The sequence below is a fragment of the Pongo pygmaeus genome, chromosome 19 (assembly GCF_028885625.2).
Source record: "Pongo pygmaeus isolate AG05252 chromosome 19, NHGRI_mPonPyg2-v2.0_pri, whole genome shotgun sequence".
NCBI classification, from domain to species: domain Eukaryota; kingdom Metazoa; phylum Chordata; class Mammalia; order Primates; family Hominidae; genus Pongo; species Pongo pygmaeus.
In genome coordinates, this window is record NC_072392.2 from 30,525,437 (window position 1) to 30,597,525 (window position 72,089).

A 72,089-nucleotide genomic window follows, 5' to 3' on the forward strand; every position below is an offset into this window, starting at 1 on the left:
TCAGCTCACTTCAGATGATGGAGATGCAGAATATTTGGTGGCTTCTTCTGTGCTTGGAGAGCCCTGAGAATTTGGTTCCATTTCTCATTATTTTGTATGGGGGTGGGATGTGCTTTCTGTCATGCAACTGCATCCACTGCCATCCATATTTACCAATACATCAGTAAGGGAACCCTAAAGCCAGCCCCCTAAAAGAGATAGTCTCTTTAGATGGGCTCTTAAATTGACTGTTGGACCCCAGGGGCCCCAGGAATGAGAATGCTCAGGAGAGACTAGAACACTATCAGTCCAGCGGAGCAGCTTGGGCAGGGCAGGAGGTGGAGTGGAGACCGGGGCTTCTCTCTGGTGCTCACACCCAGCTACCTGGGTGTGTTCAGGATGCCAGGGTAAAGCCCCAAACACCACGACATCGGGGCCATGGACTGGCTTCTTAACAGAATTAAGAGCACCCAAAAAGAGCAGTCCCCAGTACCTGGGCACTAGCCACCCTCCCTTCTTGGGCGTGCCTGGGCTGAGGTTCCTGACTGTGCTGGGCTGGCCTGGAGCAATGCTGACCCATGAAAGACTCTGATCAGACCGTGTTCATCTGTTTCCAGAAGCAACTCGTGCGTCCCGGCTGAGATTGTGCACTGTTCCTCAGCAGAGGGCTCCTGGCTAAAAGATTCCTTGATAAGCATGTGCAGAAAACCATATTCACTGGAGCTTTATAGAGAATAGGATAAATATTTTCATCACTTTAATAATCTTCATGAAGTTAACCTAGAAGAAAGTCAACTTTTTAATGTCCGCTGCTCCTTTAGAAGTCAGCACCAATGCAGTGGTAGGAGGACATGCAAGCTGGGAATTTTAAAAGGTGAGGTTTGCTCTCCAATGCTGGTCCCTGCCAGGTGTGACCTTCACATCTTCCTTCCATGAGGTCCAGGCTCCCATCTGCAGAGGCCGACAGTTCCCAGAGTGACTTTCATCAGAAAACAGGATCTTAGAGGAGACAGTCAGAGGAGGGGGCTTCATCCTCCCCCCTGCACAGCCCCTTGTAGGGATTGGAAAGCGAGGGTCTCTGCCCATGAGGTGGCAGTCACCCTAAGCTCTGGTGTGGGAGGAAGCCTAGGGAATATAAGTTGATGCTGGGACAGCATTTGCTGGTCCTGACTTGGAGAAGGTGTTAAAATCCCGACATTCCTGACTCCTTCTTTGTGGGAGCCCCCGCCCTGCAGATCTCACGGTGTTGTTGTGAGGGTCACCTGGGGTGATGAGTTTGGAAGTGCTTTGTGAATGACACAGTGGGCCTTCCTATTCTGGTCACTGGCCCCTTGACCTTGAATACTAATTGCCTGGGATTTCCAGATTTCAAGGTCTAATCCTGGAAAGGTACGAGTTGTCCCCAGTGGAACATTCTACAGCACTTCCTGGGAGGTCCCTTGCTTCCACCTTTGCCCGACATAGCCCCTGCTCCTGTTCCCTCAGCTGGAGAGCTTGCCCAGGGGCACAAGATGGTACTGAACTGAACTGAACTTCTCTTTGGAGAAGGTGATTACTTCCTCATTTCATCTGTCCCTCTTCCTAACTTGCCCTGTGGAATTCCAGGGCTCTATGCAGCATTTGCTGGACATGAGAGGGAGAACTTCTAGGGCAGGGATCTGCCCTGGGTGGGGACAGAGGAGTATTCTAGAGTCTGGGTGTCAGAAGTGTGAGCCCTGCCCATGGGGGTGATGGAGTATACCTGGAGGCCAACATGCTGCTGTGTGGGGAGCTGGGGAAGATGCTGCTCTTCCCTATCACCTTTGGGATCTGTGGAGTTTTCAACCCCGACCCCCAGTCTCCTCACCAGTGGCCTCCACCTTCCCCATGACCTGTGCCATCCCTCATGTGCGGTTTTATCACCTGCATCAGTGCCTCCCTCTCTGCCTCCAGAACCATGGCTCATGGCCCTCTCTCTCCTCACCCCTTCCATGACTGTTCCCTCTTCCCCTAGAGCCCATTTCCATCCATACCCCACCGTGTCTTTCACCACATCCTCACCTGACCCCGCACCGCCCCAGCCCACCTTTCTCTTGAAGGAGTGAATGCCATCCCAAAATATGCCAAATTGGTACATTGATAATTTTATGTCAAAAATATTGGAGAAATTGTAGTTTTAGAAAGGGCGAGGTGACCTGCCTCTTCCTGCACGTAGCAAGCCATAAAGACTCCTCTGGGGGTGGCACCCCCACACAAGGGCAAGAAGAGAGCCCTTAGCACCAGAGACTGGGGACTGGGGGCAGCAACAGACCCCAGTAAATGTACTTCACAAAGTAAGCCTTGTTGTCCACTGATTTTATATTCCCGCATATCACCTAGAGGCTCCCATGGAAATTTACTGCCCCTAGCCAGATTCTGCTTGGCCTTGTCATTTCTTCTCAAATTTATTATTCTTTGTCTAAAAAGTACAAAAGCATCTTGCTTTGGCTACTTCTTCAGACTTCACTAACTTGGGAAGATCCCCATTTACCTTTAATACTAATACAATTTGTATGCTTTTCTCTTGTTAATATGCTTGGTTTCAATTTGATTTCTAGATCCAGCTGGGGAGCCCATGTAAGAGCTAAGTGGGGTTGGAGGCGATCTCTGGGTCCCTGCAGAACGTGGCACAGAGTCCGGGGCCCTCCGTCACTGACTGGGACAACTGCTTATTCTGGAGATACTGCAGCTAAAACCCGGGATCTCTGATCTAAGCCAGCAAAGGCAGGGTTCTTCCTGCCAGCCTTCCAGGTCTCTGCTGTGGGGCTGATCTAGGTGAGAATGGTGAGATTTGTGTCTTTTTCTCTCTCTAAATTGGGATCGACAGGATAAAACATTGTGAACTAGTTCTTTGGGTAAAAAGGGACTTTTAGTGTTTTTGTGAGTTCTCTAGATTTCTATTTGATCCTTTTGATCTCAAAGATGGTCTTTGTTTTCCTTTGTCTCTGTCTTTTTCTGCCGTTTGTCATAAGGAGAGGAAGTGTCTGGTAGAGAACACAGGCACAGGTCCTTCAAAGCCTGCTGTGTCCCCGGCATTTGGGTTTGTTGTGCTTGTCAGACCCATGTCTGCCTAAGCAAACTGTGCTGTGGGTCCCCGAAACAAAAAAACAAAAGGGATGGGGTTCCCCTCTCACCTCGTTTTATGTCCTGAGAGCTTGGCTGTGTGACCAAAGAGGATGCCTCTCTGGTCTCCGCCATCGGAGGGGCACAGAGTGTGGCTCTGTGTCAGACAGCAGTCTGACCAGACTGGGGACTCAAGACACATGAGACCCGGGTGGCACTCTCTCTGTCTGTATGTGTCAAGTGCTCACAGAGTTTTGTTGTAAGATGCCAATTCGTAAGAGCTTTTTTCATCTTATCCTTGTTGCCCTGATTAGTGCTGGGAGACTCCTATTCCAGCATCACCTGCCCAGTGTCACAGTGAGTGGACCTGAGGCTGAAGGCGTCTCAGCTGCCATGGGAGACTGGAGGCATGGTCTGCACAAACACTCTCCCTACCTGCACGTGGCAATGTAAGTCTTTGCTTTCTTCATCCATCTCTGAGAGTGAATTTTTGGATCACAGGCTGCCTCTTCTGCACCTACTGCAGGAACACCCCTTGCATTCTGGTAATGATGGAAAGCTACCTCCTGGCCTTTCCCTGGAAAGGCAGATTAAGGCACTACTGGAACATATGCACCGGTGCAGATCCGAATCAGCCATGGCCAGAGACGGATCTGTGTTTAAAACATGTTAGAGAGTCCTCGTTCTAAACAATTGGTCTGCTGGCATCTATGGGAAGATCACACTGACAGAGGAACACACAATGTACTATGGTTAGTCTTAAAACATCCCTTAACAAAATTAAGGAACCAAAAGCTGACCTAGAGCAGACGTTGAAATCCACTCCCACCATAAATCCTCCTTCTCCACCACTTATACCCCCAACACCCCCAACTCTCGTCCCTGACCCACCAGAGGATCTAATGGATTTCTAGATCTCCAGTCTGAACCTTCCTCCCCAACACACAGCCCCATCTCCTCCACCTCTCTCTCCTCAACAAAATCCTGTGACTCCCCCAAGCTTCCCCCAAACCCCTTAGACAGCTGCCTGCTTAACCTCGCTTTCCTGGCATGACCTACAGAAAGCTTTCGGCCTGATCTGAAAGTGCGAGGTGCACACAGCATTTGTGGAAAAGCTGGCAGCCAGGAAGTAGACCTGGCACAGGCTCCAGGGACACGCAGTGAGGCTGGCTTTGCTGTGCCTTGTGCCCTCTCCTACACTCCAGGGCCTTGTCATCAGACTCCCTCAGCTCCAGACCTCCTTGTGCAGTAACTCCCTCCTCAAAGAATTCATATCCCTGGACAGTAGTGGACCTTTTAAACTATAAAACCCATTCTGCTCCTACTTTCAGAAGATCCACCAAGCTTAGAGAAGAAGGTATCTAAGATTGAACGTACAACATAAGAAGATATTCAGAATACAACAGAAGCTGTTCTAAGAGAAAAAATGTGTAGCTGTAGAGTTTAAGGTACATTGTGAGAATACTAAGAAATTTAAATCTTTTTAACCTCCAAAGATTACCATTTCCTAAGAAATTTAACATTTTAATAAGCTAACTTTAACTGAAGAAGTTAGTTAAATAAAAAGTGGAACAAGACTAAAATCTGTTAAAAAGAAAAAATAGAACAAAAATTCATAATGATAAAATGGCCAGGTGTGGTGGCTCATGCCTGTAATTCTAGCAGTTTTGGAGGCCAAGGTGGGCAGATCATGTGAGACCAGGAGTCAAGACCAACCTGGCCAACATGAAGAAACCCCATCTCTACTAAAAATACAAACATTAGCTGGTTGTGGTGATGCACACCTATAATCCAAGCTACTCAGGAGGCTGAGGGAGGAGAATCGCTTGAACCTGGGAAGCAGAGATTGCAGTGAGCTAAGATGGCACCAATGTACTCTAGCCTGGGTGACAGAACAAGACTCTGTTTCAAAAAAAAAGTAAGAAAAAAAGAATTTCATAATGATAAATGATAAATTGATTAAAATATAAAACAAATTAGATTGATGAGAAATAAACCTGCTTAACTATAAGGAAATATATAAGGGACAATGTTGGGAAAATATGAACAAGAAAAAAGAGAAAATAACAAAAAACCATTTATGGATTGTTGAAAAGAAAGCTCACTTCCAAATTTAAAGTAAATTAAGAGTAATTAAAATGAGATAACTGTGCAAAAATGTAGAAAAAGTATTAGGAAACAAAAGATGTTTTAAGAAAAGTGTTAACTAGTATCATGGAGATGTTAATTTGATCAGTAATTACAGAAGATTTTACACTTGGAGTCAAACATCTGCTTCTAAAAGGCAAACGATCCTTCTGCTCATCAACCAAGTATGACCAGGCCTCCACAAAGAAATAATCCTCATAGAGTGCAGTATGTTCCAGTGAAAACAGGAACAAGGCATGCTATGGAACTCATTTCAGGAGAGCACCACAGACAAAATGTCAAAGCCAGAAAAGGAGGGTATAACAGACCACAGTACAGTGTCACTTGTACACTGTTGGTGGGAATGTAAGTTAGTACAGCCACTGCGGGAAACAGCATGGACATTCCTCAAGAAACTAAAAATAGAGCAACCATGTGATCCAGAAACTCCGTTACTGGGTATATATCCAAAGGAAATGCATTCAGGGTGTTGAAGAGTTGTCTGCATCCCTGTGCTCATTGCAGCCTATTCACAATAGCTGAAATACTGAATCAACCCAGGTGTTGTCGGGAGGAAAAGCTTTCCCTCTGCCCTCAGAGGGTTCAATAATTGAGTCTGTGAAATAAATGGACAGCAGGCAGATTAACAGGAGAATAAGGCTTACAAATTTACATGTGGGCATGGAGGCATCACGTGAAAGAAAAGTGAAACCCGACACCCAGTGAGGCTGGAAGTTTATGTACTTTTCTGCAAAGGGGAGAAAGAGAGGGGACAAAGGCAACCAAAGGGAGAGTAAATTATTTGGGGGAAAGATAAATGGATCCCCAGAAGAATGAAGAATGAAAAAGGGACAGCTGTGACAAGGTCTGTCTGTGCTGCTGTGACATGAACAAATCTTCCCATGTTGATGAGATTCTCAGGAAGGGGATTCATGCCAGCTGAGCTCCCTTTGGAGGATCTGTCTTTCAACAGATGAGGGAGGTCCAGAGAAAACCCTCCCTGCATTTGCTCCTCCACCACTGCCCTCAGTTTGAAGCAATCAACACATCAAATTGGCATATTCTGGGTGGGGGGAAGGAATTTCCTGAACTTCTTCAGTGTACACACATGGATGAGTGGAAAAAGAAAATCTGATGTACATAAAATGAGATAATAGAATATCATTCACCCTAAAAAAGGAGGAAATCCTGCCTTTTGTGACACTGTGGATGAACCCAGAGGATGTTATGTTGAGTGAAATAAGCCAGACACAGAAAAGCAGATATAGTTGACTTTTGAACAACAGAGGTTTGAACTGTGTGGGTCCATTTATACATGAATTTTTCTCAAAAAAATTACAGCAAGGGGGCCTGCTTCTCCTGCCTCTTCCCTTCCACCTCCTCCACCTCTTCCACCTCTGATACCCCTAAGACAGCAAGACCAACCCCTCTTCTCCCTCCTCCTCATCCTAAAGATGATAAGGATAAAGACCTTTATGATGATCCACTTAATGAATAGTAAACAGATTTTCTCTTCCTTATGGTTTTCTTAATAACATTTTCTTTCCTCTAGCTTACTTTACCATGAGAACATGGTGTATAATATGTATAACATAAAAAATGTATTAATCAACGATGTACGTTAACACATAAGACTTCCAGGCAACAGTAAGCTATTAATAGTTAAGTTTTTGGGGAGTCAAAAGTTATACACACATTTCCAACTGCATGGGGGTGTCAGCAGCCCCAACTCTCACATTGTTCAAGGATTGACTGTATTGCACAATCTCCCTTACCTCCTGTTTTTAGATGTGAAATCTAAAAAAATTGAACTCACAGAAGCGGAGAGGGCAATGTGGGTTGCCAGGGGCTGGGAATGGAGGGGATGGGGAAATGTTAATCAAAAAGCACAAACTCCTGGCTGGGAGCGGTGGCTCACACCTGTAATCCCAGAACTTTGGTAGGCCAAGGAGGGCAGATCATCTAAGGTCAGGAGTTCAAGACCATCCTGGCCAACATGGTGAAAACCCGTCTCTACTAAAAATATAAAAAGTAGCTGGGCATGATGGTGCACACTTGTAATCCCAGCTGCTTGGGAGGCTGAGGTGGGAGAATCATTTGAACCCGGGAGGTGGAGGTTGCAGTGAGCCAAGATCATGTTACTGTACACCAGCCTGGTGACAGAGCCAGACTCTGTCTCAAAAATAAATAAATAAATAAATAAATAAATAAGCACAAACTCCCAGTTACAAGATGAATAAGTTCTGGAATCTAATATACAGCATGGGGACTATAGTTAATAATACTTGACATTTGCTGAGAGCATATCTTAAGGTTCTCATCATGCATGCACAAGGTTACTATGTGAGGTGACAGATGTGTTAATTAGCTTGGTTGTGGTAATGAGTTCACAATATATACATATATCAAAACATCACACTATGATCACATCACCTTAAATGTATACAATCTTAGACAACTATACTTCAATAAACCAATTATACCTCACTTTGTCAATTATACCTCAAAAACCTTAGCAATGTGAAGCTGATAACATTCAGAGGGAACATGGAAGAAGGCAATCTTTTAGCTAGGTTTAAAAGGATTAAAGATAGGTAAGAATGGCTGCAGTCACTAGAAAATACCACATTGCCATCACAGAAGACAGGCTTGTTTGAAACACCAAGGGGAAACTTCTGGAAGTGAATAATGAAATCAGTGAAGTTAAAAATTAAAACACATCAGATTAACCTCAGATGATGATAGAAATTATAAGAATATCCATACGTGGAATTGTCTAGAATATATAGCAATAAATATTTGCAAACTGTGAAAGATCATCAGGAGACTGGAGAATTGAAATGAGAATATGCAAAACACACTTGACAATAATTACAAAAGGAGAAAATGCAGATAATGAGAGAACGGTCCCATTCAAAGGGATAATGGCTAAGGAATTTCTGGAATTGATGAAAACTATTGATCTTTAGATTCCAGAACCACAATGAGTGCCAACAGTAAATGAAAGTAGATAATATGCAGAAGTATTGTGATACTGAAGTAAATCAACCAAAACTAATGTTTAAGAGACCCAGAATCTCAAAAGTAACCACCCACAAGAGAGTTTGTACTCAGAAATGGAAACAGGAGAAGATTACAGTGGAGAAAGGATAATTTTATAAAACACACTTACCCAGGTGGTTGCAGTCCAGGGAGAAAGCCCACCTCACCCTCACAGCAGGGGAGAAACTGGCTTCATGTTTCTTGTGAGCAGTTGCACTGAAAAAGTCCAGCATCCCCTCTGTGGTGTTCCTGCTGAAAGTGCAAAACCTGATTCTCAATGTGAGGATGTATCAGGCAACCAAATGGAGGGACATTCCATTAAATGACTAGCCTGTATCTGGAAATACATCAATATCAAGAAATCAAAGAAGTTGCAGAACAGTTCCAGATGAGACAACTGAATGAAGGCGTGGTTCAGGACCTTCTTCCCCTATAAAAACAATATTGGAACAGTTGACAAAATCTGAAGAAGATCTGAAGGTCTGAGAATTGTATTGTGTCAATGAAGATTTCCTGTTTTTGATCACTGTACTGTGATAATGTAAGAGTTGCCCTTGGTTTCAGAAACACACGCTCAATACTTGTAGATAAAGGAGCATCATGTCTGCAACTGACTCTCACAGGGTCTAGGAAAATAGCTATAATATTCTACATCTGCACCAAAAGAAGAACATTGAGCAGATGTAATTGAATGTTAATATGAGAGGAATCTGAAGGAATCATAAATGGAATTTTTTGCACTACTATTGCAACTCTTTTTTTAAAATTTTTATTGTTATTATACTTTAAGTTTAGGATACATGTGCACAATGCGTAGGTTTGTTATATATGTATACATGTGCCATGTTGGTGTGCTGCACCCATTAACTCCTCATTTATCATTAGGTATATCTCCTAATGCTATCCCTCCCCCCTCCCGCAACCCCAAAACCGTCCCCAGAGTGTGATATTCCCCTTCCTGTGTCCATGTGTTCTCATTGTTCAATTCCCATCTATGAGTGAGAACATGCGGTGTTTGGTTTTTTGTCCTTGCAATAGTTTGCTGAGAATGATGGTTTCCAGTTTCATCCATGTCCCTACAAAGGACATGAACTCTTCATTTTTTATTCTCTGTCACCCAGGCTGGAATGCAGTGGTGCGATCCCAGCTCACTGCAACCTCCGTCTCCTGAGTTCAAGCAATTCTCCTACCTCAGCCTCCTGAGTAGCTGGGATTATAGGCGCCCCCCACCATGCCTAGCTAATTTTTGCATTTTTAGTAGAGGTGGGGTTTCACCACATTGGACAGGCTGGTCTCGAACTACTGACCTCAGGCAATCCACCTGCCTCGGCCTCCCTAAGTGCTGGGATTACAGGCACGAGCCACCACACCAGGCCACAACTTTTAAAATTTCTGAAATTACATCAAAATAAAAGATAGGAAAAATTAGAGAAATAAATGTAGGCAAGGCAGATATCTCAACATCCACACAACTGTGGAAAGATTTATTTATTTATTTTGAGGCAGAGTTTCACTCTGTCACTCAGGGCTGGAGTGCAGTGGCGTGATCTCAGCTTACTGCAACCTCACCTCCTGGGTTCAAGGGATCTTCCCATCCCGGCCTCCCAAGTAGCTGAGACTACAGGCATGCACCACCACACCCGGCTAATTTTTGTAATTTTGGAGAGACAGGGCTTCGCCATGTTGCCTAGGCTGGTCTCAAACTCCTGAGCTCAAGCTATCCACCCACCACTTTGCCTCCCAAAGTGCTGGGATTTCAGGCATGAGTCACTGCACAGAGCCAGGTTTCTTTAATATACTGAGGAAATATAACGGTCAACCAGTATTTATCCGCTTACATGGTGATCACTCGAGATTATGAATTGAATCAAAACCTTTTCAGGCAAAAAAAGACAAGAGTTCATGGCTAAGAGAAATTGCATTGAACTAAGTAGTAAGGATGTAGTTGAAGGAAACCAAAATATTTCACCCCACAATATACTTGGACATATTTTGAGATGGCTGTTTAGAGGGGCCCGCAAACAGAGGCAGCCCTGCAAAGCTGTCTTTTGAGGGGAACGTTTGCATCTGTAGAGAATCCACACCAACACAGGCAAGTTTCCTCTGAAACCTTCCCTTGTCTGGATCTAGGAAAGAGTCCCACAGAGTCTGACATGTTTAGCCATCAGAAAGAAATGTTTACCATCTATTCTCTCTGAGGACTGCTGTCTGTGTGGTTCTGTCTGCATTCTGAGACCACCTTTGCTAGCCAGGCCTCCTCCTCCCTCTCCCCTAACCTGTCTTGCCATCATCCCAGCCCCTGTTCCTTCTGTAATCTCAAGGCAATAAATAAGCTTCTGCACACCACTGTGGAGTTGGGATCATCGCTCTGGTCCTTCTCCGTGTGCACATTAATAAACGTGCATGCCATTTCTCTAATGAATCTGAGTTGATTAATTAATCTGAGTCGTGAGTTGATTTTTCAGTGAAACTTTCAAGGGCAAAGAGGAGGTTTTCCCTTGGCCCCTACAGTTTTGGTGTCCTGAACAGTATACCAAAGTTACTTTGCTCTTCTGGAAGTTTCAGTCAGGGGACCCAGGACCTGACAAGCTGGCAGAAGGGTAAGAAATTCTTACCAGCCAGGCTCCTGACCAGTCTCTCTGTGGAATCCAGATGAGCAGATGGTAAAAATCAGTTGTTTTTCCTCCACAAGATGTTGATTAGTGTGAGAAAGGATCTGTGTGAACAGTGTTGGGTGCAGTGACTCTGGTGTATTTTTGGTGTGAATACTCATATTGTTTAGGGCCTTTCCTTCTGGGAGGATTCTTCTCCTCTGTCTTGGTCTTCCTGTGTTGTTCTGTCCTGAAAAGGGGCCTTGTAGGGTAGAATGGGGGCTGAAGATCCTGCCAGCCCATTGTTCAGGCCGGACCTGAAAAGCAGCCAGTCTGCGGCTGTGATCAGATGGGCATTCATACTTTGCTGTGGGTCCTCAAAATAGAAGCCAAGCTGGGTGCGGTGGCTCCCAGTCCTTTGGGAGGCTGAGGTGGGCAGATCACTTGAGGTCAAGACAGACCAGCTTGGCTGACATGGTGAAACCCCCTCTCTACTAAAAATACAAAAATTAGCCAGGCATGGTGGCAAGCACCTGTAATCCCTGCTACTCAGGAGGCTGAGGCAGGAGAACCACCTGAACCCAGGAGGCATAGGTTGCAGTGAGCCAAGATCCCACCACTGCATTCCAGCGTGGGTGACAGAGTGAGAGACTGAGTCTCAAAGCAACAACAAAAACAAAATAGAAGTCAGGTGAGGACCCCTCTCATCTTGTTTTATGCCCTGGAGAGATTGACTTGTGTCAAGTGGGAGCACTGTCTCTTGTTTCCGCCATCTGGGGTGTGATTTTTGGGTCACATCAGGTGTTCAGTCTGAAGATGCCTGGGAACCTGAGATACAAGGTTTTAGGCAGCAAACTTTTTGTTCTGAATGTGTCCAGCTGTTGGGAATGTTTGTCTTAATAAGAAGTCCCATCCATAAGGAATTTTTGTGGTCTGGCCCTTGTTGGCTGGTTATTCCTGGGAAAGTCCCATCCTAGGAGAGCTGTCCAGTGTCATAAACTAAGGGGTCTGTGATGGGTGTCCCCAGAAATGTGTGGGTCACCAGAGGTACTGTGTACACAAACACCATCCTAACCATGTGTGGCAACAAGAGTCTGTTGCTTTGCAGGGATGTGGATGGAGCTGGAAGCCATTATCCTCAGCAAACTAACACAGGAACAGAAAACAAAACACCACATGTTCTCATTTATAATTGATAGCTGAACAATGAGAGCACATGGACACAGGGAGGGGAACAACACACACTGGGGCCTGTTGGTGGTGGGGAGGGAGAGTATCAGGATAAATAGCTAATGCATGTGGGGCTTGATACCTAGGTGATGGGTTGATAGGTGCAGCAAACCGCCATGGCACATGTTCACCTATGTAACAAACCTGCATGTCCTGCACATGTATCCTGGAACTTACAACTAAATTAAATTAAATTAAATTTTAAAAAGAAAGAAAAACGATAGACAAGAAATAGGAAATAAGGCGCTAATTTTTATTTTATTACTTCAACCAATAAAAACTGTGAGTTAAAATAAAAAAAAAAAAGTCTCTTGCTATCTGAACCTGTTTCTAGGCATGAATTTTACTGGAGGAATCTTTGGAACTGCTTATTGTATGCCGTCTTCAGGAAACAAGTCTTCTTAAATGGTAATAACCTACTCTAAGCCTGGAAAACCACATCCGGGGCTTTCCATGAAGAGGCTGTGGGATGGAATTGCTGTTAGAATAAGAACATCATTGGAAATTCTAGTCATTAGCAGCCAAAAGATGGATTCTTTAAGTCAAAAAGACCTCTACATTACAAAAAAATAGTTTAGAGATTTCTTATTCTAAACAACTGCCTTATTTATATTCATTGGAAGATTAAATTAAAAGACACATCATAGTGTCATGGCTTGCCTTAGAAATCCTCTTGACGAGATTAAAGAGCAAAAGTCTGACCCAAAACAAAGCTAAAATCCTTCATATGCTCCAAATGCCTGCCCTGGGTCCCTTGTGGAATCTGCAGTGCCAGCCACTCCACCTTGCAGTCTATTTTTTTTTTTTTTTGAGACAAAGTTTCGCTCTTGTCACCCAGGCTGGAGTGCAATGGCACAATCTCGGCTCACTGCAACCTCCAACTCCCAAGTTCAAATCATTCTCCTGCCTCTGCCTCCAGAGTAGCTGGGATTACAGGCACGTGCCACCACGCCCAGCTAATTTTTGTATTTTCAGTAGAGACGGTGTTTCACCATATTGGCCAGGATGATCTAAATCACTTGACCTCATGATCTGCCTGCCTTAGCCTCCCAAAGTGCTGTGATTACAGACGTGAGCCACCGCGCCTGTACCCACCTTGCAGTCTTGTTGTTAAAATTCCACACACACATTCACTGCTATGGCCTGGGTGCAGGTCCCAGTCGGGAAGCCAGTCACTTTTGGTTTGATATTTGTGTGACTTTTGACTTTGTGGCTTACCCACTTGTCATTGATCCTTTCCTCCTCCATAGATGGCTTTTGGTTTTCTGTCATCTCCTGTTTGAGGGATTACATGGGGCTCTTAGGCTTTTCTGTGTAGATGGTCAGCTGAAAGGCTGAGACCCTGGAAGATACGGCTGGCAGTTGTGGGTCATACCCCATTTGTGGCTAGCAAAACTTTCCCTTCTTTGAGCCGTCTTTGAGGTGGTTCTGGATCTGGTGAGGACTGCTGTGCACCTCTCTGGAGATGCCTCACCTGTCCTTGGTTAAGTCGTAATCTTGATTAAGCCGTATTGGTTTAGGTGAGCCACTTGAGGGGGTACCTTTGTTTAAAAAAAAAAAAAAGATCCAATGGTACAATCTCCTGTAATCCCAGCACTTTGGGCAGCTGAGGCAGGAAGATCAATTGAGCCCAGGAGTTTGAGACCAGCCCTGGGAAACAAAGTGAGATCCTGTCTCTATAAAACTACAAAAATTAGCCAGGTGTTGTGGCATGGGCCTGTAGTCCCAGCCACTCAGGAGGCTGAGCTGGGAGGATTTCTTGAGCCTGGGTAGTCATGGCTTCAGTGAGCTGTGATCGTGCCACTGCACTCCAGCCTGGGCAACGGAGTGAGACTGTCTCCAAAAAAAAAAAAAAAGTTTCTCTTCTTTTTTTCTTTTTTGAGACTGTCTCACTCTGTCACCTATGCTGGAATGCAGTGGTGCAATCTCAGCTCACTGCAATCTTCACTTTCGAGGATCAAGCAGTTCTCATACCTCATCCTCCCAAGTAGCTGGGATTACAGGTATGTGTCACCACTCCTGGCATTTTATTTTATTTTATTTTATTTTATTTTATTTTATTTTTAGTAGATACACGGTTTCTCCATGTTGGCCAGGCTGGTCTTGAACTCCGGCCACAAGTGATCCACCTGTCTCAGCCTTCCAAAGTGCTGAGATTAAAGACATGTGCTACATGCCGAGCCATAAAGATAGTTTTTCAGTTATTGCTATGGTAAAATAGAAGGGCCAGACATGGTGGCTTACATCTGTAATCCCAGCACTTTAGGTGGCTGAGGCAGGAGGATCACATGAGGCCAGGAGTTTGAGACCAGCCTGGGCAACATAGCAAGACCCCAATCTCTACAAAAAAAAAATTAAAGAATTAGCTGGTTGTAGGCCCGGCACGGTGGCTCATGCCTGTAATCCCAGCACTTTGGGAGGCCGAGGTGGGCAGATCACCTGAGGTCAGGAGTTCGAGACCAGCCTGACCAACATGGAGAAACACCGTCTCTACTAAAAATACAAAATTAGCCAGGCATGGTGGCACATGCCTGTAATCCCAGCTACTAGGGAGGCTGAGGCAGGAGAATCACTTGAACCTGGGAGGTGGAGGTTGCGGTGAGATGAGATCGAGCCATTGCACTCCAGCCTGGGTGACAGAGTGAAACTCCATCTCAAAAAAAAAAAAAAAAATTAACTGGTTGTGGTGGTGCACGCCTGTCATCTCAGCTACAACCCAGGAGTTGGAGGCTGCAGCGAGCTATGATTGCACCACTGTACTCAAGCCTGGGTAACAAAATGAGACCCTGTCTCTAAAAATAAATAAATAAATAAAAAAAAAGAAAAGTAAATAAAACAAACGTCTTCAGAATTTAATTTAGACATTTTTGCCTGGGTCTAATTGGGTAGGTTTTTACTCTCTCTGTTAGGTGTTTTACAGTCATAAAACTGAATGGATAGCTGGGGAAAAAAGAAAATAGAAAAAAATGCAAGAAGTTATAAAAGGTTTATGAAAATCTTATTTTATGTGATCAAAACTGAGATTGAAGGGATCTGTTTATAAGATTTTATTAAAATGAGCTTTAGCATTAATACACTGTTGCAAAGGTAGAATTTGGTTTTCTCTTTTAAACATGATTTTCATGTAGTATTAATAAGAGATAGTAAATGATTTTTGTCTTCCTTGTAAGTAAACTGCACAAAAAAGAGGGGAGAGATGCATTTTGTTTGCTTCATGCTGTCTTCATTAGGTCTTTTGATTATTTGGGAAATAGAGTCTCCTTTCTATCAAAGAACAAAAGTTTTTGGTTTTTAAAATCTTTACATTATCACTTGGGGTAATCATCACTAATGAATGACTGTTACTTTATAGTTGCTTGTGATTCATCCTGTTTTTTTAATCAAGTGTTTTAAACTGTTGGATATTTGGAAAACTTCCCAAAATCTAATTTCAAATTATAAAAGTAAGTATTTTCATGAATAACTCCTGGAAGTCCAAGAGGGACGTATTAGTCCTATTTGGTATGCAAAAATGATATGGAAAGACTGGCCACATAAGAAATTGTATTTAAATGTCTTTGAGTTGTAGTTATAAAAATGTGTTATTAATATGTGTTCCCAAATGGTACGGGGTTACTAAAATTCTGATATGTCTTCATATGTGTTATCAGTAATAATTATGATTATTATATTAAATTGCTGAATGTCACAGAAATAACCAAATTTCCTTGTCAATTGTGCCTCTAACCCTGGTTATTTTAAGTCTTTTGTCATCCACAGATAATTTTTGTTTTACTTTGACTCTTCTCAGAAAGCAGTTTACGATTTACTATAGTTGATAGCTTGCTTCTTCTTCAAGGAAATTTATCAAAAGTTCCTTGAAAAGTACTCTTGGATACAGATTTGTGGCAAGTTTGGATATCATACCGTTGGACTAGGCAAAAACTTCCAGAACTCTGATAAGAAAAGGTGATGGGTTCCTGAAGATTGCTAACCCAATATCAAGCAGAACAAGAGTTAATTACATGGGACTGAACTGATAGAGGACTGAAAAATTTTTTTTTGACTCTTTGGTTTGAAAAATTGGGATTCTTTCTATGCTTTGCTTTCCAGGATCAAGAAAACTTTTTTCTCTTAAGCCATCTATAGCTTTTAACAATTGAACAAATTTGAAACATTTATCTCTCTATCAGATTTCTCTAGAATTTGGAAACTATTTGTAAGTATTTTTAATTTATGTCAATATAGTTCTTTGCATAAGCTCAGTAAGAATTGGGTTTTTTTTAAATAACAGGACATTATTGGAGACACTGGTTATTTCACCAAGGTTTTGACAAGAATGGCATATTTTCAGATATGATGAGCCTATTTAGCAGAACTAAAGTTGATTTTATAGATCTAATAAAAATCCTTGTGGAAAGACTGGCCAGGTACCTTGTCTACACAGTTCCCTTACAAGGTTCTGTACCTTGCAGTAAGTATAGAATGTCACTTTCCAAAGGGCCCAAGAACCTCAAGATATATTGGGACCTCAAGAGGAGAGGAATTCACCGAATTTGTGCAGGCATTACAGGCACAATCTGACGGCAAACGCTTGGCTTGGTTTCCTAGCTTTTAGAGGGTTTTAAAAGTCTCATCTGAAATTCCTTATAAAAAAGTTCCAGCAAGGCCAAGTTAAAAGAATGGCCAATCACCATTTTTTCTGTACTTTATTCAAACAATCAGGCCAATTATAACAAAATGAAAACTTATTTTGCAAATAAATTGGTCCTATTGTGATTTGTCTTTGTTAGAAATGGGGAACTGGGGAGAGAAAAATTATGTTTCAGAAGAAAACTATAGTATACCCACTATTCTATTCTAGCCCTGTCCATTGTTTTTCAGTTTTTATTATTTGTCTACAACTGGGACTGAATTCTGAATTCTTTTCTGGCTGTAAGTCTCCAAGCTAATGTTTTCACATTTTATCACATTTTTCTGACTTGGAATCACTAGAAATAAAATAACTGTGCTTTTCTTAAAGCCCTGCAAATTGACACTAGAAAACTTGATATAAACTTTAGGAAAAATCACTACAGCAACTTTACATTAAACAGCCTTTGTACATGTTGATGTATAGACTACTCAGAAAGTTTGTTGGAACACCTGATTCCAACTAATACCCAGAAAAATCTCTCAAACTACCACTACAATTTGAAGATGCTTCAGTGACTCTGGAAAAACTAGTCTATAAACTATTCTGGACATTAACCTTTGTTTTTCTTCTGTTTCCACAGAAACATCTCAAGAAGATCTGAGACAAAATATTTACATTTTTTCTTTTCTGCTCATTCAAATTTGCATTTCTCTTCTTTGCCTGTCTCTTATTTAACAAACTCTAACCTAAATCTTTCCAAAGGGATCAACTTGTCTTTTTATATGTGAAACATTTGAAGTTTCAAAGTGGGGAGTGGAGAAAACCAAAGTTATTTTATCTTAAAATATACTTTGGTGCATTAGAAAAAAGGACTCTGGAAGAAAAGAAAAAGGGTACTTTGGTATATTTTGAGATGGCTTTTCAGAGGGCCTGCAAACAGAAGTGGGTCTGCAAAGTTGTCTTTTGTTAGAGAGATTAGAAAGACAAAACACCCCACAAATACAATTTATTTATAAAACATTATGTGTTGTCTTAGTCCATTTTGTATTACTACAATAGAGTATCACACAGATGGGGTAGTTTATAAAGAAATTTACGTCTCACAGTTGTTGAGATCTATAGGTCCAGTATCAAGATGCTAACATCTGGTAAGGGAAGGCTTTCTTGCTGCATCATCTCATGGTGGAGGGTCAAAGAAAGGAGGAGGGAGAGAAGAGAGAGAGTGAGCGAGAGGGAGAGAGATACCCACTACCATGACAACTAACCTACTCCTGAGATAAGGGCATCGATCCATTCACGAGGGTAGAGCTTTCATGGCCTAATCATGTCTTCTTAAAGATTCCACCTACTTCAGCTCTTCCTCATGGATCCTTTTTATTTTAAAAAATAAAAGGTCCCACCTCTTAATGCTGTTGCACTGGGGACCAAGTTTCCAACACATGCTTTTGGGGGCCACACTCAGACCACAGCAGGTGTCTAGCCCCACTGTGTCTTGCAGTCAAGCAAACAAAGCCAGGAAGGAGTCGGGAGCCCTGAGCCACGTGGCCTGTCAAGGAATCACAAGGAAGTTATGTCTGTTTCTCATTGCTGCTATGGCTGAATATCACAAACTGGCTTAAAACCACACACATCTGTGCTACATTTCTGGAGGTGAGAAATCCCAAATGGGTCTATGTGGCTAAAGTCACATTGTCTGCATGGCTGCGCTCCTTTCTAGGGGCTCCTGGGGAGACTGTTCCTCACCATCTCAGCTTCTAGAAGCTGCCCACATTCTCTAGCTCACAGCCACATCACTCCAACCTCTGCTTCCACACCCACCTCTCTTTCTATGACTTGGCCCTCCTGCCTCCCTCTTTAGGAACTTTGTGATCATCTTGGACCCACCTGTGAAGTCCAGGACATCTTCTCCAGAGCCACACCTCAATGCAGGGGCACATCCTCATTGCCACATATGTTACATGGCCGCTTGTTTCATGGTCTGGGATGGGAATAGCTTTTGGGGGCATTGCTCTGCATACCGCAGTAACAAAGAGCTTGGGACAGCTGCACTTGTTAACATGTTGGTCCACGAGAACTAAGGCCCTAAAGGATTTGACTGCCTCCCGCTCCCTTCTCCTGACTCCAGGTAGCAGTGAATCCATAGGAGAGAGAGGGATCAGTTGACCTTAGGGTGTGTCCGTTGTCAACTCTAATTGGACCAGTAAGGGAACAGAAGCCTTGAGAAAGTATCACAACGGTCTCGAAGTTGCCAGCCAGCCAGTGTCTGTGACCATGCTGCCATTCAGGTTTCTGCCACTTGTTTTCCAGGCTGCAGATTCTTCAACACGTGAAACCAATCACGTGACGGGACACTCAATGCTGCTGCTTGCCCTGCTTAGTTTGGCCTGGGATTGCTTGCTACAAGGCAAGCTCCACCTGCAACTCTGATAACCCGCCCTTCTCTCCAGGCTCACTGATCTCCCGGGTAGAGAATCTGGAAGGCGTCTCACTGGAGTTGTCATGCAGGCAGAGGCCAGAACCAACAGCCATGCCTGGTTAGAGAATGCAGCATCCTAAGCAGAGGCAAGGAGGAATCTGGCTGTCCTCCAAGTCTCAGCCTCTTCAGCTGAGCACCACAGGCTTCCGTGCCCATGAACCTGGGCCTGCAGCTGCCTGAGGTCTGTATCTATTATGTATACCAGCTGGGCCAGGGCCACGTCCCCCTTCTCCTGGCTGAGTCAGTGTCTGAAAAGCAGACCTGATATTAATCCTTATGTCTAACAGGGTCCTTGACATCAACACACCAAAAGGAGGAAAAATTCATCAAACTGGAGTTTATCCTCAATTTTTTGTTGGGGTATGTCTTCACTTGTCACAATATGATGACAATAAAATAAAAGTTTTATAAGATCTCTCAAACCCAAGGGTTCGGAGACAAATTAAGCCTCAAATGAGGGGTTATACATGCCAGACAAATTATAGGCCTGGAATGTGGAGGGCCAGCCCCACCTGGAGCTACCACTTGGCAGCCCCTTCATTCCCATAGCAACCAGCACAAACTAAGCAGAGGTGGCACCTGCCAGGGCTGTGTTCTTCCCAAAGCCCACCCTGCCCCAAGGGTGACACCCTGAGGGTTCAGTGCTCAGTCCAGTCCTGCAGTTAGCCCAGCCCATACCCAACATCCTGATTTGCCTTCCAACAGCCTTTGGCTGGTGAAATCTCACCCCAGATCCCCAGCTGGAAAGCTACTCTGGAACCAACAAACTCAGATTCCAAGGAGAACAGAGAAACTCACAGGAATTGCAGTCTGGAGAGGGTAAGCTCACTCCATATCTTGATACATAGACCAGTAAGATCCAAACTGGTCTGCACCCTGAAGAGGCATGTGGCACACAGCACAGCTTCCTATCAGAGTTCTTACACCTCTGGGCATCTCATCTGAGATGTCCCCATCTCTGCCATGGTGACCTTCCCCTCCACCCTTGCCCTCCATCTTTCCTCCCTGCAGTGCGCTCAGCCGTGATCCATCAATTACCTCTCCCTCTCCTTTACATAAAACTCAGTTCTTCATCATCCACTTCCTGTCAGCCTTTGCAAAAGATGAACTCTCACACGAGAAATAATCGAAGTTCTTCTATGCATGGCTGACGTGAGTGTAGCAGCTGGAATGTGAAATGAGAGCTACAAAGGCAGATGGACCTGTGCATATCTCCAGTGGGTGATGGTACATACATGTGCATTTCATTATAATTTTTAAAGTATAAAAATAGACTCTATATCCCCTACTGAGTGTAAGATGTCTTTTCACAGTAATGACAAATACACAAAAGTAACCCCTCTCCCACATAACCAGTGTAAATTTGGGCTCTTATTTAAGTCAGCTCAGGTTTGAATTCTAGCCAACTGGTAAGAAGCAGCATGATTTTGGACAATCACTTAACTTCACTAAGCCTGTTTTCTACCTAAAGGATCAAGCACCTGCTCCAAACAAACAAACAAAATATCAGAAGGCAGAGCTGTGATCCAAGCCCTCTTTTTCATGTTCAGAGCATACATTCTCCACCTTCATCCTACAATAATATCCCAATTAATGGAAATAGTTATTTCTACTTTTGATTGCTTGGACCTTTATAGCAGCCATGCATGAGGACACCCTCCAACCCTACCCTTGTTACTAACACGTATAATTGAACTAAAAAATATCAAGACATAATACTCAACAAACAGCCTGGTCCCTGCTTCTCATGTTAGTTAAAAGCACACCAATGGATAACGGGGAGATTCATAATGTGTAAGTAGCAAATATTCCAAGACAAATATTCCTTGTGGGAGGGGCAGCGATGTTCTCTGCTGCTCTCCATGCAGTGGGAGGCCTCCCTTGGACTGGTCATTAGTGAACCTACTTCACATCCTCTACAGCTCTTCCTGCAGTCTTCTAAGGCTCCCAGACTTGCCTCATCCCCTCTTACAGGAGTGCTCTCTCTGCCTGTTGATGCTGGAGGTGCAGGTGGGAGCTTCTCGGGCCATCTGCTGGGGTCTCTGTCTCCTTGGATCTGCTGCAGGAGAGCATCTTCCTGCAAATTCATCCTGTGTGTCTGCCCATTGGCTCTGCCAACTCACGGGGTGGCTGATGTGCTCTGGACAAGACACCCACCAGCACGAGTTCGCCTCTTCTTCATCACGGCAGTCAGGCTTTGTTCTAATTGTGTCACAGGAGCATTGAGGAGGACAGAAGCAGCAACTGTGACCTCCCCCTTGGCCATCAGAGGCACAGATCTGCCCTGCTGCAGGCCACCTGCAGGCAGACCATGGCTCTCTGACACTCTGCATTTGAAAGCAAGTCTACAGTTGTCTTCCAAAATGCTGACTCTTTTGAAACATCGTCAAAAAGAAAAAAGAGGAGAGATTGGAAGAAAAGCTGTGAGATGATGGAGGCCTGAGAGGGAGAACTGAAGAAGGGTGGAGGACCTCAGGCCAGGGCCAAGAGGGGGTGTTGCCATCACCAGCACTAAAGCCAAGGGTGGGCTTGAGCAGGGGCTTGTGGATGTTCCAACTCAGACAGTGCTGCCCTCTTGCACCATCCCTCAACATACAGGTGGGGAGTGTGACTGCCTGTGCCAAGGTGGGCAGGAAGGGGAACTGCCTCCTATCAAGGTGTGGGAATTTCCTCCTGTGTAGGGAAGTGGAAAACCTATTATTTTTGCTACAACAGTGTTCCTTCTCATCTTGTCTCCCTCAAATAGATGCTGGGATCCTGGCCAGGAGGTGCTGTCTTCCAGTTTTCTGTCTGTCCCTGGGCTGGAGTCTCGAGTGACAGGACAGGATACCTGGCAGAGTCCTGAAAAACCCTGGCATGCCTGCAGTGTGCCCTGAAATGGACGCTGCCTTCCCGTCAACGGGGACACATGCTCCTTTCTCTAGAGTTACAGTGTCTTCAGGCTTTTCATCTTCATGGCGGTCAGTTTTTACCTTTAAGTTATTAATTTTCTTACAACATTTAGCATCTTGGCAGCAGGCTGTGATGCTTGAGTGGTGCGCACACACTGAGTTCTTAGACCTGATAATGCTTATTTTAAAGTTGCAAGGTCTACTAAATTGACCCAAGGAATAAAAATTAAATCATAAGTTCCCCCAGTTGACTGATAGAACCCTCTCTCAGCCAACGGGACCCCCAGAGAAACCTTAAAAACTCAGCTCCTGACCAGGACGGTATGGGAGGTCAGACAGACTTCAGCATGTCCCTTCCATATTAACCTTTAGCCAGAACTCTTTCCTAAGGAGCAAGCAGAAACCAGCTCTGGCAAACAAGAAACACAAGACTCATTCCTTTATCACCTTTAGCCAATCATCTGAGGCTGTGGCTGGACTCACCCTACCTCTTTGCAGTTTTGGAGTGACAGTCACCAGCTTCACAGGGCATCCTTCCTAAAACAGACCACCACCTCTGGACCAGTTCTGGCTGACTCACAGAGGACGCACAGTGAGTGGTTTGTGGCCCCTGCTTCACCTTTTGATGTCAGAGGCTAAAAACTACACCCTCGGATCATGCCAAAGCATGAACACGTGACCCATGAAGAGGCATGAAACTCAATGGCACATTCACATTTCTCCTTTCATAAATATTCATTGCTCCTCATATAGCTTATTGAACATGTATGATCTGCAACCCCATTCAGCATAAATTCCACACACAATACAGTCACTCCTTCATATCCATGGGTTCTGCATCCATGGATTCACCCAACCTCGATTCAAAAACATTTGAAAAAAAAGAATGATTGTGTCTGTACTAAACATACAGACTTTTTTCTTGCCATTATTCTCTAAACAATACAATATAACAACTATTTACACAGTATTTACATTGTATTAGATATAAGTAATCTAGAGGTGATTTAAAGCAACCTTGTCCAACCTGTGGCGTACCCTCCAACACAAATTCGTAAACTTTCTTAAAACATATGATTTTTTTTTTGCGATTTTTTAAAGCTCATCAGCTATCGTTAGTGTTAATGTATTTTATGTATGGCCCAAGACAATTCTCCTTCCAGTGTGGCCCAGGAAAACCAAAAGATTGGACACATCTGATTTAAAGCATGTGGAGGATGTGTGTAGGTTATATGCAAATACTATACTTTCATATATAAGGGACTTGAGCAGCCAGTAATTTTGGTGCCCAAATCACCAAAACCCTTCCAGAGGAGGAGTTTTGGGACCAATCCCTTTGAAGATACCAAAGGATAATTGTATTTCTCTGATCACTGGTCACTAAAATGTGTAGAGATTTCTCCACACCAACCATTCCTTCAGCAGGTAACAGCTGAGTGTCTCCTAATTCAATTCCATTCTGAAACTCTCTACTTGGACAGTGTCAGACCTCACAGGTTAAGGGCTCAGTGCCACCAGACTGTCCTCACTTCAGATGCCAGTCACAAGTAGTAGGTTGTGACCTGCTCTTCTGCCCAACTGGCTGCAAATCAGGATTCCCAGTATTCCCTCCTCAGGTTTGATGAATCTGCTACAGTGGCTCACAGAGCTCAGGGAAACACTTTACTTGCACTTATTTATTTATTACAAGGGATATTTCAAAGGATGGAAATGAAGAGGCAGAAGGAAGAGGTGCACAGGGTGAGGCATCTGGGAAGGGGCTTAGAGCTCCCACACCTGCTCCAGACACACTGCCCTCCAGGCTCCATGTATTCAGCTATCTGAGAGTTCTCCAAACCCTGTCCTTGTGGATTTTCACTGAGGTGGCATTAGACAGGCATGATCGATCGACCATATCATTGGCAATTGGTGATCAGCTCAACCTTCAGTCCCTCTCCTCACCCCAGAGGTTGGCAAGTGGGGTGAAAGTCCCAACCCCCTAATCCCACCTCTGTCTTTCTGGTGGCCAGCCCCCATCCTGAAGCTCTCTAGGGTCCCCAGCCACCAGTCATTTCATTAGCACACAAATGACACTCTTAGTACTCTGGAGATTCCAAGGGTTTTAGGAGCTTTTTGCCAGGAAATGGGGATGGGGATGAAGACCAAATATCTATTTCAAAATAATACAGGAGTCTAAATTCATAACAGGCTTTCTAATACGCAATTTGTTAAGTCATTGCACTACTTAAAAATAAGCTATTTGAAAGCTTTAGAAAGCTATTTGGAGGGAAAAGTTGGTGGGTGTTCATGAAAGATATGGATGAGGCTGTTCATTTCAGCCTTATTTATTTGTTTATTTATTTACTGTTTTTTGAGACACAGTCTCACTCTGTTGCCTAGGCTGGAGTGCAGTGGCACAACGATGGCTCACTGCAGCCTTGAAATCCTGGGCTCCAGTGATTCTCCTGCCTCAGCCTTCTGAGCAGCTGGGACCACATGAGTGGGCTCCTATGCCCAGCTAATTTTTATTTATTTTTATTTTTTGTAGTGACGAGGTCCCTCTATATTGCCCAGGCTGGTCTTGAATTCCTGGGCTCACACGATCCTCCCACCTTGACCCTCAAAGTGTTGAGATTACAGGCATGAGCCACAATGCTTGGCCTCAGCCTTATTTGTAATGACAAAAGAAAAACAATCTGATCCATCCTATAAACTAAAAATAAAATCCTAAGCCTCCCCTACTGCCCCTCTTGACCAAGGGGATCCCAAGCCTTGTTACACCCCCTCCCTTTTGGAGTTTAGCTGCAACTCTCCAACATTAACATTAGAGATCCTAAGACTGACAAGGCAGATTCTGTGTCAATAAAAACCAAATTATAAACAAGACCTAAGGCCATGCCAGGCGAGGTTTTAGTCAGGCCTGCAGGCCGTCAACCTTGCTACATAGCATCCTGAGCTTAAAACATGCCTTTCTCCTGACATCAAATTTCAGACAGAGCTTGCTCCTTTAACCAACTGCAAATCAGAGAATCTCTGAATCCATCTATGACCTGTAAACCCCTGCTTCAAGATGTCCCACCTATTCGGGTCACACCAATGTATACTTTCCATGTGTTGACTTATGTCTTGGCCTAGAACTCTTTCCTCCTTAAAATGTATACAATCAAACTGTAACCTGACCGCTTCGGGAACGCTTCCTCAGGCCCTCTGAGACTGTTTCCTTAGGCCACGGTCACTCATTCACTCACAGTAAACCTCTTTCAAATATTTTACAGAGTTTGGCTTTTCCATCAATAATCCGTGTCTGAGAATTCTCAAATCAGCGTTCCTCAATTTAGGTTATTTATTTGCTCCTGTCACTGTTTTTGACACACCCTGATATAACCTATGCTTTTACCTAATTCTTCTTGCATGTTCTGTCAGTGTCACCTCCCAGGTGTATCGTGCATCCGTCCACTTGCCACCATCTCTCTGCTACCCCCTTACTGGGAGTCCTGTCCCTCTTACTTGATGGTAAGTGCTTTGTGCTTCTTGCTTCTTGACAGTAAGTTCTTGTGAATGGTGCTTCTTCCAGCCAATTCTCTTATGCAGCAGCCAAAATCCCGTTATGGAAAAACCAAGCTTGTTTCCTGACTCACAACTTTTTTACTAGCTGCAAATTCAGGACAGCCAGTGTCTCATTAATTACTCAGGTCACAATTCCTATTTTTACATCAGAGGACCCTTCAATGGCTGATGTCTGGTGCAGTTCTGGCACCTCCACACACAGCCCCTCCCCTGACATGTCACCCTCATAATCCTGATAGCCATCTGCCATCAACTCATTTATTTCTTAATAAGAGCTTTAGTGAGATGTCATTTGCATTTCAAACAATTCACCACTGAAGTGTACAATTCAGTGGTTGTTAGTATATTCACAGAGCCATGAAGCCATTATCCAGTCAGTTGCAGAACATTTTCAGCCTCCCGAAAGGACTTCCCATGCATCTCAGAGGTCATCCCACTATGCTCCTCATCCCTTCCAGACCTAAGCAACCACTCATCTACTTTCTATTTCTGTGAATTTGCCTATTCTGGACATTTCCACGAATGGAGTCATTTATGATGGGCTTCTTTCACTGAATGTGCAGTTTCTGGTGTTCACCACGGTGCGGCATTCCTCACGTGTGAATGTCGCGTTGTGTGGATGGAGCACGTTTTGTTTATTCATCAGTCGGTGAACATTTGGGTTGTTTCCTCTTCTTGGCTATAATGAATGATGCTGCTAAGAACGTTTGTGTGCACGTTTCTGTGGGAACACGTTTTCAAGAGTTGTGCTCTTAATACATTTGAGGAAGTTTTGGTGGAAGAGACCACAAAAAATGGTATACACATCTCAGCCTTCCATTTATATAGAAAATATTTCTCGAAGGATGCATTAAAAATTCTAGCAGCTTGAGTGTCTCTGGATAGTGGGCCTTGGGCTAGGTATTATTTAAGGATTTATTTATTCTTTGCATTAAAGAGAAAATATTACCATTCTAATTAAAAATATTATAAGGAAGTAACATGCCACACTTTTCCTAGCTTGGTTTGCTGGTTCCACGAAGTCACTGGCCTGGCATGCTGGGCCCTGACCCCTCCTGCCTCACTCTTGGATTTGCCATAGAAGTGCCTGTCATTTGCGCTCCTGCATATGGAAGCTGTTTGCTCCAGCTTCAAGCCTTGTGCATTTGTCTTCTGCCTGGACGACACTTCCATCCATGCCTCTGAGAGACTGAACACTGCTCACCTTTCCCGCTCGCCTGGGGAGCCTTCCCTTAATCCTCAAGACCAGATTCTCTCAGACACCGCATGTCATCACTCTACTCATTCTTACCCTCATGTTGACTCTGTGTGTGTGTGTGTGTGTGTGTGTGTGTGTGTGTGTGTGTGTGTGTGTGTTAGAGCTGTGTGGTGCTCCTCTTGGAAACACTTTCTGAACCCATCTGCAGGCTGGCTGCAGGAGCTTCAGAAGGCACATAGGGAGAAGGATGCTGGAGTGAAGAAGGTCTCTTTATTGGATGTTGTCTTCTAATTTCAGGTGGTGACTTTATGCTTGGTGGATCTGAAGCAACATCCTCAAGCACAAAATCATTTTTATGATGTAAAGATCCATCTGGGGGAGCACATGGCACCTGTCAAACACCACTCAGCTCCACCTAGAACCTGGCTGTGTTTGACCCTGCTCTCTCCTCAGACTGTGCTCCATGTGGACACCTGTGGCTAGCTGGGTGAGGAGGAAGACTGCGGGATAAAGAGAGAAGGAGGAGGCAGGAGAAATGCACCTGGGCATACTGCCACCCCAGGCACGCATGTGAAGTCTTTGTGGATGGGCAGGAAATGCCCATCGTAGTAGCATGGGAAGCAGCATGGAGATAAGCAAAGACCACTCAAATGAGAGACACAGAGGCCCCAGCAAGGGAGTCAGCCATCACCAGTTGCATTTTGGTAGAAATTTCCAAGCAGGCAGAGGATGGGAAAGGTTCACAGTGGAAAAAGGGGAGGCTCCAGGTGCACTCCAAGTGGAGGCTGTTTGCTTGGGGAAACTGGGGTGGCCGACCAGAAACGGGGCCTCCTGTGTGGTCGGTTAGGGCAGCAGATTTCACTTTTTCTGGTTGGTTCTAAGTTGGAAGCCAGGACAAAAATTAGGGAAGCTGTTATTAGTCAGGGTCTGGCTGTTTTGGGCTGATTGTTACAGGGCAGTGTTAAGCTCCCTGGATTGACTGGAGATAGCGGGCTGGCTTCCTGCACGTCTGACTTCAAGTGGGCTGGATTCCTGGGCTGTTGCTGCAGATCTCGGGCTGGCTTTGGGGCTGGCTGCTGCAGATTATGGCTCAGAGTTTGAATTTTTATGTAGTCTGGCCGCTGTCATTGTATAATCAGTCTCTCACAGGTCAGATTATCAACACCTGCTGGGCCACTCCAGGGCTTGCTACTTCAACCAAGGGATAGGTCTTGCAGATCTACCTTGCTAGCCCCCATTTCAGATGTGACACTTGAGTCCTAACAAATGAAGGGCACATGTGTGGAGGCAGCTAACAGCACAGAGCCAACTTCTAGGAGAATAGAACGAGGGAACATAAAGATGTATTGAAAACCGTAACTCTTGAAAACCATAAAATCTCAATCCTCAGGCAGTGTCTGAAATAATTACAACAAAAAATTCTTTAGAAGTAGAGAAAACTCAAAAGGAAATAATCTGTAAAGAGGTAAAACCAGCAAAATCAAGGGAGAGACTGAGAAATTCGAACCACAGCAATGGGACCCCACACGATCCTAGGATTGAGACCTTAAAGGGACCCTCGAGGACCTATGTCTAACCACCCGCCTCCAGGCTGAACCTTTCTCACTGCCTTGGGGCCCTGACGGCACTGGGACCTGTGCACGGCTTAGCCCCTGCAGGAAGCCCAGGGCATCCTTCTGGCCTCAGTGCAGAGTCCTTGGATGGAGCAGTGGCTGTGGCTGACTGCAGACGGCGTGGCCTCATGCACTTTCTGTGTTAAATGCATAGGTGGTGGAATGGAGAAGAAAGTGACAGGCAGAGAATGACAGATGCCCCTTCCCTGGTCTGCTGCTTCTCAGGGGAAGGTCTGCTGGGGTGACTAGGGGAGGAGGAGGCATGGCTCTGAGGCCTCCCTGCCGGCCACTCCAAACCCTCCCAGCCCCCTGGCCTCTGGGTCCCACAGGTCCCTGAGCACCTCGCCGGGAGATCCCTGTGTCCTGGTGGCAGTGACAAAGCTCCTAAAGCCTACCTGTCAAAACTCCCAGCTCTGTGTTCAAATATGTTTTTCAAAAAACATTGGAATGAAACTGGTAGGGTTTGCATGATCCTTGCAGTGGAGAAAAACGTTAATGACATTGCTGGTTGGAGCCTGTGAGTGCAGCATCCTCTGCTCAGGACACACAGGCATTGGTGCTGCTGTTGCCAGTCCTGTCCCAGCCTAGCTGTCTTAGAGAGATGCCAGAGGCTTAACCTCTGCAAAACTGCAGTTTGCCACTGGTGGGTGGTTCAGGATTCAAGGCTAGCCACCAGCCCCAGTCCTACAAACCTTCCCCGCAGACTTGGCCTGACTACACCCGTCACACCCCCACCCACTGGGAGCACTGGGGCCCAGTCCTGGCTGACACACTCGCTGTCTCCTTGCTCCCCCTAGCCAGAGGGAGGCCCAGCACCTCATGGACGCTTTGCGTGTTGGGGGCCCCATGTGCCTGGGGGACGTGTGTTCAAGCAGAAATGGTGCACCCGAGGCCCCAGCCGGCCAGTCCCAGCAGCGCCCCCATTTCTCATGAAGGCTGGCAGCTACAGTTCAGGTGAAGTTAGCCGGCTCATCTGCACCTGAGCAGTGATATTGGCCCAACAGACTCCAAATGCCTAGGTTTGCGGTGCTAAACCTGAAGGCCTTGCCCTGCAGATGCAGAGGCCGCCGCGGTGGATCGCAGCGGGCAGAACTCCAGGCTGCTCTAAGAAGTCAGCGCTCTTCCCTGACACCACACCAGACAGGGCTGCTGACCACCTGGGTTTCTGCTGTGCCACACTGAAGACCATTTCTCCAGGGGACACAAACGCTTAGCATTCTCTACTGAGGTTTTCTCTTTTACGTTTAACATTGAAGTGTGCGATTCATCCAGAGTGCATATTTCTGTACACCGTGAGCTGGTGCCCGCAGTTTGCTGGCTGGGGGCCAGGTAGGCAGGCATGGACAAGGAGTCCAGCACTTGTGGAGGAAGCTTTGGCAGCTCACTGGCCAGGCAGCAGGTGCCCGACCTGGGTCCCTCTCCCTGCGCACCCCTCCCATGTTTCTCCTCCCAGGGTCCTCACTGGTCTTCCACACCCTCTTAGGGCAAATTTCCTTTCCTCCTGCTGCTCGCCCCTTGCCTTCACAGAGCATGTTGCATGTGCAAACCTGGGGCTCTGACTCCAGCCCACCCTGGGACCCAGCAGGAGTAGGTGGTCATTCTCCAGGAACATGTGTGGAGGTCTCTACCCTACCCTTTCATCCCCCAAGGTTAATAATAATAATAGTTATTGTTGCTGTTGTTCATCATTATTGTAATGATTACCATTATTATTTGTTATTGTTATAAAAACACTGAATGAGATTTTTCCATCCACAAAGGGTGTCTGGTTGACTGAAGTTGAGGAAAGAGGAGTTTCAGGCTGGGAAATATTCTAATTCCTGCTGTAGCCCAGGGTCAGAGGTCAGGGGGAGTCCTCGGCCCCAGAGGTGCTGAATCAACCCTTCATGCACAGCAAGTTCCTGTGTCTCTGGGGTGAATGCCCAGGGGTTTGGTTGCTGGGTTACATGGTCCTTATGCAGGGAAAGCAAAACTTTACCTCCACTGTTAGTGTCTCTGGCTGGGCCTAAGAGGTAAGTGGACATAAAACACATTAACAGGAGAAAAGCACACAGATTTGCACATGTAAATGGAACCCTGTAGGAAAAAGAGATCCAAAGAAGCAGTTAGGCCTGAACGCTTATATACTAGGTTGGACAAAGAATAAGTTGTGAAAACGTGCAAGACAATGGGGTCTGGGATAGGGCAGTTCATCATGGAGAAGTGGTGAGGCAGATGAGGGTTAGTTTAACGAGATTTGTTCATACAGATTCCCCTCAGCCCCAACTCCCTGCCTCTGGTGCTAAGAATGTCTTCCTTCCTCCTGGTACAGGGAGGCCGCCTTTCCCATGGGAGATTCACCTCCTACTTTCAGGAAGAAAAAGGGGAAGTCAGGACATCTTCCTTGTGCCAGCTGTTTTTCAAGTGCCTTTAGCTCAAAATCACCCTTATGCTAAAGTGGCATATTTTGGGGTGGCATATTCTGCCACGCTTCACTTGCACGTTTTTGTTGTTGCTGTTTTCTTTTTTGAAACTGCCACACTGTTTTCCAGAGTGGCAGTACAATATTACCTTACCACCAGCAATCCGTGAGAAAGCCCGTTCCACCACAGCCTCACCTGCTTTCCTATATTTGATGCTGTTCCTATATTTTGTTGAAGACATTTGATGGATGTGTCATGATGTCTCACCGTGATTTTAATTTACACTCCCACAAAAGGCTAACGTCTTCTCATGTGCCGACCTGCCATCTGTACATCCTGCTCAGTGAAATGCTAGTTCATGTCTGTGAACTAAGTTTTCTGAAAAGGAATGTGGAAAGTGACTTTATTTCCGTGAACAGTTTGTAAATGGGGAAGTTGCAGCCTTCAGTGTAAAAGGAAAGTAAGTTCTAGAAAACTAAGAAGGGTTTGGGTTCTATGGTAAAAGTTTCTGTCCAGGTTTCCAACTACTTTCATTTATGTAAATGAAGGACTGAAACTCATGCTGTCCTGATCAGTGGATGTAGCTGAATCCTGATTAGTCGATACAGGTGAACCCTGATTGATTGATGCAGTTGAGTCCTGATTAGTCGGGGCAGGGGAGTTCTGACTTGTTGTTCTTTAAGCCTTAAGCAGAAGACTGTCAGAAATTTCTTATAAATGGCTGTCAGGGGTCCAGGGGAGTGGTGCTCAGGCTACAGTTATCTTGACACTGACAACAGGAACTGGTTTGGTTTGGTTGTGGAAGGGAGGTCTTGTGATACTTTTATAACATCTTTCTAAGAACACAGAGTACATGAAGTCTCTGTCACCCAGCTACGGCTGCCTGGTTCCATTTTAACTTTGAACAACTCAGTTACTCTCCTGGGAGTCATTTTGTCTTTCTGCAGGGGGCATACTTTAACATGTCTTTCGTCAATTTTGTAATTGGATTTTGAAGAAAAATACCGTTGCATTTTGAGTTTTTTTTTTTTACACATTCCTGTAGAATATACGGTTTGTAAATATATTCTTCTGATCTATACCTTGTTTTACTCCTCTTAAAAGGACATTTCAGCTGGGTGTGGTGGCTCACGCCTGTAATCCCAGCACTTTGGGAGGCCAAGGCAGGCAGATCACGAGGTCTGGAGTTCAAGACCAGCCTGACCAGTATGGTGAAACCCCATCTATATGAAAAATACAAAAATTAGCTGGGAGTGTTGACATACGCCTGTAGTCCCAGCTACTTGGGAGGCTGAGGCAGGAGAATTGCTTGAAGCTGGGAGGAGGAGGTTGCACTGAGCTGAGATTGCACCACTGCACTCCAGCCTGGGTGACAGAGCCAGACTCCTTCTCAAAAAAAAAAAAAAAAAGGACCTTTCACAGAGCCTGGGATTTTAACTTTGATGACTTCCAATTTATCCATCTGTATTTATGAATCATGCTTTTGATGTCAAGTATAAAATCTCATTTATTAGCCTAGATCCCAATTTTCTCTAAGAATTTTTTTCCTAAAATTTTAGTTTTACATTTTACATTGAAATGTGTGATCCATTTGGAGTTAAGGTTTGCATGAGGTGTGACGGTAAAACCCCCACAATTTATCCATTTAGAAACGTGAGGAGACTTTATTTCTCATAAGGATTACAGCCTTCAAGGTGGCCAGCTCAGCCAAGGGACCAGAAACAGGCACTTTGAAGGAGGAGGGGTTAGGGTAGGAGCTTTATGCTGGGCAGGTTGGCTAAACATACATATTCAACAGGTTATAGGAGGAGCTATGAATATTCATGAAGGTGGTCCTGACACATGCATATTGAACAGACATGCATGTAGCATGTGACCCATGTTCACTTTGGGGTGGAGACTTAACATTTAAATGTATTACAGTTAGGTCCCATATGTCAACAGGTCTTTTCAGGGCATGAAGGCACACAAGCGTGCAGCCTCTGTAAACCAGCCAGAGACAATCCATGGTTGGTGGTCTTATCAGGAAGTTATGGCTGGTAGAGCAGGGGTTCAGTAAGTCAAGTGGGTAGTGGAGCTGGAAATTGTTTTAATCATCTTGTCTATCTCGAGGCCAGTGGTTGTTTAGCTGCTAGACAAAAAGAAAAACCTTGTAGTCCTTAGAACACAGTTTATTCTTTAGGCGTAGTGTTAGTGACTTAACCCTTGCCTGGCATGGCCTTAGGTCCCGTTTATAATTTGGTATTTTATTGCCTCAGAGTCTGTTCTCTCAGTCTTCTGATCTCTATGTTAACATTAATGCTGGTCTAAACCCCAAAAGGCAGGGGGTATAATGAGGCATGTTTGACCTCCCACCCCATCATGACTAGAACTAAACTTTTAAGATTTTCCTGAGGTCCCCTTGGCCAAGAGGGGGTCCATTCATTTGGTGGGGGCTTGGGATTCTAAAGTTGACGGTGTTTAGGTCAAGGGTTTTGGTTTGCCTGCTTGTTTGCTGTGCCTGTGATGTGCAATTGCCCTACTCCCATTTGATGGAAAGGCTACCTTTCCTCCCACGAGGTGCTTTTGCATGCTTGTCAAAAACCAGCTGGGTGCATTTGTTTTGGTCTCTTTTCTGTTCTGTAGATCATCTCCCTCTGTCCACACCACACGGTCTTTACTAGCTATTTAATGTGTTGAAATAGAGATAACTTAATTCTTATTTTAAATTATTCATTTAACATTTCATCATCAACATTTATCTCACCTAAAACAAACAAAACAAATTCACACAGTGTACGGTGTGGATGCACTGGAGTTTATTTAACCTGACCCCTCTTAATCAGTGGCTATTATCCCCCACCCCAGTTTTTTTGTTATTATAGTAAATAATGCTGAAATCGTTTTAAAAAGATTTTTTAAAGTTTATTTTTAATTGACAAATCATAATTGCATATATTTATGGGATACAATGTGATGTTTTGATATATGTGTACATTGGTGGAACAATTACTTGAAGCTAATTAAGATATCCATCACCAACACATTTATTTTTTGTGGTGAGAATATTTAAAATTTACTATTTTGGGGATTTTGACATATAAAATGCATTAACTACATTCACCGTGTCATGTGGATCACTAAAACGTATTCCTCTTGTCTAACTGAATCCTTGTACCCTTTGACCAACAGCTCCTCCCTCCTGCCCTTCCCCCGGCCTCAGGTAGCCACTGTTCTACTCTCCGTTTCTATGAGTTCAACTATTTTCAGATTCCACACACAGGAGAGACCAGGTGGTATTTGTTTGTGTGCCTGGCTTACTTTGCTTAGTACAATGGCCTCCACGTTCATCCACGTTGTCGCCAATAGCAGGATTTCCTTTTATTCAAAGGCGGGATAGTACCCCGTGGTGTACATACACCACATTTTCTTTATCCCTTCACCCACTGGTAGACGCTTAGGTTGCTTCCGTATCTTGGCTACTGTGAATGAAGTCAATATTCTTATCTTATGCATAAGTGATCCCCACAATCATTTGTTATCTTTTGACGTTGCTTGTGAAACTTCATGTTGTCAAGCTGATCAATCATTTCCTTGATGGCTTCTGGGTTTATTTTATGCTTTAGAAAGACTTCCCCACTCCGAAAAGACAGAATAAAAGCGATTCACCCACGTTCTGCCTTTCACGGTTTCAACTTCACGGTCTCTCCCGCCGCCGGCGCCCCGCAAAACTTCCGAATCCTCGGGGAACCCGGGACCCCGCTGCACTGTGAAGCCGAGGCAGAGCGCCGGCCTGCCGGGGTCTCCGGAAACGTTCCCAGTTCCCGCGGAAGATCGCCAGGCCCGGAGCCGCGTGGGAGGTCTGTCCTAGCAGGCAGCAGTCCCTCGGAGTGGAACGGTTGTTAGGAAAAATTTTCAAGTCCCCTTCGGCTGCGGGGTCGCTTCATTCCAGGCCATGCCGACTGGGAGCTCCTCCACCCGCCCCAGGCCAAGAAACGCGATCCCAGGTGGTCTGGGACTAGGAGAGGCCTCGCCCGCTGGCGATGCCCATTCTATCCGCGGCTGCTTGCGCCGGCTGTCGGGCGCCACCTGGCTGCACTTTGAAGGTTTTCTCTCTGGCGCTCTGGCGAAGCAGGCAAGAAAGGGGATTTGGCCACAGGGCGCCATGCAGAGTTCAAGGGGACTGGCGGCACTGGCAGCACTGGCAGGATGAGCCTCGCTTTGCCGGGTGTACTCTTCGTCCTTTCGTCGGAGATTAAACCTGCGGGTCAGCGTTGGAGGCGCACTCTTGAGCTCGGAGTGCTGTGGCCTGAGCGGGTCGACTAGTACACGCAGGAATCGATGGGCCTTCTGAGAGTGTGAACGGGGGATGGGGTACTCTGCCGGACGCCCACTGGCGTGGGGCCAGGTCCTCAGGCCTTCCATTACACCCATTATCTCCAAGCCCCTCCCCGGAGGTGAGGACCGGCCCGGCTGTTCCAGGAGGACTGCGAAGAGTAACATGGGCCCGTCCGTGGCCATGCGTGGGTCGTGGTCATCCGACTTGAGCTTCACACCTTTTTCCGAGTCTTGTCTTGGAGGTGGAGTCTGGCTTGGGCAGTTCGAGAAAAAACGGGGAAGGCACAGTGGATTTAGCCACGGCCTGCAAAATAGGATCTTGTGGTTGGACTTTGGGGCCCCACCCTCCCCACTGGGGAAGAGCCTACAGCCTCTGGCTCCGAGATAGAGGGGCGACCAGATGTCCGATGGATGATCTTTGTTAGAGTTGCTGGGTCGATCAGCCTCATTTCTGCAGTTTTGATGTGACCTCAGAAAGTTGATCAGATCGACCAGCAGCCCAACCCAGCAGATGGGCAACTAGAATTTGGGAGAGGAGAAGGGGGCAAGACGAGGGGAGAAGGGCGTGGGGGGAGGCCTGTGGCGAGGTGCGAAGGGGAGGGTAGGGGCAGGGGGATGGTGGAACCTGAGGTTTATATAGCAATAGTAATTCTTTTAAGCAAGTATTATAAACAAATAATAATTTATTTACATTTACAAACTATATGAATATAAATAATATAAATTTGTAGAATTATAAGTATAAATTATACTTTATAAATAATAAATCTGCATAAATAGTGATTAGATATAAACAATTATAGTTCTGAAGAGGACGCAGGAGGGGCTTTCGGTCCGCAGAAATTTCTAAATGCCCCTGGGGAGGCTGAGGCAGGCCGACCCCAGTGAATTTTGAAGTCCCCTCTGGGTGGGGCGCTGTCCCGGGAGGCGCTGCGGAGCCTGTCCCCTGCCCGGCAGCTGTCCCTGGCCCAGGGCGCTCCCCCCCAAATTTTCCAAGGCTTCTTTTGGCTTCCAGGGATCTCACGGTTCCACTCATGCGTGCCAGGGAGCCCCGAGGTGGGAATGCGACGCGAGGTGGACACGGACGAGGCCTGGCGTCCTACCTGCCCACTCGCCATCCGGATCCGCTCGGCAGGCTTTTTAGCTAGTTGTCTGGCGACACCTGGCGGCCGCCTTTATATATAGCAAGCTCGACCAGCGGGGCAACGTGGGATTGGGTGGCTGAATAGTAAAAGGGGGATATTCTGTAATGGTGGGGGGCAGGGGGAGTCCTGAGGCTTATAGTAGTAGTAGTAATAATATTCTTTTTTTATTATGTAATTTATAAATATAAATTGTCATAAATACACTAATAATATACAATTATGTAGATACTATAAATGTCATGGTATAAATATATGTAATATATAGATTATATATTTTAATAAATATTTATGTATAAATATTAAATCAGTAATTATAATTATTTGGTCCTTGCTGGGATTCATCATTACTGTAATTATTACCATTATTATAAATAGTAATTGTAGTAGTAGTAGTAATAGTAGCAGCTTTTTTTTTTTAATAACAACACTGAATAAACTGTCTATCAAAGAAAGATGTTCAAGTGACTAGAGATAATAAAGAAGGGTTTCAGTCCGTGGGATTTAAAAAATCCACCCAAGAGCCTGGTGACGCTCTGACCCACAGTCAGTGAAGCAACCAGCTGGGAACTGCATACAGCAACCCTAATGGTCAGGACTGCTCTGACGGCTTCCCTCCTTTTTGCCCTTGCTTCGAACTTAGGACCAACAGGGAGAACAAAATAGGCACCCTCTTACCAGTCAGGTAGGATCCCCTCTTCCAGTGATACAGGAGATGGAAATAAATTATTTAGGCAGATAGGACAAAAGAGTCCTTGGCAGAATTTCTAACAAAAAACAGCCCAAGAAATCATTTCTTTCTAACAAAGAGCAGCCTGAAAAATGGAGCTGCAAGCATAGATAAGGAAGCTGGAAGCCTGCCTAGGAGGAGGCCTGCAGCCGCACTGATAAAAGGGACTACCTGGGGCCAGGCATGTCCACCATGGGGGGTTCACCTTCCCTAATTTTTTGTTGTTGTTGTTAACACATGCACAGTAAGAAAGAAATAAGCAACATGGAGTAGCTACTCACCTGCGTAATAAATAGAAGATTGGTGTGGGGGCATCCAGAGATTCATGCCCTATGCAGATGGCACACCTGGTCCTGTTTTTTTGCACCCGATGTAGATCAGACACTGCTCCCCACTAGCTCATCTATAAAAATCTGCATTTCACTGTGCATCAGCAACCTATTTTTCCGGGACCCCTCTCTGTAGCAGAGAGCTATTCTCTTTCTTTCACCTATTAAATTTCCACTCTTAACCTCACCCTTTGTGTGTCCATGCCCTTGATCTCTGTGGCTGTGAGACAATGAACCTTGGGTGTCACCCCAGACAATGAAGCCACTTCACTAGCAGCTGCCTCTGGCAGCTGGCAGTCCCATCAGGACTCCTCTTCCTCTTTTCCACCACACAGATTTCCCATTCCTCTCCCTGCCTTTGAGTTTCTGCCAAACACTATTGAGCTGCATGAAAGAACCTTCAATGCATATTACAACTGAAAGAAACTGATGTGAAAAGGCTGCATACTGTAAGATTCCAACTCTGTCACATTCTGGAAAAGGCACAACCATGGAGACAGTAAAAAGAGCAGTGGTTGGCAGGGGTTGGGGGAGAGAGGGATGAACAGGCAGAGCACAGGGGATCTGCAGGACTGTGAAACTACTCTGTATGATATGACAGTGGTGGATATGGCATTAGACATCTGTTCAAACCCACAGAATGTACTGAGGACTAAACTGACATTTTTTCTCTCTTGCCCAGATTCCTATCTAAGGGGCCTGGGGAGTCATACCCTAAAAACTAAAATCTCAACAGATGGGCTTTATTTAACCTTATATATAACACAGCTTACTTTCCCACCGGACTCTCATATAACATCATATGACAGATAAAGAAGGAAATAAAAATATTTTAGCCCAAAATAGGATTTATTTGCATATTTTGAAATGGCCCTGCAAAGCTGTCTCTTGTGGGGAAAATTTGCATCTGTAAAGAATCTCTATTACCATAACTAGCTCTTTTCCCTTCCAGGCCCTCCCAGGCCCTCCCAATCCTCTAGAGATTAGCTGAAAGTCTAGCACCTTTTAAAAGTCTGAATAGGAAACATTGGCCATCTATTGTCTCTAAGGGCGGCCCCCATGAGACTTCATCTACATGGTAAGAACTTTGGTCTCCACAACCCCTTATCTTGACCCAGATACTCCTTTCTATTGATTGCAGGTTTTTAGATAATAACTGTTTCAATCAATTGCCAATCAGAAAATCTTTGAATCCACCTATGACCTGGACGCCTTCCTCCCACTGACCCCCTTCTAGCTGTCCCACCTTTCTGGACTGAATCAATGTGCATCTCACATGTACTGATTAATGTCTCATGTCTCCTTAAAATGTATAAAACCAAACTGTAAAACAACCGCTTTGGGCACATGTTCTCAGGGCCTCTTGAGACTATACCTTGGGTCACTCATATTTGGCTCAGAATAAATCTCTTCAAATATTTTACAGTGTTTGGCTCTTTTCACTGACAATACAACACCAAGAACAACCCTAATGTGAACCACAGACTTTGGGTGAAAATGATGTGTTGGTGTGAGTTTAGCAGTAGTAAGAAATGTGCCCCACTGATGTGGGACATGGACAGTAGGGCAGGCTCTGTGTGTGTGTGTGTGTGTGTGTGTGTGCGCGCTGGCTGGTGAGGGGTGCATATGAGAGCTCTCTGCACGCTCAGCTCAATTTTGCTTTATAGGTGTAGAAAAAATCTTACCTCCACCCATCTTAGGTTTATTGCCTTGGCCCCACAAATTTAGACCAATGAAAGCCAGGTTAACAAGAGAAAACAACACATTTATTAATTCATGCGTTGCAAATACACATGGGAGAGCTCAGTGATAATAACTCAAAAAGGCAGTTAGAACTTGGGCTTATTAGCACCCTAATGAGAGAGCAATATATTTGTAGAGAAGTGGAAAGACAAAGGAAGGGGACCTTGAGCTTCTTTGGATAACAAGTTGTGGGAAGGTAGATACATGGGGGAAGTTGACAGATAAGGTTGATTTGGTGTGCTTGTGATGTTGATTTTTCTGGTGCCACCTCTGGGCTGGTAAGAGACATCCTGCCCTTCTGGTAGATGGGGGCAGGGCAGAGAGTTTGTCCTGTGTCTACTTGGTCTCAGTTGTCTTCAGCTCAAAATAATCTTTATGTCAGAGTGGCATATTTTGGGATGGCATACTCCAAGCCCCTTCAGCTGTGAATTCAAAACAACTCTGAAAAAGTCAATTAAAAATTATATTCCTATAACATGGCCCTTGCTGCTGGGGCACAGGACACACCACCCCAAAATATGACAATACAAAACCAGATATGTGAACACAAAATATACTTCTTAGGCAAATTTTGATCTGTTATTCTAAGAAATTGCAGGCACAAGAGTAGCTCTGAAAAGCTGCCCTTTTGTGAAAGAAATTTATAACTATAAAATACATCTACATTAGTGAATTATCTGTATCAGGAAGAGGGCTGGTTCCAGACAATTCTATCACCCCAGAGAGTTTTCTCTGCAGCACAAGACACCTTTTATTCACCAGACATTGCCTCCCCTCACCCTCCCAGAACTTGTGCCCATCCCCGGCAAGCCCCAAGCCCCTGTTCCTTTCTGTAACTCAGGACACTATTTAAGCTTCATTCATCTGGCCCTTCTCCTGGTCTATATTTTGTGGGACTCCTGTGCATATAGACGTAATTAAAGTGTTTTCTTCTCCTATTAGCCTGTCTTATGTCAATTTAATTCCTAGCCCAGCCAAAGAACCTAGAAGGGGAAGCCATTTTTCCCTCCACTACCTGCTTTTCAAGATCCCAGTTTGTTGGAACCACTTCAGAGTTAACCCTCTGTAAATACTTGTCAGTCCTCATCTTTTCAATGTTTTCACCTGACATTCACTCTTTATTTCACTCTTATGTCTCCCAGCAGGTTGCTCAAGAAACTCTCCCTTGCTGTGGACACTGCTGACTTCTGTAAAATATATTTACAGGAGGCCATTGGTTTGGACTGAACTTCTGCACTAGGCCCAACAGACTGAGATGGAGCATGGACCCCTATTAGAGGCCTGCTAGGCCTCCTCCAAGCATGGAAACAAAGGAAAATCTTGATTTCTTTCAAGGGAAATTCCAGGTACCTAGCTGGCATTGAGAAGTAAATGAGCCACCTGATAAGCAAGAAGGGAATAACAGCTGCAAGTAATAGCTACTCGAGTAAGTCAGAGCGACAAGGTGTTTTGTCCCCTGTTGAAACTAAAGATTGCATCTTAGCATATGTCCATGAATGGTTTTTCAGAAACCCGGACCCACCTCAGATGGAAAATACTGACCATCATCACAGAGACCTCAGATGTCAGGGAGATGAGGGCTGCACTCTGACAGCTGCTCTTTGTTGTAAATTTCTTTCTCAGCGGCCTGGAGAGAGTCATGCCCACAGGCCAGAACTTAACATTCCTTTCTGCTGATCCCAAGTTTTAGACAAAGCCTGGCTTCCTTAACCAACTGCAATCAAAGAATCCTGAAGCCGCCTATGACCTGTAAGCCCCTTGCTTCAAGAGCTTCCACCTTTTTAGGCCAAACCAGTGTATACCCTCTGTATTGATTTATGGTTTCCCTGTAACTTCTGCATTCCTGAATTATTCCCCTGCCTTTAAAATCCCTTGCTTGTAAGCCATCCAGGAGATTGGGTCTGAAGCATAAGCTGTCCCATTCTCCTTGCTTGGTGTCCTGCAAGTTAACATCCTCCTTTCTCCTGCTGCAAACCTCGGTGTGGGTGTTTGGTTTTACCACACGGGGCAAGCAGACCCAGGTTCATTTCAGTAACAAAACCAGACTGGATTGGAGTTTCTTGCGCTAAAGTTCCACTTTTCCAAACCAAAACTGAGCTGTTGATCTGACCTTCTGAGAAGTCAGGACACAGAGAGATAAAAGGCAAATCCCCAGCAGGCCAGGTTTAGCCAGCATGGTAGGCAGTCCCTCCCCTCTGCTTTAATGTTTACAAGGAAAGTAACTTTGCAACCAATCCGTGTTTTGTTCTCTGTTTCTGCTTCAGCCTTTTCTATCCATAAAGCCCATCTCCCCAACTCTGCTCGGAGGAATGCTCAGTCTGTTTTATGGAATGAAGTGTTGCCTGATTCTAGAATAGCAAATAAAGCCAATTAGGATCTTTAAACTAAATCTGTTGTACTTTTGTCTTTTGACAGTTCCATGATGGAATATCTAATGGCCACTTTCCATTTACCATGTTAAAGGAACAGTCCAGGTAAGTGGCTCCTTTTTGTTTCTGGGGTCCATCTTGCTCCTGGCTCCTGACGCCAATGCTTCTCCTTCTCATCCTGCCTTTCTGGATGCTCCTACCCAAGGTTTGCCAGCGTGCTCACAACCCCTGCTTGGGATTTAAAATCTGAAGTGCATCATAACTCACTCCTGGACTCTGCTATTCTTTTATTGGTATGCCAGAAAAAAAGAACCCCAAGCCCTCTGGGGGACCAAACTGATTTTTAAGGCACTAATTATTAACTCTATTCTTACAACCTCCAGATTTTATCTCCACTCAGAATTATATGTACAGCTACCTAGCTGATTTCCAGACCGAAATACCTCTTTGACATTACAGATTAAAACTGATCCCACTCTATAGTCTAGGTCATCTTCCTGGACTTGGCTGTGACCTAGACTTACTGTCTAAATAAATGGTGTGACGGCTCACCTAGGGACTCCATTCCAGACTCTAGAAAGAGTTTCTTCAGCCTGTATCTCCCCACATCATAAACAATCCATTACTGAGTCCTGTTCATTCTTCCAATAGACCAAAGGCTTCCCTTCACTTCCACAATGACCCCAACTGTTTTGCCACTCGCTCCTGGAAGAACATCTGGATTTGTTTCTGGCTTTTGGCTATGAGGAATAAGCCTGCTGAGAACATTCAGCTCCAGGATTTTGTGTGAATGTAAGTGGTTTAGTGGTAGGGTGGGAACCTGAAGGCCATCCCTGGGTTGGGTGATTCTCTAGAGGGACCCAGAGAACTCCACCAAGCTGACCTAAGCCCTTGAAAGTCAAACAGATTACTGCATGTCCCAATGCCTGCACTATAGCTCACTTGTTGGAATAAACTGCCCAAGAAAAATGGGGGTACGTGGTTACATTATCAGAGGCATCCCAGGTGGATCCTGGAGACATGGACAGTACCCATAGTCACGAAGCTGACAGCTGGAAGAAGCCTGTCTGGTTCAACCCCTGTCTGGCATATTCCTTCCTTCTCCATCCTCACTTTCTACCCCTCACAGGGACAGAATTTACAGCTTACCAAGCCAGGCCATTGCACTTTGGGACAATTCTACTAAATGGATTTTCCTCATGCCATCGCATAACTGCTACCTGCCACCAGAACCTTAGAAATACATGGTTTTCCATCAAGCACTCATGGAACATGTCACTGTGGGCACTTCTAGGGGGGATTCATGATGGATCCTTCATGATCAACTAAATGTAAAACAAACTCCCAGGTAACAGAACCATTTCAGCTATTAAATAAAATCATCTGTATTAACCTAATTATGAGGGACATCTCTCCCAATATTATATATATATATATTTTTTTTTTTCTTTTTCTGAGACAGGGTCTCACTCTGTCACCCAGGTTGGAATGCAGTGGTGCCATCACAGCTCACTGCAGCCTCAACCTTCCGGGGCTCAAGCTATCCTCCCACCGCAGCTTCCTGACTAGCTGGGACTATAGATGAATGCGACTATGCCCGGCTAATTTTTTAAAAACTTTTTGCAGGAGCAGGGTTTTGCCATGTTGCCCAGGCTGGTCTCCAACTCCAGTGCTCAAGCAATTTGCCTGCCTTGGCCTTCCAAAGTATTGAAATTACAGAATAAGCCACTGTGCCTCCAACATAATCATATTTTTTTTAAAGAATAGTTGGTATTTGGGGGCTGGGTATGGTGGCTTACACCTGTAATCCCAGCACTTTGGGAGGCAGAGGCACGTGGATCACTTCAGGTCAGCAGTTCGAGACCAGCCTGGCCAACATGGTGAAACCCATCTCTACTAAAAGTACAAAAATTAGCCAGGTGTGGCGCACACCTGTAGTCCCAGCTACTCGGGAGGCTGAGGTAAGTGGATTGCTTGAACCTGGGAGTCAGAAGTTGCAGTGAGTGGAGATCGTGCCACTGCATTCCAGCCTGGGTGACAGAGCAAGACTCCATAAAAAAAATAGTTGGTATTTATGCCTTTCTTTCTGAAAATCATTGATAGTGGCCCCATTCATCTGTTGAGGTTTTATATGAAAACAAAACCTTATACCATTGTGTGGGGAGAGGTGCTAACTGTCCTCTTTGTGGTGGGGTGAATATAGCTTCAGCACACACAGCAGCTGTTTTGGGTTCTCAAGAAGGGAGGTCCAAAGTAGTTCAATCGTAACCTATTACGATTTCTCTCAGAAACGCAGCCCAGCTGCTCCCTTCCCTCAGGGGAGTTTGTGACCTTGCTACTCACAGCGTGGTCCATGAACCAGCAGCACTGGGGTCACCTGAAGCTTGTGTGAAATGCGGCATCCCAGGCCTGCTGCACCACGTGCATCAAAAGCACACATATTCTTCCTATTGCTGAGAGGGAGGAGGGATGGCAGCACAGGAGCAAAGCCATCACTGTGACTGCCGTTAGGGACAGTGCCAGAGCACCCAGCCCCGAGCCCCACCACCACCACCCCATTTCCTTAATTACAGAATTTACTTGAAATTAAAAATCCCTGCTCCCTAAATACCCACCCTCTCCTCTGGCTTTCTTTTTAGCTGAGGTGGCTGTTCTGGCCTCTTCTTTCCCTCATTCCTGGCAGCACAGCAATCCCTGCAAGTTACTCAGACCCTCAGGACTCCTCATTCAAGTGTAGTGGAGGATGATGCAGATGGCAGGGAAAACCAAAGAAAGCTCAGGTAGCCCATCATGGCTGCCATCAGTGAAAGAATGTCTCTATTTAACACTGAACCTTAGTAATGACATGCTCTCTCCTTGTCCCAGACCTTCATTTTAAAATAGAGCACTCAGGTGGGAGCGGAACCACAGGGGCACTTCGATCCTGAACCTGCTCTGGGCGGGCGGTGGCTCTAGCCTTTGGGATTTTGTCTTCATTTACTTTTTTTTGAGATGGAATCTTGCTCTGTCACCCAGGCTGGAGTGCAGTGGCATAATCTCGGCTCACTGCAACCTCCATCTCCTGGGTTCAAGCAATTCTCCTGCCTCAGCCTCCTGAATAGCTGGGATTACAGGTGCATGCCACCATGTCCAGCTTTTTGTATTTTTTACATACAAATCTCCCGAAGTGTTGGGATTACAGGCGTGAGCCACCATGCCTGGCCTGTCCTCATTTATTTAAAGAGCAGTTACTCATCCCCAATTCCCCATAGATAGTGGTCAACTTCTTTGAAATCCAGAGACATTTTATAATGCTCAACTCTTTTTTCACCAATTCTGTTTCTAAAATAAGTGTCAGTCAGGATGGATGTGCTTTTAGAGAAACACTGTGACAAAGACCGTTTGCTCCAGAGGAAGGACCTGCAGTGGCCCCAGGCTGTGGCTCCAGCATCACTTGAGACAGTGTGAACATTTGGACACAATTAAAAAGAGGACACTTAATCAAAGAGCACACTTACCAAGTAAAGGGGCAGGAAAGCAGGGAGGCGGGAGGTGCGGGACCCCACGTGGGACAGGCAACTGTGTGTTGTTGGTACCACGTTCCTGCCATGGCTTTCCTACACCAGCAGAGAGAAAGCCCATTTCTGCTCTCTGCTGCAAGGCTCTCTGGATGGAAGGTCTAGTTCCACAGGAAAGAAATCCTGGTGGCTGAGGCGTGGCTGTGCACAGCCTGGATGGCTCAGCCTGTGGCTGGACGGCACCCAGGGCCCCTGGTGGGGGTCTCACCTGCTTGGGATGGCCTCAGCTCCCAGGCTGCAGCCACCACTGCCATTTCAAAGGTGAGAAGGAACTGTCTGTGTGGACCTCTCATCCCGCACAGTGAGGGAGGCAGGAGCTGGGTGGTACAGGGAATTAGGAAAGGCAAACCTGGGACCTGCTATGCCCTGCAGTGCCGTTTCCAGAGGAGAGCAGCCCGGGGTGGCAGACGTTTGCATTTGGAGGTTAGAAATGCTCTTCCTGGCCGGGCATGGTGGCTCACAGCTGCAATCCCAGCACTTTGGGAGGCCGAGGCGGACAGATCACGAGGTCAGGAGATGGAGACCATCCTGGCTAACACGGTGAAACCTCGTCTCTACTAAAAATACAAAAAATTAGCCAGGTGTGGTGGCGGGTGCTCTAGTGCCAGCTACTCTGGACGCTGAGGCAGGAGAATGGCGAGAACCCGGGAGGCGGAGCTTGCAGTGAGCCGAGATCGTGCCACTGCACTCCAGCCTGGGTGAGAGAGCAAGACCCTGTTTCAAAAAAAAAAAAGAAATGCTGTTCCTGACTTTTCAGAGCTGACTGAATCACCCGGTTCTTGGCCTGTGTCTTTTCCTCACCTATATATATTCAACTATATTCAATCAACAAGCTTAACATTGAGAATCAAGAGAAGCCCAGGACCTGGGGAGCCCGGGACCCCCTTCAGCATCCACTGTGCTTGGGATGGGGCTACCAACCCCGCTTCAAGTCACCTCTTGTTCTCCTGTCCCAAAGGAGCTGGCACACCAAGTGATGCTTCCATTTGGCCACTGCCTTTATGGGAAGGGACAGCGGTCTCTCCTTGGTGCCAGTGTTAGAAGGAAGAATTGGCGCTCACTCAGTCCTGCTGTGTGTGGGAGTCTCCTCTGCACCCCGCCCTATCTTGTCACTCATCACCACTGGGTTGAGCAATACCAGACTTTGTTTCCAGGCTTTGTTTCTTGGCCCTTGACAATAAACAGAACAGTCTCCCTCAGCTTTTCACACCACATAGACCCCTCAGGATGAATTGCTCGAGCAGCTCCTGCTGATGCTGGGCCTTGGGAAGAGAGGGCCAGTGGGGAGGGCCCGCCCCTGAGCTGAGAGGTCCCTTTATAAAGGCAAGTCCGAGCCCCAGAGATTTGGGGGTCAGCAAAGGAGACAGCAGGGCTGAAGGCGTAGAGGGGGCACCGTGCACTTTATATCTGGGGCAATTCAACAACAAAGATGCCAGGTATGTGGACACACACCTAGAGGAAGAGTGCTGTGCACCCTCAAAGCCTGGTCTGAGGCTCAGCAAACCAGCCCTTCTGGGAAGCTTGTTGGAAAGTCCAACTCTCAAGCCCCTCCCCACCCCTGGTGCCCCAGAACCTTCAGTCTGACCTAGCCCTGGGTGACTCCCCTGCTCCTGAGGTCTGGGATGAGCTGCCTGCAGCACTGGCTCTCAATCTGCCTGATTGTCAGTAAGTAAGGGGTGAAGCACAATAATTCATATCTATGTTTTTAAAGCTCCCCCAGAGTTCTGGATGCTTAGCCAGCCTGGGGACCCTCTCTCAGCTCTTCGGGTATCTTACAGGTAAGAAAGATGTCATTGTAAGCTTTTATCCTTGGAAACACATTCATTCCAAACATATCAAAAGAACTTACTAGGCCGTGTGCGGTGGCTTATGCCTGTAATCCCAGAGCTTCGGGAGGCCCAGGTGGGCGGATCACTTGAGCCCGGGAGTTTGAGACCAGCCTTGACCTCCTTGACTTCTGGGGAGTTTATGAGGGACCTGGAGGCTGTCAGAGTGGTTTTTTGTTTCCCTTTGTGTACAGTTTTGGGTTCATTGTTTATGTATTAGGGCTTGGAATAGGATCCTATAAATATTTCAGGTCCTAAAATAGCTGTGACAGTGTCACTAACCTGCCCCTGAGCTGAACATCCACCCCCCCACTGCCATTTAATCCTCCAGTCATGTGAGGGAGGATGGGAGCCTGTGTGAATGTCTTTCTCACTCATGTTCAAAGATCATATCTGCCTGTCTCATCTGTCAAGAGTGTAGAGTTTGTTGTGATGGTGTATTCAAAATAGATGAAACGTGTGGTCATTGTACTTGGCAAACAGCTTTTCACGTTGGGATGCTTCCGCCCCCGGCTCAGGGCTGGTCCAACTGTGTGAGGAATGCAGCTCAATGCAGGTGTCCGGTCTGCCACCCTCAGCCCCGCAGCTGCAGTGTTAGAAAAACTGTGCTGTGGGCACCCAGCGTCGGTGACATGGGGAATGTGGAATAATGAATACTTAATTCACATGTGCTTATAGAAAAAATTTTATACAATAAAAATAACCAATTGTGAGATTTACATCTTTTTCTGTCACTATATATAAAAGGAATCAAGAATTTTCATGCAGCTTCCAGGTATTCTTGAGACTGGTATATCGTTTCTTTTTGAAAAGTGCATTATTGCATAACAACACCTAGATAAATATATTTTTGTGTATTTATAAGCATATTTTAGCTCAAAAATATCAATAGTATACACAGCTTACAGCACAGTTTGGGAAATGCTTATGTATATGGTAATAATGTGTTGTTTGGGATGATTTAAAATTATATCAGGCTATTAGGAGCCCAATATAGCGATCCAAATTGAGATCATCTTGTCTAGTATTCTTTAAAATGGCAAAACATCAAATCTAGAAAATAGATAAGAAATGAATTTTAAGATAAAAGTACAACTGATTTTCTATTTTTACAAAAATCATTATTGATTTTCAAAAATATATTTTAGAATTCAATCTGTTAATTTAAAAAGTGCTTATTTAATAATATATTGAACAAAACTGGCTATAAGAAAAAATGCCTCGTCTTGCTGTCCCCAAATCTTGCATCTTTTCAAAGTTTCAGAATTTTGTAAAATATTTTGAATAGCCCAGACTTTCTGAAAATGGGTGTAGCCTTTCAAAGTATTAGAATTGAGAAGCTTTTAAATGCCAATCTTATTTTATAAAGTGTTGACTTTTCACTGTAGACTAATAGCGAACAGTTTGTAAAGAAATGTAAATAAAAAATGTAAATAAACAAAATAGGCTTATTAGTTTTCAAAAAATTTATTTAAAAGGACGGGGCAATGTTGATTGGAGTAAGGAAGTATTTGAAAATGTGTTTTGTGAAAGAAATCAACGCACACACACACACACACACACGCCTCAAAAGCGAAACTCCAACAATGCAGCTGTTGTTCCTTTGCAGCAATATTTATCTCACCTTGAGTGAGTGAGGGCCATGCTGCTTGAAAGTGTAATAACTTCAACACCTTGCCTATGTCTGTGATTAAAAACTAAGCGCTACTCAGCTCTTGTAATGCCCCTGACCTCCACCAGAGAGAGATTCTTGGTTATTCCTTGTGGGCAAATATGTCCATGGATCAGTGGATCAGGGACTGTTGAATCAGATATGTGTCCCTCTCTACACGTCACGGTTTGTAGAGATCAAAAATTTCCCTGAAAACACCCAGGTTTAGGAAGCCAGGTGATCAGCCAGCTCTGAGGCCTAATTAGGGAAGCCAGAATCCTGCTCCCAGGACAGGGCTGGGATGGGGACGTCTGTGCTGATGTCATCTCCAGCTGTGAGCTCCAGAGCAATGCTGTCTGGGATGAGGGTCTGGGGCATCCTGAGCTCCAGGAGAAAGCTGGGTGCAGTTAAGGGCTCTATGAAGATTGTATGTGGTGGCAACGCTGTTGGGATAACCCATGGGTAGCCTAGAGAAGAAGTACTGTGTCCCACTGCAGGTGAAGGTGAATTAAGGCAGAGAGACTATTGAAATAGGCACTGAACAGAACATGATAGCCGAATCTATAACAGCAAAATATTTACCAGTTGTTGATTGGATGGGGTCAGTAAGTTCCATAATACTGGGTGTTGGGGTCTTAATGAAAGGATTACAATGTTAAGGTTGTAGTAATCCACCGTGAAGCACCATTTATTTTTTTCCAGGCTTAAGCAGAGGCAAGACTGAGCTGTCAAATGGAGAAGCAGTAGAGAGAATCACCCTTTTATTAATTAGGTTTTATATATTAAGTTTTAAACTTGAAGGTCCTGTACATCTGAATTGTGTCTCTCCCAAAATTACATACTGAAGCCCTTACCCCAGTACCTCAGAATGTGCCTGAATTTACAGATACAGCCTTTAAAGGGTGTGGTTAAGTTAAAGTGAGACCATTAAGGTGGGCCCTAATCCAACATGACAGGTGTCGCTATAAAAGAAGAAATTTGGAGACATAAAGAGACCTCAGTGCTGGGTGTGCTCATAGGAAAGGTCATTTCAGGTTGGGAGAGAGGCCTCAGAGAAACCAAATACCCCACACCTTGGTCTTGGAATTCCAGCCTCCAGAACAGGGAGAAAATAAATTTCTATTGTTAAAGTCACCCAGTGTCTGGTAGCCCTAGCAGACTAACACATCTTGCTATAACTTACGTAGAGTCATATTAACTATTTTAACTGGGGACCTGCAAGGTACAATTTGTCTCATAGTTATAGCAATATTAACTATTTTTACTGGGGACCTCCAAGGTCCAAGCCAATTTGCAAGTGCCAAAGACTTAATTGAATCATATCTATTATTCATTGTGTTAGAGCATGTTTTAGGGCAACGAGTATTATGCCTATGCAAAATTTAGGCAAAACTACAGTTAAAATAAAGCATGGCTATTTTTCCTCTATAGTTATTTTCCCAGGATTACAGGCATTGCAGTGTTTAAATTTAGTGAGATTCGCAGGTATAACTGTAACTTGAGTCCCAGCATTGACTAAGTTCATGAAGCTTTGTCAATTGGTGCATTTTAACATTTGTTAATCTGGAGCCCATGCTGCACAGGCACAAAAGCCAATCATGGCCCCTTTTATCCCTTTGTCATATAAATCCTTATAGTAAATTTTGTGTTTCCAATTGGGTCAAGTTATGGACCTTTGTTTTATTACATATTTATGTTACTGGGAAGGGGCACTGTTCCAGGCCCCAACAGAGAATTCTTGGATCTCGTGCAAGAAAGCATTCGAGGCAAATCCATAAAGTGAAAGCAAGTTTATTAGAGAAAGTAAAGGAATAAAACAATGGCCACTCCAGTGGCCAAGCACGGAGGCTCATGCCTGTAATCCCAGCACTTTGGGAGGCCGAGGAGGTGGGTGGATCACCTGAGGTCGAGAGTTTGAGATCATGGAGAAACCCTGTTTCTACCAAAAATATTAAAATTAGCTGGGTGTGGTGGCGGGCATCTGTATTCCCAGCTACTCAGGAGTCTGAGGCAGAAGAATCACTTGAACCCAGGAGATGGAGGTTGCAGTGAGCTGAGATCACACCATTGCACTCCAACCTGGGCAACAAGAGTGAAACTCTGTCTTAAGAAGAAGAAGAAGAAGAAGAAGAAGAAGAAGAAGAAGAAGAATAAAAGAATGGCCACCCCATAGGCAGAGCAGTGGAATGGGGTGCTCAACTGCTTGTACTTATTGTTACTTTTTGATTATATACTAAACAAGCGGTGGATTATCAATTAGTTTTCCAGGAAAGGTGTGGGCAATTCCTGGAATTGAGGGTTCCTCCCCCTTTTAGACCGTATAGGATAACTTCCTGACGTTGCCATGGCATTCATAAACTCTCATGGTGCTGGTGAGAGTGTCTTTTAGCATGCTAATGCATCATAATTAGCGTGTAATGAGCAATGAGGACAACCAGACGCCACTTTCATCACCATCTTGGTTGTGGCTGGCTTCTTTACCGCAACCTGTTTTATCAGCAAGGTCTTTGTGACCCGTATCTTGAGCTGACCTCCTATCTCATCCTGTGACTTAGAACGCCTACTTTCCTGGGAATGCAGCCCAGTAGGTCTCAGCCTTATTCAAGATTCTCCAGGCTTGAGGGTGGGGCCTTATTTACCCAGCCCCTATTCAAGATGGAGTTACTCTGGTTCAAAAACCTCTGGCATTTATATTAAAATATATGGAATATATGAAACATTACATGTATGTAATTTTCAATATTCATTTTATTTTCATCCCTGGTGTCTAGGCCTGCCCTCTCCCCCATTTCCAGGCTTCTGGCTGCCCAAAGCCAAGGTTTTGAGTTACTGTCTCTGGCTGACAACTCAAAGTGTGGACCTTCTAGGGGGCTTGTAGGAGGCAGGGTGTGGGATGGGGATCACAGGCAGCCCAGCCTCTTTCCCAGGCTCTCCAATCCCCTCTAAGGGGGTGGGATTTACCCTTGGAACCTAGACACCTCCCTTTCCGGCTGCACACACCCCCGCCTGCTGTTTCCTCTAGAAATGCAAAACTCCATCACTGCACACTCCTAGATCCCTGCCGCAGAAGAAATCTTTGAAAAATGAAGTGGCTTCCTTTCAGGACAATATCACCATTTATAGTTTCCTGCTATTTACATCATATACAATTTTATCTGAGTTGGGCAGAGGGCAAATGACACTAAAAACCAATGCAAAAGAGAATCAATCACAAGATTTTTTATCACAGTATCAACCAAAATGCTCAATCTTACATGAAAGAGATATTTTTCCACTTTGTTCTTTCATAATTGTGACTTCTTTTCCTCTGGGTGTATATGTCACACATTTGTTTGCATTTTCAAATGGGCTACAATTTGTAATTCCAACTTGGCTTGAAAATGCAATTCCATATCTAGACATGTAGTTAGGTAATATTTTTCAGGAAATAGAATGTATTTACTATCTGTATCCAATGATTTCACCCACGTTCATTCACGGGCACTCCTGCTACCTTGTGGGGGAAACCAAGAGGGATCGGGGCAAGTGGTGCCCTCAAAGGAGAGACAAGCTCCAATTATTAAAATATTTCAAATCCTCAGGTCTTTGTATACAAAATAATTTAGGACATAATTACTTTTTAGTTTAAATAGCCAAACTTTTTACTTGTGCTATTTTTTAAAACTAAATTTTATTGAGGTATTGATATGGAAAAGAGACAGGGAAATACTGCATAGAAGAGGGTGGCTCCCCAGCAAAGGCCCCACCCTCAAGCCTGGAGACCCATGGCCCTAACTGGGAACAGGCATTTCTGTTTTCGTACCCACAAGTTGCCCTTTGGCCCACCACACCCCCATATCCTGTACCCATATAAACCCCAAACCCCAGGCTCCAGGCGCAGATGAAGAGATGAAGAGATGAAGAGAAAAGCAGACAAACAGCAGAATGGTGTGGCAGAGAAAGCAGGAAGATGAGGAACACCTGAATGCTGAGAGGAGTTCAGCTGGGGGTGGTCAGAGAGGATTTTGGCTGCTGGACGGCCAAACTCCAGGGGAAGATCATCTTCCCACTCCATCCCCCTTTCCAGCTCCCCATCCATCCCTACTAAGAGCCACTTCTACCCCTCAAAGAAACCCCTGCATTTATCCTTCAAGTCTGTGTGTGACCTGATTCTTCCAGGATGCTGGACAAGAGCTTGGGATACAGAAAGCTGTCACAATGACCCTCTGCTTTTGCAGAAAAGCTGAGGGTCCACCGAGCTGGTTAACACTCAAGCCATCCACAGATGCCAAGGCTAAAAGAGCACACTGTAGCACACACCCACTTGGGCTCCTGCACCTGTCCCTGTGCGTGATCCCCCTCCCGTAAGGGGTTTGAATAGGCAGAGAGCCACACTACCTTGTCACACGTCCTGTGAGGGGGGCCAGGGAACTCTCCCGCTTCAGTGTAATTTGTGTTTACTATAATTAAAATGCAGTTTGATGAGTTATGAGTTTTTTAACCTTATTTTTATAGCAAAATTTATTAAATATACAATAAAAATATGTTTAAGAGGCACAGTTTGACTATAAGCATCTTAGTACATGGAATGGTTAACAGTTGTTAAAATCTCAGTTTCATCAAATTGGGAAAATATCCAGTGTGACTGAATAGGAGCAATACCAAATTCGAGAATATTTGTTAAATATTTTATTACTCATTAGAAATCGAGGTATCCCAATGTGAAATCAGTGTGACCTAAAGCAAGCAACTCACATCACCTTGGAATCATGATTTCTTCTTCAGGATAGATAAGGGGATTAGACTAAAAGATGTCTTAGGTCTCTACAGTTCAAAAGTGCTACGACTTCCAGTCCATGCCCACAGAACACCGACTCCTACCCCTCCCTCTTGGAAACCCTCCTCCTGCACCTCCCATCCCTCCACACCCTCCTGCTTTTCCTGCTGCTCTTTCCTGATCTCCAGCGGCCTCTTCCTAAATGCTGGCATTCCCCAGGCTTTACCCTTGGGCCTCTGATCCTGCACTGCCTGCTCTTCACAGCTGCAGCAGCTGCCTGCCTGCTCGTAACTTCCAGGTCTGTATGTTGCGGCCCCACGTCCTGGCCCCAGCATCCCGGAAGCACACCAGACGGCTGCTGGACATTTGTCCATGGATGTCCACAGGCACATCCAACTCCCCATGCCCAGATTCCCCCCCTTCACACCTCAAATGCTGCTTCTTTTCCCATTTTCTTTATTTCAATAAAAAGCACCAGCACTCATTTTAACCTCAAAATCACTGAGTGATTTAATATTCCTATGGCATAGTAATCTATGTATTGGACATGAGAAAATGGACGCTTAGGGAAGTGAAGGAACATGTCTAAGGCTACACAGCCAGTCAGTGGTGGAGTCTGGATTTGAACTCAGGTGTGTCTGACTTGAAGGCTAGGGCCCCGAACCCTGTCATCCACCCTCATGTGCTTCAGGCGGGAACGTGGGTGCTGTCCTAGATGCCTCCTGTCACCATGCACGGCCACTCCGCCAGGACTCACAAGCACACAGGGCTCTTGGATCAGCCCCTCAGACCTCTGGCCCAGCTTGGTCAATCCACCCCCATCCTTGCTTCACCCCTAACACAGCCATCTTCCAGCCAGTCTTCCATCTTCCTCTCTTCAAGCCATACTTCACATTGAGAAAAGGTGCTTTTGCTACAGTACAAGTGACACCACTCCCTGGCTTACAAGGTGCTGGTGGCAACCAGAAGCTCCAGGGATAGGAGCAAACCTCGCACTCACAACAGCCTCTGTCTGCAGCTCCCGCATGGGGGTGGTCCTCACTAGCCACTATTTCATATTTGTGAACTTGTCTGCTTGTTAAAATGTATTTTTAACCCCCAAATCAATACTCGTGTTGCTTTCACAATCACAGGAAAACATGTGCAGAGCAGGGCAACAATTTGAGCCATCGGCCTCCCAGCAGAGGCCATGCAGGGCCCCATGCTGCCTTCTTGTTCCTACTCTCAACCTGCAAACCAGTCTTCTCATGGTCTATATAGTACCACTTTTTTTGCAGTTTTGAGCTTGTTGTTGGAGATTTCACAGTTTGAAACGGCCTCTAAGCATAATGCTGAAGCGCTGTCTAGTGTCCTTATGAGCAAGAAGGCTGTGATGTGCCTTACAGAGAAAACGCTTGTTAGCCAAGCTTGGTTCAGGTGTGGGTTCTAGTGCTGCAAATTGTGAGTTCAACGCTAATGACAAGCACTACAGTCCATCCAGAAAGAGGAAGGGGAGCTTCACCAACCTGTACACGAGGCTGCTCGGGAAAGTGCAAAACTAACACCACTGGTGTGTGGCGAAACCATGGAAAAGCAGCTATATTTGTGACTTCATGAGATGATGACCAATGAAAGCACAGCGGGCAGCACTGTTGTGAGGAGAGCCAAAAAGTGGCCTTAGCTAATGCTGCCTGGCTGGCGCCTTTCAAAAGGCAGCATGGCATGGAAAGTGTTAGCTTTTCAGGAGTGGCAGCTCTGTATGTCAGGAAGTACTCTACGGGAAAAGGGTATGTGGAGAGCAGTTTTCAACACTGATGGGACTGGCTTGTTTTACAGGGATGTTGGAAAATGAAGCCATGGAACATGAATGGTGCCTTGGCAGTTGAAAATATTGCAACCAGAGGCTTGCAGGAACCTTACCCTGTGTTTCCCCAGAAGCAATACTTCAGGACCCGGAGGCAAGTTTGCAGAACATCACCACAGCAGATCACCAGATAGGCCGCACTCCTCACTCTCCTGCCGCGACGGCTGCAGCTCACTGAACCACAATTGCCTGAAGATGCCTCTCCTAGGTGCCCTCTCCCATCCGTCTCATCACCGACGCTCATCCCTTAAACCTCAGCCCCAGTCATCCACAGGATATGTCTCTGGACCCTGCCTCCAGGGCACTGACAGGTTTCTTATATAGCACTTTTATTTTATTTTTAAATTTGACATACAGTGCCCACACCATATTTGATTGACGCTATGTTTCTATGTTATGGTATCTAGCACAGTGTCTGACTCATAGAGAGGAGCAGAAAATATTTGTTGAAAGAAGCATAAAGTTTAACAGTATTCATTCAATTTATTCATTCTTCCTAAATGAAGTTTCTTGGGCCTTACATTTTTAATTGATAAAATAGTCTTAGATTAACATTAAAATAATAGCTGTTCCCTGAAATAATCTAGAGAAGCCCTGTTCCCTCTCTTTTTGAGCCACCTATAATAACATTCTGCTGAGCCAACATGGAGCAGTTCTCCCGGCACATCCTGCTTGGGGAAACCGTGGCAGTGACCATCATTAATGGGAGTCACAGAGCCCCTCCAGCCTCTAGACTACGCTGCCAAGTCTGTATGGTGAAGGCCCTGAGTCGCCACAACACTGAAAGTGTTTGAGGTGCTCTGGACACAGGAAACACTGCCTGGCCATGGAGCACTCTAGTGGAGGAGAGGTGAGGATTACCCCTGGCCATGGAGCACTCCAGCAGAGGAGAAGTGAGGATTACCCCTGGCCATGGAGCTCTCTAGTGGAGGAGAGGTGAGGATTACCCCTGGCCATGGAGCACTCCAGCAGAGGAGAAGTGAGGATTACCCCTGGCCATGGAGCTCTCTAGTGGAGGAGAGGTGAGGATTAACCCTGGCCATGGAGCACTCCAGCAGAGGAGAAGTGAGGATTACCCCTGGCCATGGAGCACTCTAGCAGAGAAGTGAGGATTACCCCTGGCCATGGAGCACTCTAGCAGAGGAGAGGTAAGGATTATTCCTGGCCATGGAGCACTCTAGCAGAGAAGTGAGGATTACCCCTGGCCATGGAGCTCTCTAGTGGAGGGGAGGTGACGGATTACCTCCTGGATCACGGCCATATGAAACAGAAAGGTGTGGGGCTCTAGTAAACCACTAAGTTAACTGAAACTGGGAAAGAGCCAGGTTGGCGGAACATGGACCTAACCCAGTCTGCAACCCTTTTGTGTGAAAAACCACAGCCGTTATCTTGCAACTTCGGAAATGAAAAGGTGTGTGGGTTACAAGACAGCTAAAAGCAGCAGGGCATTTCCCTCAGGCACCAGAAGAGGAAAGCCCTGGCAGTTAAAATTATTCCAACATATTCTTAGCATATAGCACAAGCTCACCGGCACATAGCCCCGTCCAGCACAACCTTAGAAAACTTCCCTCCAGCCCTTTATCTTTGCAGACAGCCCCTTCTCTGCTGTGCTGCATGTTGCATTCTTGCAATGTATTTTCATAGTTTCTGTAATAAATTTGCCTTTCTTTACTCACAGTTGTCTTGGTAAATACCTTTACTACCCACGACAACCCTGGCCCCAGCAGTCACACTCACGACAAAAGGGGCCCATGAGGAATTCTGCCAGGTGATGTCTGCAATACAGAGCCCAGGCTCTAACCGGAGGCAGCCAAGCTCCAGCCATTCCATCTTGAGCTTCTACCATAAGAGGAGCAACCCAGGACATCAGTAGCCTGGGAAGGAGAGAATGGTATTGTCCACAGGGACCTAAAGCCAGAACAGTTTCTGGCTGCTTGACCTGAACATCAAGGTTGCAGACTCTGGCTTCAGTAACTGTTGGCAACAAGCTGAACACCCTCTGGGGCAGCCCCCTTGTGCTATCTGGGAATTCTCCTAAGGCCATAGGCACACTGGTCCACAGTGGTGCTGTGGAACCTGGAGTCACCCTCTGTAGCCTGGACACCGGGTCCCTGCCTTTTAACAGACACAACTTCAGGAAGCTGCAGCAATGGATACTGACAGGAATGAAACACAACACCTCTTACATATGTGCGGAGGGTGAAAACCCACTGAAAACATTTCTCATCCTCGACTCCAGCAAGAGGGGCACCTCAGAAAAACCCACAAGGGCCCCATGGAGGAACACCGGCAGAATTTCAGCATGAGAAGGAACCAGAGCCACCTGGACGCTGAGCTCTCCCTAACCCCAAGAGTCCTGGCAAATTGAGCTCATGTTGTCCATGGCTTGCGAGTGAGACTGAATCCAGGACTCGCTGATGGGCCACCGAATTGAACCTGGGCTGTATGCAAACATCCCAGCGTGAACGGCTCCAGCATCACAGTGAATCCCCTGCCTTCAGCTGATGCCACCACCATCTGCAATCCTTTCCCTTTCTGCATGACACAGCCTAGAGTCTCTGCGAATCCAAAGCTGAGGTTTCAGCCATTCCCACCTTCAATTCCTCCTGGAAGAGCAGCAGCCTGGAAAATCGGCAGCCTGGGGAGGACCAGGGTCAGGGCAGAAGCCACAAGGACAGCCAAGGTGCCTGCCAGTCCCTACCTAACCTGGAAATGAAAACCACCAATTCCAGAACAGCCCCCAGTGTGGCCCTGTGGTGCCCCCATGGCAGCAGCAGCAGTGCAGGCACCATAAGAAGCCAGTGGCTGCCAGGGCGCATCCTCCAAGGAAACATCCTCCCCAGGCAGCTCCATCAGGTGCCACGCTAGCAGAATTTGCCTGAAGGCATGACCTCAGCCACTCCCTCCTACCAACACCCATGCTTCAGGCCAGTCCAAAAGACCCGGCACGAGCTCAAAGGAGAGTGGGGGTGAAGAAGCCTCACAAGGTGGACAGGTGAGGGCCAGGAATAAAATGAAGGATGTGTGTGTGGGTGTGGGGGATCAAGTGCATCCTGGTGCTTTCCACGGAGCATGCAGACCCCGAGTTCCACAGAGCACGCAGGCTCTGAGTACCACAGAGCACAAGGACTCTGAGTTCCATGAATCACACACACCCCAAGTTCCATGGAGCACAAAGGCCCTGAGTTCCATGGAGCCAGGAGACTCCAAGTTCCACAGAGCAAGAAGACTTTGAGTTCCATGGAAAATGAAGACCCTGAGTTCCATGCAAAATGAAGACCGTGAGTTCCACAGAGCATGCAGACTGTGGAGTTCAATGAAGCTCAATGAGATGATGCAGGAGATCGGCCAGGAGTGGGACACAAAGAGCTGCTCTGTGTGCACAGCATGTTTGGTCTTGGGGGCCTTTGGCTGTGGAAGTTGAAGGTGCATAAAATGCAGAGGCATTTGCTCAACAGGTTTTCAAAGAGGAGGGCATGCAGCACTTCTGCACACTCAAAAGCATGCTGGGCGGAAGGTTAAATGACAGCCTGTAGCTGGCTGGGCAACCAGAGGAGAGGCTGGCTGGCCTGTGCCCACCTGGGCAAAGTTCAGAGACTGGATGATTTTTTCTGGGGCACTTCTCCCCTTCTCTTCTGGGGTGCTTTTCTTGTCTTTTCTTTCATGTTTATGGGGCAGGGGTGATGATTCTGTAGAAATAAAGATAAGAAAACTTAATGGCCAGGCATTTAACATCTTATTTTCTGAGCTTCTGCTAATGATGGGTTGTGACTACTGACTTGAGTGGTTCTCATTAGGTTCATCTTAGAGAACACAGGATCGTCATTTCCTAGAGCAGGTTGCATAACAATGATATTAACACCAACAGGCACCACCACACGTGGTTCATTTTTAAATTTATTTTGTAGAGATGAGGTCTCATTATATTGGCCAGGCTGGTCATGAACTCCTGGGCTCAAGCAATCCTTTCACCTCAACCTCCCAAAGTGCTGGGATTACAGGTGTGAGTCACTGTGCCTGGCCTGGCAGTTCCTTATAAAGTTAAGTATACACTTATCATATGTAAGCTGACAACTTATATCCACACAAAAACTTCCATGTAAATGTTTATGATAGCTTTATTCATAACTGCTAAAACTTGGAGGCAATCAAGATGCCTTTCAATAGGTGAATGGATAAACTGTTGTGGATTCACACAATGAACTATTATTCCTTGATTTAAAACTGAGCTAACAAGCCATGAAAAGACACACAGGAACTTAGATGCATATTGGTAAGTAAAAGGAGCCCACTTGAATGCTATATACCATAGAATTCCAACCACATGATATTCTGTAAAAGGCAAAACTATGGAAACAGTAAAGAGAGCAGTAGTTGCCAGGGTTGTGGGAGGGGGAGGGTGAAAAAAAGGAACAACTAGCTGAGGCACAAGGGATATTTTAAGACAGTGAAACTATTCTGCATGCTGCATTAATGATGGATACATGTCATGTCATTACACATTTCTCAAAATTATAGAAGGTACAACACAAAGAGTGACTTCTAGTGAATTTTAGTTAATAATAATGTTTCTACATTGTTCATCATCTGTAACAAATGTACCACAAGGCAAGACTGTAAGGGTAACAACAGGGCATGTGGGCAGGAAACTGGATATATGAGAACTCCCTGTACTTTCCACTCATTTTTCATGTAAATCTAAAACAGCTCTAAAAAAAAGTCCAATAATTAAAAAAAATCTAAAGGACCATCAAGGGCAGAATGGATAAATAAATTACAGTATGTTTATACAATTGAATAAAATGAATAAACTTGCAAGTTAAATGTAATCTCATGGTGGTACACAAACACACACACACACACACACACACACACAATAGAACATATACAAAAGGAAATGAGGAAATTAAAACATTTCATTACCAAAAAATCAATTAAACACAAAAGAATACAGTATGCAGGAAATGAAGAACAAAAAAGCTATAAGGCATATAAACAACCAACAGTATATGACAGAAATAAATCCCTCCTTATCAGTAAATAAACAAAACCAAAAGTTGGTTTTTGAAAAGGTGAACAAAACTGACAAAACTTTAGCTAGATTGACTAAGAAAAAGAGACTCAAAGCCAAAAATAAAAGTGGGGCATTATTACAAATTCTACGGAAATAAAGAATTATAAGAGGTGTATTATAAACAACTGTTTGCCAAGAAATAGGACAGTCTAGATAAAATAGACAAGTTCTTAGGTATACAAAACCTACTAGGACTGAATCATGAGAAAACAGAAAATTAGAATAGACCCCATAACTACTAAGAAGACTGAATCAGTCATCAAAAACTTTCTGACAAAGAAAGGCCCTAAATCAGATGGCTTCACTAGTGAATCTTATCAAACATTTAAATAACACTAATCCATCTCTTCTAAAAAACTGAAAATCAGAGAACATTTCTAAACTCATTCTATGAGGTCAGCATTACCCTGATAACAAAGTCAGAAAAAAAGTAGACAAGAAAACTAGAGACACGTATCACTTCCCTGATGCATATCAATGCAGAAATCCTCAACAAAATACCAACAAACTAAATTCAGCAGCATATTAAAATAATTATACACTATGACCAAGTATAATTTATTCCTGGAATGCAAGGATGGTTGAACATTCAAACATCACTGCATTAGGAGAATGGAGTGGTAAATCACATGATTATCTCAACAGATGTAGAAAAAGCATCTGACAAAATTTAAATACACTTCCATGAAAAAACACTCAGCAAATGCAGAGGGGATGGAAGCTACCTCAATATAATAAAGACCATATATGAAAAACACACACTAACATCATACTTAATGGTGAAAGACTGACAGGTTTTCTACTAAGATAGGAACAGAGCAAGGAGACCTGCTTTCACCACTTCTATTCAAAATGGCTTGGAAGTTCTAGCCAGAACAATTAAGCAAGAAGAAGAAACAAATGGCATCCAAACTGAAAAGAAAGAGGTAAAATCATATTTGTTTGCAGATGATATGATCTTAGATGTAGAAAACCCTAAAGATTACACACACACACACACACACACACACACACACACACACACTCCTGTTAGAATAAACAAATTCAGCTGAATGGTAGGATACAAAATCAGTGCACAAAAATCAGCTGTGTTTCTAAATACTAATAATGAATAATCTGAAAAGGAAATTAAGAAAATTCTATTTACAATAGCATCAAAAAGAATAAAATACTTAGGAATTAACTAAACCAAGAATGTAAAAATCCCAATGATGTCTTGTGCAAAACAGAAAAATTCATCCTAAAATCATATAAAATTTCAGGATCCAGAATAGTCCAAACAATCCTGAAAAAGAACAATGTTGGAGGACTCATACTTCCTGATTTCAAAACTTAGTACAAAGCTACAGAAATCAAAACAATGTGGTGCTGGCATAAAGACAGACATATAGACCAACAGAATAGACTAGAGAGCCCCAAAATAAACTCTCACATATATCGCCAAGCGATTCTTGACAACTCAACAACAACAAACAACCCAATTGATTCATCTGTGTTGTATATGTTCTATAATTCTATTTATATGATATTTTAGAAAAGGTAGTATTACAGGGATAGAAAATGATTAGTGGTTGCCAAATAATGCAGTTGGGGAAGGGGTTAACTACAAACAGGCGTCAAGAATAGAGAATCTTAGAGGTGATGAGACAGTTCTGTTACTGTGAACGTGAATGTATAACTCTATACAGTTGTCAAAACTCATGAAACTGTATGTTACAAAGAATGAGTTTTATTCTATATAAATTTAAAAATCAACAAAGATGGTGGGTGGGTCAGATGGAATGCAGTTGGTGACAAATGAATTTTACTGAATTAAAAATATTGACTAACCCATATTGAAGAATGTGGGGGAAAAAAGTCTTCACCTAAGTAACCTTGGAAAATACTGTTTTGACTGCATACTGTAAGACTCAAGAACTGCACACAAACATACTGTATTCTGGTTGGCAAATTTGTTTCAGGATATGGGTTAGCAATTCTGAAATGATTTTCCATGTTAGCAAATATATTTTAGAAAATTAGAGCCCAGTTTCTCTCTGTAGATGAAAGAGTTATAAATAAACAAATGGAGAATGCTAGAATAAACCCTAAGGTGCTGTACTGGACTTAGGAATGTCAGTATGAACCCATGTCTATTTTAATGTATCTGTTTAGATGGACAGATGTAGATAGGTAGATGCTGAGTTTGTATTCATGCATACATGTTTGGAAACATTCACGTGTTTCCAAACTATGCTGAGAGGGCCTCGAAGCAGTGATATCCCAGTATTAATGAGCACACCCAGTACTCAGATCCTGGTTTCTAAATACCATTCTCCTATAAAAGAAACCACGGCTTCTTGGAGAAATGACTAATTCTAGGCCTGCCATGAAAAACACGAGATGAGACTAGAGCAACTTGCAGTGCCAGAAAATAAGAAAGTGCTTTTAAAAAACATAAAACGGTGGGGACATGTCAAAAGAAGCCAACCTGGAAGAGCTATGACTCAAGGTGGAACAATGTGAGTGGCAAACAACTATAACAACACTAAACTGTAACCAAGAATATAAAATAAATATCCACAAGTCCATACTGATATAGAAAACATTAAATAAATCAGGAAGGAAAGACAAATCTTCCTTGCAGAAGAATTCCAAGTAATAAATGTTGAAGGAGCACAAACAGAAAACTACCACTAGAACACCACAGTAATCATTACTGCAGGAAAGAGTCATCAACGAATGCAAAAATTTTGGATGAAGAAACAGTATGTTTCTGTGGCCTCAAAACATCTCCCTCCAAATATTTATTATATATTTTTCTTTTTTTTCCTCTTAATTTCATCTAAAGATCTATGACTAAAGCAAATATAACACTGTGTTGTGGGGTTTATGCCATGCAGATGTAAAATTTACGGCAACAACAGCACAAAGGATAGGAGATAAATGGCACTATTCTGTAGCAAGTTTTTCTATTTTACATTCACTGTAATAGTACAATATTAATTCTAGACTGTGAATATGTTAATGATGCACATTGTAATCCTTGGAGCAACTGCTAAAAAATGAAAAAATGTGTCACTTCAATGCTAATAAAGGAATAAAACAATACAAAAAAGTACTTGTAAAAGAATGTTCATAGACCTTTACTATTATGATAGCCCAAAACAGGAAATAACCCAAATATTCATCAACAGAGAAATGTATGAACAAACCACAGTGCATTCATACAACAGAATACTATTCAGCAATACAAAGGAACAAACTACTAAAACACACACTATGGAGGTGTTTCACAAATATGCTGAGACTGCTGAACATAAAAATGTATATTGTATGATTTCAAGTAAAATGAACTTATGGTTAAAAAACCCCCACAACAGTACTTTCCTCTGGGGAAGTTAAAAATTGCCTAGGAATGAGCATGAGGGTGTTTTCTGGGGATGATTGAAATATTCCATTCTGAAAAGAGGTGAAGGTTATATGGGTGTATTTATTTTTCAAAGCTGTACAATTAAGATTTGTGCCTTTCAATGCATGTGTATCTTACCTCACCAAAAAAGAACTAAAAAAAAAATAAAATGAAGGGTAGTAGGGAAAGGGCTGTGGTACAGAAGAAACAAAAATGGCACATGATTATTAGCTGTTGAAGCTGGATCATGGCTCTATTATACAATTTTGTTCAATTTTTATATATTTAAATTTTTCTGTAACGAAAAGACTTGCACAGAAAGACAAAACTGATCTGTAATGTCAGCTGTTAAGACACTGGTACATTTGAAGAGGAGGGAGGGAGAAAGCGCTTGTGGGCCACATGAGTGAGGCTGCTTCTATTTCTTGGTTACCCACGTGTATCAATTTTGTCATAATATACATTGAGCTTAAGTGAATGCTTTATGCATGTATTTCTACATGCATGTTATATATCAACAAAATATTTAAATATCACATATTTGCACACAAAACTTAATATCTCAGAGTAACAGCAGCATTTTTTGTTTCAAAGTGGGACACTTCCACTCACAGCATCAGCAGATGAACTGTAATATTCTGATGTATCTATTAGTGTCCTAACCCTTGGGTGAGACCCCCTAGGTCTTCCCATTTTTGCCTCAATTTGGTAAGTAGCAAGACTCTTATTTCTGATGATGTGATTTTATTTCCCAGCAAACTCCTCCCCAAACCAAGGCCACAATAACTAGCACGGTGTTCTGCACATCGTATGCACTCAGTACTTGTGAAATTGAGTTGAATCAGAAACAAAATGAGGAGCAGAGGTCAAGTCCTGCAAAAGATAGTATGTAAATAATGTAAATAACGCAAGTAAGACTGAAAGGCTACAGCTCGGCAGCAAAGACTTCACATTCGTTTGAGAAACCATTTGCTACTAGTTCATCAAAAGACGTTGGTTTCACGCTGTGGTTCTCAATTCTGGCCACACATTGTAACCAGTTGGAGAGCTTTAAACAGCAAGGATGTCTGGATCCTACCCCAGGGATTCTGATTTCACTGGTCTGTTGCAATTTGGGTTTTGGGAATTTTAAAAGCCCCCTGCCACCCAGGTGATTATAAGGTGCATCAGGGGTGAGAACCTTAGCTGTGCCTGATATCCTTGTGTGCTGCTGGGATTTGCCTCATTGCAGCATCTCAGCTTTGTGGGGAGGGGTGGTGGGCAGTCTTAGAAAACAGCTCTGCCCTGTTAAAATCAAAGGACGGCTTCAAGATGTGCTCAGCTGCTTGACTAAAGTGCAGCAGGAGGAAATGTCTTTTCAGCAGATCTATCTTTACATCACTTGCTTTCAGAGTAAGAGGTTGTTTTGGGCACAGCATTTTGATTTAGTCTGTGTTGAAGACCAGTAATAGCCTACAAATACCAAAATGGGATGAAAAGAATTTCCAAACATGTGGAGTGCTTTATACATGTTTCTTCATCCTTCCCTGTGTCTATGCCCTTTGCAATGCGCTTTTACAGCTGCTCCCATCGAGAGTTAGAATCTGTTTCCCAAGACTTGGATCCAGCTGGCAGTTTTGGGCCCAGTCTCAAAAGGTCTTGAATGCTTCTTCCTTTTCTTTCAGAACCCTGCCATCTCCATGACAACAAGCCCAGGTTAGCCTGCTAGAGGATGAAACACTTTGGGGAAGAGAACCAAAGTTGCCCAGTCCACAGTCAACTCACTCTCAACAGCAGAGCTTCCTGGTCACCAGCAGCTGACCCCCTTCTCCCATACACACACATGAAGATTGCTATACCTTACAAAGGTATGGCAGGTTTTATAGGTATAGTAAGTAATTTATGGCAGGAGCCTGTCATAAATTGCTGACTTGCTCAATCATGAGCTAAATAAGTTTTGGGATGGCTCATTACACAGTAACAGCTAACTAACACACCCAGAGCTGACAGGATGCCAGGATTAACAACATGCTGACTACAAGTTAGCTGGCACACTATAGGGACTGTCTAGGTACTGAATTCCTTTTCCCCTTATTAGAAGTTGGGTCCCTTGAATTATAAAGAAATGCATGTAGATGTGTATGTGCTTAAAACTCACACAGTATCGCACAACACAGGAGGAAATAGATGACAGCCTGACCACTAGGGCAAAGGCCAAATAGCAAGGTAAGGCGTTTGTCTGGAATCTATTCCCTCCAAATCTAAACTCTGGAGGTCAAGGCTGTGGACAGGTCCCACCTCCTGGGATCCCGCTGTTCTCTGATCTCTGGAGGGGAGAATGGCCCCACCAAGTAGCAGATGGGCAGCAGTGGCCTACCTGTGGCCACCTCCTGCTGGCAGCCGCTGCTCTCTCAGGGCACTCTCTCTTCCTTTGGGACTGGGAAGAGATGTGGGTAGGGAGGGGGAGCTCCCTCGCTCCTGGCAGAGAAGTGGGGTTCAGGCCCTTCACCTTCCTGAGTTCAGGGAGTCAGAGCTTCCAGAACATCTGGAATCTGGCTGCTTTGAACTGAGATATGCTAGAAGTGTAAAATATGGAGTGAGTTTTAAAGATTTAGGACAAAGAAATGTAAAATGTTTCATTAATAATTTTACACTGATCACACATTAAAATATTTTGGATACATTGGGTCGAATAAATTATATTATTACAAATCACTTCCACCTGTTTCTCTTTAGTTTCCTTAACCTGGCTAGTAGAAAATTTAAAACTACAGGCAGGCATAGCTCATATTGTTTATATTGGACACGGCTGTCTTAAAGGACTGCCTCCCTTCCGAAGCTCAGGCTACCTCCAGTCATGGTGGAAGGGGAAGTGGAGCAAGGAAGAAAGGAGATGGGGTGCCACGCGCTTTCACAACAACCAGCTCTCATGTTCCATAGAGCAAGAACTCACTCACTACCACCGGGACAGCACCAAGCCATTCCTGAAGGATCTGTCCCCAAGACCCAAACACCTCTCACTAGGCCCCACTTTCAACATTGGGAATCAAATTTCTTTCTTTCTTTCTTTCTTTTTTTTTGCTAGAGGACAGGAAGGTTATAAAATCTGAAAATTTTAAATAATTTGTCATTTTGTTGTTTCCATTTGTGAACAAAGGACTTAATAAAAAATTTAAGATTTAACATTACAATAAAATACATTCATTTCAATATCACACTGGAATTCAACATTGTTTTGCACGGGGGCTGCAGAAACAATGCAGAGCTTCTTCCTCCTCCAGACCCTCACAGCTCAGCAAGCCTCTCAAGGGCTGGTTGCTGGCCACTGCGTTTCCAGTTTTTGTAGGTTCTCTTCCTCCCAGGTGATTAAGGAACAAGGCCAAAGGTGTTTGAAGCTTTCAGAAAACACAGGATTTTTCTTTCTGTGGCTCACCAGCATTTTCATTTCTGTATCAGCAACACCATATGCAGGCCACAGCTGAGCCAAAACACATGATGAATTGAGTCTGAAATCAAATTGTACCTAATATTTACAGCCATGTGCATTACTAAAAAGGGACATATCTTCCAACAATTCCAGTAAGTTCCCAAGACTTAGTTCACACTGGGTACTAGCCTGTGATGTTGCCCCGTGCTTGTTACTGGGGGCAAAATTGGACAGTGTTTGCTGAGTTCATGGCTGAGGGGCTGCGGTGCCATGCAGGGAGCAAAACTTCCCACTGAATAACACCCCTCTGTGAGAGCGGCATGGCGGCCAAGGTCAGCTGGCTCAAGGCAACTGCCTCCTTTTTTCCTAAAAAGCAACATTTTCAGGGAAAAACCCCAGCTTCAATGTAGGAAGGTTTTGATGGTGGCTCAGGCCTGGGACTGAATTAAAAAGGAATAAGGAGATAAAATCCACATTTTAATTATAAACAAATGTCTCACTGAAAAAATTCCAGACCCATAAATCCATCTATGTATTAGTTATTGGAGTAATTTAAAATGTGAGGAAATTATAAAGTGTGTGTCCCTTATTATATATTTCTTCCCCCCCAACACTTTTTAAACATCTAAAGTTCCTAACACATAGATACTCTTTATGAGGAAAAAAAAAACCTGTTGACATTGATACAGTTTGAGTATTTGTCCCCTCCAAATCTCATGTTGAAATTTGACCTAGTGAGACCCTGTCTCTACAAAAAATTAAAAACTTAGTTGGGCATGGTGGATTGAGCCTGTTATCCCAGCTACTCAGGAGGCTGAGGTGGGAGGACCTCTGGAGCTCCAGGAGTTGGATGCCACAGTAAGCTACGGCTCAGCTCAGCCATGGCTTCTATAGTGAGCTATAACTGTGCTACTTCACTCCACCCTGGGTGACAGAGTGAGATTATCTCTTTAACAAAACAGAAGAAAGAAATTTGATGCCCAATGTTGAAAGCAGGGCCTGGGACGGGTGTGGTCGCGCAAGCCTGTAATCCCAGCACTTTGGGAGGCCGGGGCAGGCAGATCACAAGGTCAGGAGATCGAGACCATCCTGGTTAACATGGTGAGACCCCGTCTCTACTGAAAATGCAAAAAAATTAGCCGGGCATGGTGGTGGGCACCTGTAGTTCCAGCTACTCAGCAGGCTGAGGCAGAAGAATGGCATGAACTGAGGAGGCAGAGCTTGCAGTGAGCTGAGATCATGCCACTGCACTCCAGCCTGGGCGACAGAGCAAAACACCATCTCAAAAAAAAAAAAAAAAAAAAAAGAAAGAAGAAAGAAATTTGATTCCCAATGTTGAAAGCGGGGCCTAGTGAGAGGTGTTTGGGTCTTTGAGGGCAGATCCTTCAGGAAGGGCTTGGTGCTGTCCCAGTGGTAGTGAGTTCTCGCTCTATGAAACATGAGAGCTGGTTGTTGGAAAGCATGTGGCACCCCACCTCCTTTCTTCCTTGCTCCACTTCCCTTTCCATCATGATTGGAGGCTTCCTAGGGTCCTCACCAGAAAGAGATGGTGGTGCCAGGCTGGTACAGCCTGCAGAATCATAAGCCAAATAAATCTCTTTTCTTCATAAATTACCCAGCCTCAGGTATTCTTTTATAGCAACACAAAATAGACTAATACAGACATCAATGGGAATATTTAATATTGGAAAATTCTTTTTCATTTTCTATTTTGTCTGTATAGCTAACATTAAAGAAGCCAAAGATATAGAATGCTACATCTCAGATATTGCATTTTGTAAAAAACATGAAGGTGAAATCTTTGTTTCTTCAATTACTAATCAATGATAGTTGCACTTTGCCCATTCTATGCAGAATACAGTTCCATGAACCATGGGGAGATGGAAAATAACCATGTCCCAGCCTTCCAGGTAAGTCCCTGGAAGGGATGGCTTAGTGCTGTCCCAGTGGTAGTGAGTGAGTTCTTGCTCTATGAAACACGAGAGCTGGTTGTTTGAAAGTGTGTGGCACCCCAGTGCCTGGAAGGCTGGGACAGGTAAGATTGCATCTCTGTGCTCTGCAGTGTCTGTCACACAGCAGGCACTTAATGAGAAGGCTGCTGAATGAAAGAATACTTCCAACCAGCTTGGATCCCAAATGCAGGTTCTCCCTGAAGTTCTGACCTCACATTGTGGGCACTGTGGGCTTCCATGCACATGTCCACACCACCCGTGCACCCACTTCCTTCCTGGACCTGAGCAGAGCCCCACTTTCCAGCTCCTGCCTGTGAGGGGATAACCAGGCCCCTGGGACCCACAGCTCCAGCAGCTGGAATTCAGAGTTTATGACCTGTTTTCCACATTCCCCCTCTCACCCCCTCAGGACCTGCACCCCGCTGCACTGCACCTTCTATTCTGCTGTCATGGCCCAGAGCTCTGTTCATCTGCTTCAAGCAGCTCTCCACCCTGCTTCCTCCCTCCCCTCCTGCTGGATCTCTTTCTTTCATTGGTTCTTTTCCCGTTCCCTCAGTAAAAGAACTCTCCTTCCACTCTGCCTCATTCACATTCACTTGGGAACCAAAAATTCACCCCACAGCTTAGTGTTCCCAGTTGTGGAAAAATTCAGACATCTTCTGGAATGAGACAAATGTGAAGAAGCCAGACATGAAAAAACACTTATATGGATCGATTTATATGAAATGCCCAGAGAAGACAAATCTATTGAGACAGAAACTGGATTTGTGGTTTCTTACAGCTGGGGTAGGCGGTGGGGGGAACAGAGTGATAGCTAAAAGGTACAGGACTAACAAAAATGTTGTAAACTTAACCATGGTTTTGGTTGCACATATCTGTGATTATATTAAACCCTAGCAGATCATAAGGTATGTGAATTTTTCCTCAATAAAGCTGTTTAAAAATAAAAAAAAATTAGGCTGGGCACAGCAACTTACCCTGTAATACCAGCACTTGGGGAGGCTGAGGCAAGAGGATTGTTTGAAGCCAGGAGTTCGAGACCAGCCTGGACAATAGAGTGAGACCCGATCTCTACAAGAGATTTAAAAAATTTAGCCAAGCATGGTGGTGCACACTTGTAGTCCTAGGTACTCAGGAGGCTGACGTGGGAGGATCATTTGAGCCTGAGAGGTGAAGGCTGCAGTGAGCCATGATCATGCTACTGCAATCCAGCCTGGGAGACAGAGAAACATCCCAACTCAAAAAAAATTATTACGAACTATTTTATACATACAAAATTACACACACACACACACATACACAGACTCACATAAAAGTAAAATAAATAATTGTACCCATCACCTACACCACTACATTTGAAGCCGTCTGCATGGTTGGCCCTTCTGAAATGTAACCCCATCTGGGACAATCATTCATCTGAAGCTTTACAAAAAGTATTATTTCCCTGACTTTCATTATACTTTTATTACATAATAATATCTCTAAATAATACATTGTTTCCCTAAATAACATACTGCTTAACTTTGTAAGTTTTTACACTTTCTATAAATGTGCTGTGTATCTCTGTAACTTGCATTACTCATTCCACATTGTATTTTCGAGAGCCTTCTATGTTTTAAGTAGTTTCTCATTCAATTCTATACATTGCTTACTAATTAGCCTTTAAATTGAATATACTAAGACCTGCTGGAGAGAGAATTCTTGTGGGATAATGAGTATAAAGTGCTTAAAGCAGTGCCCCATTCATTATAGGTATTCAATACATGTAATACTATACACAATATTTTAATACTGAGTAATTATATACATATTATGATTGCCCCTTTCTTTGTGGATGTACATTATTTTATCAGCTGCACTATGAACTAATAGTTTTCTTTCTTTTAGGGGAGGGGGTGGGGTCTGGCAGTATTGCCCAGTCTGAAGTACACTGGTGCAATCACAGCTCACTGCAGCCTAGACCTCCCGGGCTCAAGGATCCTTCCACCTCAGCCTCCTGAGTAGCTGTGTCTATCGGCAGGGCCACCACTCCCAGCTAATTTTTAAAATTTTTGTAGAGATGGGGTTTCACCATGTTGCCCAGGCTGGTCTCTAACTCCTAGCTCAAGTGATCTGCCCACCTTAACCTCCCAAAGTGCTGTGATTACAGGTGTTAGCCATTATGCTGGGCAAGAATTTTCAAACTACGGTAAAATTCAAGTTACAGAGACCTTTGGGAAATGCCTCATTCTAGGTATTTGAAGCTTCCAGATAGCTAAGATTAAAAATTTTTACATACTAACTTGTTTCTAAGTGTATGCTTTTACATTTAAACAAACTAAAAACATGAGCTTTATAAAAAAATTTCAGCCATTTCCAAATTCTCTTCCAAACTTGTTTAGAAACATACATGACAGAGCTTTGGTCGGATTGTGCAAACTTTTGTGTGTTCTGTTTTTAAAATATTACTTAACTTGTACACTTCCACACATTGGCATGGCACATCATTGCCATTTCCAATATGTTCCTGTGCTTCACCAATTTCCATAGCTGTCAGAGGGAGAGCAGCCCAGGTGACAGGAAATGAAGTTGTCTGGCTCTGAGACCTTACCAGGAGGACTTCTGGGATCCAGAGTCTTTGCATGGGGCAGATGACATATTCTTAGAGGCCATTCATTTTTTCCACTGTAGCTGCTAGTGCCAGTTTCCACTCCACTGCCTGAGGGTAGGTTGATCTTGAAAGCCCTCACCGATGGATTTGTGGTCACGCCTGGAACCCTGTGCCAAAGAGGACTGGGAGGTCCCGTTCAGGAGGGAATCCTCTGACTTATTACTGGCATCTGAGCATCTCCCAGCATGGCTGTTCCTACTTGTAATAAGGTGATGTCAAATGACTCCAGGGCAGTGCTCCAGTTCCCATGAACACATCTGGTCACTCTGGGAGCTTCTGAGTCAGTGAGCTCTCTCCTTACATCCCGATACACTGTTGTTTGCAAAAATATATTTTTATAGGCAAGGTATTTGTGTTTTGGATTTGCACCCTGATGTAGGCATTAATTTGTTTAAAAGGATAATTTAACATTTTCAGGAAGCTGAACATCTTTAAATTGTCTTTCAATTATTTCTAGTTTTATTGCATTATGACCCAGAAATGTGTACAATTTTTGTTCTTGTATACTCACTAAGGATTCTTTTTGTTTTCAGAGTAGGACCAAAGGTATTTCTATTTGTTT

The 72,089-nt window shown here is 44.4% G+C and overlaps 1 protein-coding gene and 1 pseudogene across 1 annotated transcript; both read right to left on the reverse strand.

Annotated features, from left to right (window-relative positions):
• Positions 1–34,411: 34,411 nt before the first annotated feature.
• On the reverse strand, positions 34,412–38,032 carry LOC134738674 (uncharacterized). The gene is made up of 2 exons (XM_063655879.1): positions 37,262–38,032; positions 34,412–35,357 (listed from the first exon to the last, which is right to left on the reverse strand). The coding sequence occupies exon 2, from the start codon at positions 35,289–35,291 to the stop codon at positions 34,686–34,688; it is 606 nt and encodes a 201-aa protein (XP_063511949.1). The 5' UTR covers positions 35,292–35,357; positions 37,262–38,032; the 3' UTR covers positions 34,412–34,685.
• Positions 38,033–52,694: 14,662 nt separating this feature from the next.
• The window catches only part of LOC129017986 (putative uncharacterized protein LINC02693), a 21,910-nt pseudogene continuing 2,515 nt past the window's right edge, over positions 52,695–72,089 (reverse strand).

Bases quoted from the DNA above. Each gene is read 5' to 3' on its own strand.
- LOC134738674 (XM_063655879.1), bottom strand. From the start codon at position 35,291: ATGGCCACGGACGGGCCCATGTTACTCTTCGCAGTCCTCCTGGAACAG.